Below are 72,089 nucleotides of genomic sequence, written 5' to 3' on the forward strand. Positions count from 1 at the left end.
CCTAGGCTAACTTTGTTGGACTTACAAACAAATTGGACTTACAAACGTGCTCTTGGAACAGAACTTGTTCGTATGTAGAGGACCTGCTGTACTTATGATATGTTCACGTTTTAATTTTGAAAGTTTTATCCATATTGTTGCATATAAAAGTAGTTCATTATTTTTTTTCTTTGCTGTATAATATCCAATTTTGTAAATATAATTCAATTTATCTATCTGTTCCCTTGTCCCTGAACACTTGGGATTTTGTTTGTTTTTTGCATTTACTTATTTTATTCAACAAACAATGCTGCTACAAACATATTTCTTGGTGCACATATGTAAGAGTCTCTTTAGGGGAAGTGTATATAAGGAATTTCTAAGTCTAAGGGTATGTTAATATTCAACTTCAGAAGATTACATCACATTATTTTCAAATTTACATTCCTACATTCCAACAGTGTATGGAGATCTTATTCTGCATCTTTACTAACCCTTAGAATTTTGCCAATACTATGGTATTTCGTTGTGGTCTTATTTAGATTTAATAATTAATGAGGTTGAATATCTTTTCATAGGCTTATAAGCCATCCTTTTTCTTCCTTCTGCAAAATAACTGTTCATGACCTTAGTGCTTTTTTCTATGACTGACTGTCTTACTCTAATTGATTCGTTAGAGTTCTTTATATAATCTGGAAACTAATCACTTGTGGGTTACTTTTATGAAAATATCTTCTCCCAACTTGTGGCCTGTCTCTTCACTTTATTTTACTTTTGAAAAACAAAAGTTTTTTAAAAGCTTTTTATTATAGAAAAGTTCAAACACACCACAAAAGTGGAGAAGATAGTAAGATACATAAAAGCACAGATAATAATAGGAACCTTCACTCATTTTCAACAATTATCAAAACATGGCCAATTCTGTTACCTCTTTGTCACCACCCTCATCTCCCATGGGATCATTCTAAAGCAAATCCCAGATATGTCATTTCATCCATAAATACTTCTATACGTCTGTGAAATAAGGATCTTATAAGTATTATCTTTAGATGTTATTTTGCCATCTAGAAAATAATTCCTTAGTACAATTAAATATAGAGTATGCAAATTTCTAACTGTTTCATAAATAGTTTTTATAGTTTATTTAAATCAAGATCCAAATAAAAGCCATACATTTCACCTTTTACGTGAAGAGAACTGGACTATTTAGTACTTCGATGTTTGATGTAAACTGTTTGTCATAGGAGGCTGATTTTACTCACCAACCTTTACTACAATCTCACAGTTGTGGTTATAAGTAACCAAACAATATGTAAGTATTGAGCACTTCGTTACCAAGTTAGGATATCTAAAAGCATTCCTCTTTGCCAAAACTCATTTTTCAAATAAAATAAGTAAATTACTCTAATAGATCAAACATTAAACACAATACAAAACCTCATTCTTTCATAGTATAACTTCTCGAACCTGGTAAGATGTGAGGTTGAAAAGTGGCAAATCTTCTCTTACTTGATAAAAATCTCCTGACATTCCACCCATGAGCTTCCTCCTCCTCGTTTCCCTGAACTTATACAGGAGTCTCCCAGGATTCAGTGTGAGGACTTCTTTCTTTCTACCCTTTCACTCTCTTCCAGATCTGTTCTGGTCTCATGATTTTAAATACCATCTATTACATACAGATCTCTCCCCAGAACTCCTCCTCTTCACTTCTCAAAGTTAACGTGTCCCAAAACTGACCTTCTCTTATTTTCATCCACAAACTTTCTCCTCCCAGTCTTCCCCTTAAGTTAATGGCAACCCCATCCTCCCAAGTCAGTACAAAGACCCTGCAGCTATGCTTAACTCTCAGACTCCACATCAATCCATATCCACAGCCTATTAGATCTAACTTCAAAGGATCTTCACAGTGCAATCCCATCTCATCACCTCCACTGCCTCTGCCCTGATCCCAGCCGCATCTTCCCTCTCCTGGACCACTGCCATTGCCTCCTAGCTGCTCTCCTTTCTGTCCCTCTGTTCCCTTCAGGCCATTCTCAGCACAGCGCCTGGGTGCGCCCGTTACAAAACACACGGCTTATCAAGCCTAACACTGTCTGACCCGCTTTAACCTCCCGGCCTCGCGTCCCTACCTCTCCTTCCAGCTCCACTGCAGCCAGCTGGTCAGCCTCCCGCCTGCCTCAGGCCTTCTGCTTGTACTCGCGATTCCCTCCCTTACAACGTCCTCCCCCGACATCCCCCGACCTCCGTGTGGCCGCCCACTCCCATCTCCTTTCTGTCCTACATGTCACCTTCTCCATGAGGCCTCGCGACCTCCGAAAGGGCCTCTCCCGGCACTCCATCTCCCTGTCCCAGCGCACCTATCACCATCTTCCAGACCGACATTTTGCACACTTATCGTATTAATCTATCCCCCAACCCTCAAGAAAAATGTAAGCTCCAGGAGGACAGGGACTGCTCTTAGTTCAATGTTCCATCAGTGACTCCTAGAAAAGCTCCGGGCACACAGCAGGCGCTTAATAAATACCTAGGAACTAGCCCTTGCGCCGGGCTTCCGCTCCACGCCACGCTGCAGGGCGCCCCACTCAGGAAGTTCCACCGCCAGACATTCAGTGGATCCAAGGGCCGCCCTGCGCATGAGGCCGGACAGCCCGTCAGTGCAGCGAGCGCGGGGCTCGGCACCTGTGGCTCCCCACCGGCCATACCGCGCGGATGCATCCTACCTCTCTCTGGAAGACAGCAAGGGCCTCGAGACGGGCCACACCGGGGCCAACGCCGGCTCTTCTCTCGGGGAACCACGGGCTCCGGCAGAACAGCGCAGGCCGCCAAAAGCTTTGGCGGGAAAAACTGGGGCGCGCGGGGCACTCTGGGAGCGCTCGGGGGTACGCTTGGGGTCGCGGGGCGCGCGGGGCATTCTGGGGGTTCTCGGGATAGGCTGGGAGCGCTGGCTGGGGGAGGCGTGAGGGAACGGCTGAGATCGCGGGGCATGCTGGGAGCGGTACCTCAGAGCCGCCGGGAAGACGCTGAGGAGCGCGGGCCCGAGGCGCGGGAGACTGAGGTGAGGAGGCCATGACCCGGGAGACCAGCTTCTTGTCTGAGCCAGAGACTGAGAGGGCGAGCGGGGGAGGTCGCTGCAGGGCGGGCCGCCTCACCGGGAGGCTCGTGCGTTCGCGTCAGGGGGCGACGGCTCTGAGGGCGTTGCTTTGACAGGACGCGCGTGCTGAAGAGCTAGTTCTAGCTTGTGAAAAGGAAAAAGGAAAGGAACAAAGAGTCATTCTTTCACGAAGGTCCACAGGTTCCAATAGTAGGGCACCTTATTTAATCGGTAACTTATAGAACCGCCATGCTGTGCGTTACGAAGACGGGGCCCGGCGGTGCGGGGGCGAAACTGGCCTGTTGACCTTGGAAGCCATCGGTGGGGCAGCAGGAATCCGACCTGCAGGCAGGCTGTTTCCCACCGAGGGCCCCAACAGAGGGAGAAACTGCAGCTCCAGAGGGGCTGAAAGTTGCTTAGACCTCACAGCCTGGGCGTTCACAGCGAGTTTGGGTCTCCTGGGGTTTTTGAGTCATCACATGGAGAATCTTCTAGGTACCTGTTCCTTACTGGTAACACTTCACCAAGGCAGAAATGTGGTCAAAATTTTATTTTGGAGTCAGCAAGTTTTCCATTTGTCAGCTTGGACGTGAAAGATGCTAGTCTCTGATCAGTATGTTAATTAACAGTTCATCCGTATATGTTATATGTAGTATATCCGAGTTCCAGGCCTTAACATTACAGTTCGTATACAATCTAGGGAAGGAAAACAAACTTTTAATTTGTAAGTTTTGCCAATTATGAACTGAAAAAAAAATTGTTTTAATGTAGTTCTAAACAGTAAAATTAAATTCTCACCTATTCCTGAACAGGGCAGTGTTGTTTACATACAATTTTCCGAGCACTCTGGGAAGATTGACGAGATGGGCAGGACCACTCACAGGAATTTCTTGGTGACTTTGCTGGAAGGTATTTAAAGGAAAAGCGAGGCAGAAAGTAATTTTAGTGGGAAATGTGTTTTAGAAATGGAAGTAACAAATCCCTAACTTTCGCCCATTTCTTTGACCTATTTCCATTAAAATATGCACGGTTGTACCTCTGGGCCCAAGCCATAATCAGTTCTTTGTTTTATATTTTACTTTATTTATTATTGATGCCCTTTACTAAAACGCTTCAGAGGAAGTGAATTTTAGCAGAACTGTGAAGTAGATTGTGTTGGTCTTGGAACTTTGTACTTCATTTTTATTTTATTTTATTTATTTATATTTTTGGCTGCGTTGGGTCTGCGTTGCTGCGCGTGGGCTTTCTCTATTTGCGGCGAGCAGGGGCTCCTCTTTGTTGCGGTGTGCGGGCTTCTCACTGCAGTGGCTTCTCTTGTTGTGGAGCACGAGCTCTAGGCATGTGGGCTTCAGTAGTTGTGGCACGTGGGCTCAGTAGTTGTGGCTTGTGGGCTCTAGAGCGCAGGCTCAGTAGTTGTGGCGCACGGGCTTAGTTGCTCCGCGGCATGTGGGATCTTCCGGGACCAGGGCTCGAACCCGTGTCCCCTGCATTGGCAGGCGGATTCTTAACCACTGCGCCACCAGGGAAGCCCTGTACTTCATTTTTTAAAAAAAATTTCACAACAGTAAGCATTTACATAGGAGAGAGAGTAGAAAAGCAGAGAGAAGGAAGGACTGTTTCTATTTTTAATATCAGAAATCATCTTGATTAGGTATTTAACACCTTGCGTGACTTTGTTTGTGTTAATCATTTCCAAGAGTACTTCCACTTTTAAAAGAACCTAAGTGATCTTTAATGATGAAAATTTCGAGCACTGTGGTGCTTGAGTGAGAAAGATGTGTGGGGAGCAGAAGGGCATTGCCACTATTCCTCCAGTGGCACCACAGAGGCATTTGGTTACTGAGATCAGACCTAAGGCTGGTCACACTCCAGGTTCCAGGACTGATATGTTACTACTTTTCTTCTTAAAGAGAGAAAATATGTAGGTGTTTAAAGGTTTGAAGTACTAGAATACCAGTTACCTTCCCTGGATGTATTTGTGTGCCCTAGAGAAATTGAGCTTAGATTATATGCTTTACTTTTACATTGCAGTTTTCCTTTCTGTCGTACATAAGATAGACTCCAAAGGTATGCCCTGTGAATTATCAACTCTAAAATGTGTCCCACGTAGAAGTTTGAAAGCCAGATAATTAGTGGAAAAGGAAACTAGATAAAAATTTAGAGATCTCAGTAAACATTTTCTTTCGTGTAAAATAATGAAAATATATTCTTCAACTTTGAAGTGCTTTATAGAGATAACCTGAAACAGCAGAAGACTTTGCTATACATTTTGATTTTTTTTATTATTATTATTCTTGTCATAGGAAAGATTTCATTTTCCTGAAAACAAAATGAAACTTAAGAATAGCCAGAAACTTTAGAAGGAATTTGTTAAATAAAAACAATATAGTAGAAAAGTATCTAGTACCCAGAACAGAGTAGGCATTTAATACACATTGCTGGGAATTTTTTGTATTATTTGTACTCAAATTATTCTGTTTGTTGTATAGAACTGCAGGTTTAAAATTCTAGCTTATATTTTTGGGGTGACAAAAGTGTTCTAAAATGTATCGTGATGGTTGCAACTCTGTGCATATAATAAAAACCATTTAATTGTACACTTTAAATAGGTGAATTGTATGTTATATGAATTACATCCTTATAAAACTTGTACCCACCCCCAAATTCTAGATTATCATTAGAAAACCTCAAAGGTAAAATGTGAATGATATTTAACTGCTGATGTTTGCTAACTTGTTTTTATCATCTTATACTAACACAATATCAAATATTCTGTAATGGATTGGTATTGAAACCCTATTGGTAAAATAGTTTGCTACCCTTTTATTGTTGTTTATTTTTAAAGGCCTGATTACTGAGACATTCAGTCAACAAGAAAGTATGAATGACTCTACGCAGCAGTCACTGTTCTTCATCACACTTCCAGATTTACACAGACTCTGTGCTGTCAGGATAATATTGAGTAATGGAGTGGCAGATACTGAGATGAGGAGCACCCAGGTGAAGATATGCAGGTAAAAAAACACATCGTATAACTAAGACTTCATAAACTTTTTGAGACCTTTAAGAGCTGTTTTAGTAGTATCTCCTCTAAAGCAAAATACTCATTTACTTAATCTGTTTATATAATTTTGAAATAAAGGAATTCAGTTTTGTTCTAATCAGGTATATTGAATTACATTTAGGGGAGGACTTGAAATACTTGAGATAGACTATCTCACTGTTGAGTTTTTATATTTGCGGCTTCTTGTGTGATATTTTAATTTAAATATTTTATAGACATTGATGAATTAAATCAGGCTCCCAAAACATAGAGATAGTAATTAATAAATATATATGAAGTACCTGCTGTTTATGAAGCACTTTAGGAGATACTGTAAACATTTTAGAATAATATAATTTTTAAATTTTCAGGTTGATATAAGAGTATTTCTGAAGAGTATTTCTCCAAGAACTATCTTGAAATATCTGACCCAGGATAGTCTTTGAAAAACAGCTTAGTTGAAGCCTAAAGTGTAACACTGTGATTACTGAGGACCCACCATGTATTAGTCCCTTAAATTGTTTGAGACATTCAAAAAAGAACTCTTAGAATACGTAACAATATTATATCTGTAACTGAATTTCTTGGAGAGGAACAAACACGTATAAGATTGCTAGTGGCCGGAAATAAGACACTCTTGGGGTGTCCTCCATTTTGCTCTTATTTATAACACTTTTCTTCTGCCCACTGTATATTTTCCCACTCAAGTGCAGCCAGGAGTCTGTACCCTTCCTGCTAAGGTACAATTTGATACCCATTGAGCATTCACTTGTGACCCCTTTGGGAAACAAATAAGTAGAAAACCTTACGAGAGATTTTTTGCTGTTCACCCTCATATGGGTCATGCCCATAGAGAGGGGTGTTTTGACTCATCATTCCAATCACTGACAAAGAGGCTGGAACCGAGAGAGCAGAGCCGTGGTTGTGTCAGACAAAGGCAGGCCTTGCAAAAGCACGTACCTGCTGCACCACAGTTCCAACAAAGACGAGGCCACCAGAAACAGATTGACCCATCTCACTTTTTGATGTAATCCCACACACACACACTCCTGGTTTTTAAAATTTGTTTCCTTGATGATTAATAATTTTGAGAATTTTTACATTTCCACCTCTATTCCCTTTTATGTTTTTCCCATTTTTTCCAACAAAATTATTGATGGTAACTTGAATTGTAATGATTGTTGTTGTAAGTTCATTTGGCTTTTGAATACTGAAATAAAACCGCTACCCACTTCATTCTGACTTGGAAAAAAATTCCTTTTTGAAGAAAAAGAATCTAGTCAATAGTTCTCACACTAAAGTAGTTGATAACTTCGCTGGTGGGTGAATCCTTAGACTCTTTCCTCCAGTGCTTCTGACCACTACTTTAAAAATTAAAAAAAAGGAAAATGGGAGAAACAGGAATTCAAAGAGCTGGATTCTTCACAGTGGTTAGACTTTTTCAAGTCTATACTTAAGATAGAATTGAAGTTTTAAAAGAGAAATTTGGGGACCTCCCTGGTGGTCCAGTGGGTAAGACTCTGCGCTCCCAATGCAGGGGGCCTGGGTTCGATCCCGGGTGGGGGAACTAGATCCTGCATGCATGCCACAACTAAGAGTTTGCATGCTGCAACTAAGAGTCCGAATGCCGCAACGAAGGTCCCACGTGCCGCAACGAAGGTCCCACGTGCTGCAACTAAGACCTGGCGCAGCCGAAATAAATAAATAAAATTAAAGAGAAATTTTGGTTCACAGATGAAAGGAGTTAGGAAACAGATGCATGGACAAGTTTTCATATTAATATATCTAAAACTTTATAATTCTCTTAATTCAAATCTTGCCTGATTGCTTACAATGTTCAAGGTAACATGCTAAGCGTGGGGAGAGATACAGAAATCTATAATACAGTCCTTGGCTAGAAGAAACTTAAGCTTTTGATTGGAACTAAGCAATTTTTAAATGTTCTGGTAAAGTAAAAACAGAGAGTGGGCAGTCCACTTTAAAATTAATACATTTCATCTCCACAGGCAATTGCTGTTTTTGCACCAAGATATCCTGACATCACCTGTACCTGAAATATTTACCCAAATTTGGGTGGTGATGGCGGTTAGTATTTTAACATTTTATAATGTATTATTACTAATTATTGGGAGCAATGTTGATAAACATTAATTCAGGTATTAATTATAGCTCAAATTGAACATGGTTTATGAAGACAAATTATGTTGTGTTGTAGGTTGATCAAACCATTAACAGACTTTAACTTTGATATACCTGATGTTTAAGATCCATTTTTGTGGCTCTAAATTAATATTTAGTTTTCCCTGTCATTAATGTTAAGATAAAGATTATCAATGAATAAAATACGTTACAGCATAATTTTTAAGATAGCACAGACTTAATCCTTTTCTTATATTTTATTCTTTAGAATTACATTTAATATAAAAGAAGTTTCTTGTTCCAGCAAATCTCCAATTGTTTTTAAAGAACTTAGGTCAATAGGTTTTTTTTTTCTTTTGAATATTTGAATTTTATTTTATTTATTTTTTTATACAGCAGGTTCTTATTAGTTATCCATTTTATACATATTAGTGTATATATGTCAATCCCAATCTCCCAATTCATCATACCACCACCTGCTCAATAGTTTTTTTTAATTTGGAAATTTCATTAAAATTTTTTCTTAGTAAAATTAGAACAAGAAATATATTTTCCAGTGCTGTATATAACTGGGAATGATAAATGAAGTACCAAGAATCTTTATAAAAATTATATTATCCTGAGATTTTTGTCAAAAATCTTTCTGAAAAATCCTCTTTTTCTGAGATTTTAATTCCCCAGAATCCAGTGAAATCAATATTTAATAACAATGCTGATAGACCATTCAAAATCTTCTTCAGGTCTTTTATTTCTCTTCTAGGTTTTATGGTTGTATGTCCATCTTTTATCTTTTCCTCTTTAATGTAGCTTTTAAGAAAGACAAGCTTTCGGTGAACAAGTAGACAGTAAAGTCTCTTATTTGTGTTCTTTTCTATCTGAAAAATTTATGAAACAAGGAGGACATTGTTTTAGCGTTCTAGTAAATTCTAGTATCCTAATCTTAGCAAGAATAGTAAGAGGAAAATTGCCATCTAAAAATATGTTTTACTTTCTTACAAAGATATTACATGCTGTAAAAATTTTTACAAAAATATTTAAAATAGAAAATGGGATTATTATACATACTATTTTGAAACTTACCTTTTATTTCCCCTTTAACAGCCTGGGTATTGTTCTGTGTCAGTACGTATATTTTACTCATTTTTAAGGATGTGAAATATTTCATTGTATGGGTATATAATAATTTAATTATTACCTTCTAATGCTCATCTGAGTTTCTAGTCTTGTGCTATTATAAACAATGCTTCAGAAAGTGGAAATTATATCATTTTTATTTATCTGGTAGTTTCTGTGGGTTAAAGTCTTAGAGGTTGGATTGCAGTACCTTTTAAACTATAATCTACATGCTGCTAAATTGTGCTCTGAAAAGCTTGGACTAGATTACATTTAATAAATAGTGTATGAGGGAACCTATATTTCCACATCCTCACAAACACTGAATATTAGCAGTCTTTGCATATCTGCCAATTTGTTAGGTTAAAAATATCAATAATATCTTCTTTTAATTTCTGTTTCATTGGTTAGTTGGAACACCTTGGCCTTTTGAACTTTCTCTTGATCTTCTACTTGTGTCCATTTTCCTTATTCACGTCTAAGAAATTATTGTTTATTAAGAAAGATATTAAATATTTATTATACGAAATTTATTGGCCTTTTCATTTATATGGTTTCTGGATTCAGGTCACTCCCAGAAAGGCTTTCCTCACTTTGGAATGTACCCACAGATTCTATTTCAGGAAGAGAATGATTATTACCTACTTCTTTCTCCTGAGCATAGAAACTGTTAGGATGATGGCCCTCTGCTTTGCTCTGCTCTATAATGTTTAAATTCTTTATGTAGTGCATTATTTAATAATATATTTATGTTAAGTCCTTCTTATCAATGTGGATTTTTTTAATAGATACCATTTTATAAAGCTGGAAAACTTAATGCCTATATTGAAAAATATGGAGCTAAGGTAAGTTTTAAAAAGGATAATAATTCCAGATGTTGTTTATATTGATTTTGTATTCAACTTCTTTTGTCAGTAAACAAAAATTAGAGTATCTTTCTCATAAGTTATTGCTATGCATGTGAAAGAACCCAACATTTTTTTTTCCCAGAACAATTATTTTATGCCCATTTAGTAGAGAAAGAGGGGAAGAGTCTTAATTTTGTTGGGTACTTCCTTGCAGGCATTTTATGTGGCATAATTTCACTTATCATCTGTATCTTCCAAGAAGTGAATATCCCCATTTTTACAGATGAAGAAAATGAAACCCAGAGAGGTGAAAATATTGTCCACAGTCATATAGCTAATAAGTAGGGGAACAAAACAGTATAGATTGTATTTTCCGTGGTGGTGAGTATCTGGATCTTAGCAAGAAAAAAAAATGAATACGTGGAGTTGAGCACCTGTCATGTCTCAGTTACTCAGGCCGTGGAGACTTTGCTGGAGCTCCCTTCATGTCTCTGCATTGATCTCTGAGGCACTGTATCCTTGGTTATTCTAGCAGTCCATCCAGGCATCACTGCTGGCCTCTGTTCCTAGACCTAGTGAGGTTCGGGTTAATGAGGTTTTTAGTCATCTCCAAGATGAGATGCTTTCTTTAAATTCTAGGAGGAGGATAAGATCTCAACAGTACCCGGAGATTCTTTGCAGTTCCCTGCGAAATGTTTGAATAACCTGAAAGCTGGTTTTAGCCATCATTTACAGTCTGTGGGAAGGCAGTATTCTTTCCCACCCTTGTGGAGCCTTCGTGATTATGCTCAATTTTTCTTTATATAGATATTTTCTACATGATAATAATCACAGCAAATATTTATTGCACATCTATAATATACTGAGCACTTTACTTGTTTCTGGAGATAAAGCTGTGAACCAGATAAACTTCCTGCCTTCAGGAATCTTAAAGTAGGAAATAATTCCCTTCTTTTTACTTATTGGGTGACAGTTATCTTTGGCTCGCTCACTTTTCTACATGCTAGCAAAGGCAATGGCAGTGTTTTCTTCTGGGCTACATTTGTAAGGAGGTTTGTATAGCAAACAGCCCTGAGAAGTTTCCTCATATGCGTGTGCTATTCCATATGCAACTGAATACTCAAGGAGGGACTCCGCTGATCTCAGAGTTTTCTCTCTATGCAGCTCTCTTCTCTCAATACTTAACCCCCAAACTCTAGCTCCTTTGGCCTCCCTGGACTCTTAGTTCTGTCTGCTCAACCCACAGAGCCCACTGCCTCTTCCAGGATTCCCCCTCCCTGCACTGCAGCCTGGAAACCCTCTTTAATCAATATGCTGGGGGTACTCATGAGTTTCCCATCTGATCATTAAAAATTCTGTACAAGTAGAGATACTCTGCTGGTTGCATGTGTGCCCATGTAAATATTTAATTGTTTTCTGATATTGAACTAGAGTGAAACATAATGAGAAATATTACGATATAGTTCTGGACTTGTTTCCTTTGTGTACAGCAAAATACAAAGTAAGGTTTAAGGTCCTAGCACCGGAGCTCCAAAAATTTAGGCTATTGAGCCAGGATAAGCAGGTAGAATTTGCCCATTATAGTCATAGTTTCAAAGTGAATATATTTTAACACTTCTTTAATTTTAGAACCAGGTAGGATTAGCTGTAGTGATGACTATAACTTATATCCAGGATAGCCCAGTTTGTCAGGCGGTGATCTAAACACACAGACATTTTTCTCTGAGTTTATAGGGACATAACAATTGCTGTGAACTTGCCCATATTTTGTGCTTTAATATTTTAGGTGGAGGCTCCACAACGAGTAATTCCTGTAATTCTTCAAAACTGCCTTTCATATTCACTCACAGCTAGACTTGCTCCAGCCTGGAATAAAGCTGGCCATCTCTTGGTGCAAGGTGACTTTATCTCTTTCAGTCATTGGGGCTTTCTGAACTAGCTTACTGCTATTATGTACATGTGTTTTTAATTTTAAGATATGTTATTTTTAGGGAATGGTTCTTAAAGCATAGCCCCAACCAAGCATTCTCAAGCAAGCCCACATCAACATAAGTGTCATGTCCTTACTTTGTGATTATATCCAGAGGGCTCCTAGTGTTTCTTAGAAAAAAATGTTTTTATTATAGAATACTTGACATTTAAAGAAGAATAAATATAAGTTATGGAGCATTATAATAAAATGAACACAAATTACCAGTATTGTTGGACCCAAAAGTCTGTTCGAATTTTGTGTTGAGATCTAACTGTTTTCTAAATATTTTATACCAGGAATAAATATTTGAGGGAAGAACTGGGTATTTCTGTCCTTCTAATTGAAGAGATACTTTTTGAGTGATTATATTTTTTCTCTGAATTGTCATTAGATATTCATATAAAACCTCATTTTATTTATTTTTAAAATTTTATTTATTTATTCATTTATTTATTTTGGCTGTGTTGGGTCTTCATTGCTGCGCATGGGCTTTCTCTAGTTGCGGTGAGCGGGGGCTACTCTTCGTTGCAGTGCGCTGGCTTCTCACTGACGTGGCTTCTCTTGTTGCGGAGCACGGGCTCTAGGCACACGGGTTTCAGTAGTTGTGGCACGCAGTCTCAGTAGTTGTGGCTCACGGGCTCTAGAGCGCAGGCTCAGCAGTTGTGGCACATGGACTTAGTTGCTCCGCAGCATGTGGGATCTTCCGGGACCAGGGCTCGAACCCGTGTCCCCTGCATTGGCAGGCAGATTCTTAACCACTGCGCCACCAGGGAAGTCCCTAAAACTGTATTTTAAAGCATTTTCCATAGCTTTGATAATTTTACATAAAAAGGTTATATTAAGCATGATTTATAAGTTTTAATAATATGGCATATCCTATGAATTTTTTAAGGAAGAGAATTTCTTTCTCAGATGGGAAAGCAAAGTGCTGTTGGTAAGTAAAAATACGTAAGTTAATAGTTAAAACATTAATATAATAACAGTTGTTTAAAGAATGGTACAGATGGTTAGGTTGTTAAAATCTTGATGATTAGGTTATATCAGAATTTAATCATATATTGTTATAATCACAGTTTTACTCAGGAAATCACCTCTGGTTCAAAATATACGTTCTACTTACATAAGAAAAAAAATTCTCTTAATTGGAATGAAAGCTATATTTTTAATTTCTCTACTTAAAGAAAACTGTGACCCAAAAGGGGTTTAATTCTGCAGGCATTTATAAAGTATAGTTTCCAGAGCTATATCATAAGAATTCTTTAGTACTGTTGTAAGTAAGAACTTTATTTCTTTTGAGTACATGATTCTTCTTCTTCTTAAAAAAAAATATTGTCTAAAGAGACACAGATGATCTAAAATACACAGTTTACAATATGGTTTAATCTAATTCTTTCATTGATGTGCATGGTTGTATTGCAGGTAGACATGTTCCTAAATAGTAGTCCAGAGATAGCAGATAGGGGGAAATCCTGAGCCAAGTAGACATTATTGTCAATCATGGTAGCTTTTACCACCATTTGGCCATAGCCTTAAATCTCGGACTAGCACCTACAATCCACAGAGTATTTGCTCTGAGTTGACTTTCAAGCTGAAGCCTATTTGCCCTCCTTGCTCTGGTTTTATGTTTATGTTGGACAGTGGCAGTCACTGTGCTTTAGCTCTGGATGAACGGGTTCATTACCTAAATTTAGTTCCATCCCCAAACACTGTCAGGAGACTACAGCTGTCGGAGGTTAAAGATAACAGCTTAGGAGAGCAAAATTCCTCACTCGTGTTAGAATTTTTTCTTCTAGTTTTACTGAATGTAATATTCTATGGCAAAACTGACAAACTGTAGATGTATAACACTACCAGTACACCAGAAGCCCCCTCGTGCTTTATTCCAAGTACCACGATCTGACTTGTATAAGTAATTTTAATCACAAGAAAGCAAGATAGAAGCCTTGGGGCTCTGAAAGATCTGGAATATATCTGCCAGTATATTTGAGGACATTTGTTAGTAAGACTAGTGAAGTCAAAATCATGGCCTGGTACCTCTTCTAATTTAAGAAGAGCCTGCATCTTTCACATATAATAGATGTCAGACTTCTAAAAAGTATTTGTTGAGTTTTCCTCTCAATTGTGGGATGTCTCATTTTTCTTATTGTAACCCTACCTTACACATACATACCCACATATGCTTTTGTCTTCTTTTAGATGTCTCATCTATAGACCATCAAATATTATATGGTGATTATTTGAATTTTGCCATGTGTGAAAAAAATCCGTTCTTAACTGAGTTTCCAACTTGAATAAATTGAGTTAAATTAATTTCTTTTGTTACTAAAATACTTAATTTGATAGGATGGAGTAATAATTCCAGAAAGTTCACAGTTAATAATTTTATTTTCAGTATTAGACTTCAATGTAACGGAAACTCAAGTTTGTCTAAGCATAGAAGCTTACACAATCAGACTGCCACCACCTCAGGTACCACATATTTTGATTTCTATAATTAACCTTACTATACTTATATATAATTAATATATTCATTATTATTACTGATATGCTAGGAGGTTTTAATTTTTAACAAGAAGAGTGATAAGAAAGTTTTTATTATCAAATTCCATATTATTAAATGCTTGCTATACTGATATTGTCCTAAATCTGTTTACCAAAGAAAACACGACTCTGTCAGTTTAACACAGATCGAATTATATTACTCCCTTGCTCAAAAATCTTTTTAGGTGGCATTCAAGACTCCACAACCCTGCCCTGCCTCGGCACCCACTTCGTGCCTCTTCTTTCATCTCCAAATATTAAAAATGCTATTTCAGCTCATACTAAATGTAATAACCCCCCACTGGCTTTTTATAGCTTTTTTTTTTCCCATCTATTTTTTACACATAACAGTTTTTTCCTTCTTAGTGGAAGGATATGTCTTTTATTTTGCTAATTCTCGTAGCACCCAGCATAGAATCTTACACATTAATGGTAACTCAGTAAATGTTATTTTCCTTCTTCTATGACAGTGGTTCTCAACAGAGAAGGGTGGAGGGCAAAATTAGTGATTTTGTTCCCCGTGAGACATTTGTAATGTCTGGAGAAAACTTGGTTATCACAAAGTGGGAGGGGTGTGTTGCTACTGGCATTTAGTGGATAGAGGCCAGGATGCTGGTAAATATTCTACAGTACACAGGACAGCAACCCCACTCCCATCCCTACAAAGAGTTTTCCAGCCCAAGCTGTCAGTAGTGTCCAGATTGAGAAACCCCACTCAGAGCACAGATGACTCTTCCTTTGCTTAGAGTGCCCCTCTGATTGGCTATACATTATGCTTATTCTTTAAGGGCCAGCTCAAATGCTACTTTATTCATTTCTCTATAATTTTTTGATTACCTGTTATGTTGAGGCAATAGACAAGTCAAAAATGAATAGGATCTACTTTCTGGCCCTCAAGAGTTATGTAAGCCAGTAGGAAAGCTGACCTGAATATAAATAATTGGAATTGTTACTGAGTCAAAGCTCATACTGCCCGCTGCACGACAGTCCAGTAAATTGAAAGATGAGGCGTTGGGGCAAGGAGTAGTCACTTGCCAGCAGACCGAGACTGTGGTGGGCTAGTGTCCCAGAGACCCATCTTACCCGAGTTAGAGTTCAGGCTTCTTTTATACTAAAAAGGGAGGGCTGTGGCTAGTTGTTGCAAACTTCTCGGTGCCCGAATCCTTTGTTCTTGCAGCTGTCCATGTAGGTCAGGTCACGATGTTCCTGTAAACCTCCAACAGGACAAATGTTATTCTCTGTTCCACAACTTTTTATCTCTATATGAACGAAAAGTGTTATACCTTTAAAGGTCAAACCTGGGAGGCAGAGCCTTGAGAGTGGGCCATCGTGTATATTTCAGGTTTGTTCTTCTCTGTTACAGAATGGGCGGCATAACGTGAATATCTGGTACTGATGAGGAACCTTCCCAAGGCTCCAAACCCACTGTGATCTCTCACCCTCTTTTAAACCTTCACACTACTCTTCACCATGCTCACATACTTATTTGTATTTTTATTTATCTATTTACTTTAATATTTATTTATTTATTTGGCTGTGCCAGGTCTTAGTTGCGGCACATGGGATCTTTGTTGGGGCATGCGGAATGTTTAGTTGCGGCATGCAAACTCTTAGTTGCGGCATGTAGGATCTTGTTCCCTGACCAGGGATCGAACCTGGGCCCCCTGCATTGGGAGCACGGAGTCTTAGCCACTGGACCACCAGGGAGGTCCCCCTCTTTGTATTTTTAGAGTTATACTCATTTCTGTATCTCCAACTTGCCTTATAATAAGCTTCTTAGAGACCAATATTGTGTCTTACTGCCCTTTGAATTTTCTACAGATGATACTTTTGTTTTATATATCTGAGATTTGAACCAATTAGAGAATGACAAAGAAGAGTATGACATATAGAGATCAGAACACCACCTTTATTACTAGGATGAGAATATAATTTATCATCCAAAAGGAACACTTTTGAGAGTGAAAGGGACACTAGCTAACCTAATGGGATACTGGCCCAATGTGTATGAACTGGGATATGTTAAAAATTAAAATCAGATCAATCAAAATTGTATTTATTAAGAGTTTATTGTGCATAAAACTATAGTTTGTGAACTGAGAGTCTTCAAACCAACAGTGGAATGAAGCTCAAAGGTGTGTTGTTATAGGACAGCTTATATAGCAAAAATGTGGAAACTGTTTAATCTTTATAATGATTGGTTATAGCAGTGGGGTTTCCAAATGACAGGGGATTGGTTAAAAGTTATTGTAGCATACCACTTTGGAAAACAGTGTGGTTCATTTATGATTTTTGGAGACATTTACAAGAAATAATCTAAGTTAAATTTTGCTTGTGTTGCGGAATAAGCTAAATTAGGCTTTGCCTTTGTAGCTTAACTGGTATTGTCTGCCTAAGGAATTTTCAAGTTTGGTCTCCATTTTAATTATTTTAACAGATATACGGTCACACTGTTTATTACTGAAAAAGAAAAACAGCTACTGGAGAATGTGACCTGTCTGAACCCTAGAATTAGGTAGATTGACCCACCAACTTATGGCAGCAACAGAAACCCACAGATTCACTTGGGAGATCAGGCACCATTCCCAGTATGACTGAGAGAATACAGAACACCACTCTTTGCCAGCAGGCCAGCTCCCAAGAGGACGAGGTAGGAGTTGTCCCAGTTTTACCAACCAGATAAGCCATCCCATCTGCCCTGGGAGGAGTGAATGAAGGAGGAGAGTGACATCATGAATATGTGTTAGTAGACCGTTCTCGACATGGAAGCAAACACCAGAAATGGGGGCGATACGCTCCTCTCTTCTGTTCAACATTTACACTCAACAGATGCTTGTTCAGTTTATTTAAATTGATTCCCTAAATTATAATTGCTCATCAGTTCCTCTAAATCTCACTTATACTTTTGATATGTCATTTTTCCCCTCCAGACTGCTATAAAAATAAGTTTCATACATGTCTATGTTCCTACTAAGTTGTAATTTCTTTGAGAGTCTGGGTCCTGCCTTATTTACCTTTGTTCCCAATATACTAAAAGATAATTGGATTGAATTTTCATTTTATCAAAATCTAGTATTGGTTATAGGTCCGGAGCGGGGAATAAAGGTGAGGAAGAGGATATTTACCATCTCTCTCCTTTCCAGTTCATCTTCTACACTTTCATTCTCCTTATTAAAAGTCTACCATGGCTTCTATTATCAATAAGATGAAATCTCAACTCTTTAGTATAATATACCAGTTGACCCAAATTTACCTTATGCATAACCTCATCTTCCCCATCATTGCTCTCCAAGTAGCCAAACTACTAATTGTTTCTCAAAGATAACATGGTCTTTCATACTTACACGTGTTTGTTCATACTGTTCTCCAAGCTTGTCGTGTCCATTCTCTGGCTCATCTTCCCACTCGTCTTTCAAGGCTTATTTCAGATATAACCCCTCTGTGAAGACTTACACAACTCCCAAGACTCATCTCTCTCTGTGCTCCCCTGGCCGTGTGTATCACATATTCTTGTCCACGTAACTATCTCATTAAACTTAGAAGTCTTAGAAGGAAGGGCCTGTGTCTTAATTGATTTTTCTATCATCAGAGCCTACCATAGTACCTGTCACTCCAGTAAATATTTGTGGAATGAGTGGAAGGTTGAGTGGAGTGGAAGACTAATTTATATGTTGAACTAAGTGACATTTGTTTCTATATCCTATTTAACTCCTGTGGGCTACAAATTGTAGTAGTTTTCTAAATTCTGATCTTTGATCCTATCTAGGCAAATTTTAAGACAGTTTATCATAATTCATTATGAGAAATGGGATTTTAGCCTTTATCTTTAGAGTTTAAGTGGATTCAAGAAGTATTTGAAACAATAATTTACTCATTTATCGAATTTTAGACTATTTTAAACTTTAAAATAATGCATTCCTGACAGTTAAGTGTTTAAAAAGAAATGTATATGCGTAAACTGCCGTTTTACTGGTTGATGCTTTGAGATTATAATTGAATCCACAGTTACATGAGGAATATATTCCAGAATAGCATTATGTAATCTTAAGCTATTTGCCTTGATCATTTAATTATATGGAAAATTTGGGAAATGGGCACCTGGAAACAAATTTGTATTTATTCCATAGACAACTATTTATTGGTTGTCATTATGTATATGTGCACGGTGCTGATGGCAGACATCTTTTCCTTCCAGAAGTTTTTATCTTGGTCAGAAGAAAAGGCATGCACACACAACTTACCAGGAGAAAGAAACATTTCCTCAGCACCGGTTAAATTCACACACCGAAAAAATTCAGTGTAGGCTTAGAACTACATTAAAGTCCCCAGTTCTGCACTTATTAGCCGTGCCTCTTTGGGCATGTTACTAAATTGCCCTGGATCTCTTATAAATTGAAGGTAATGATATTTACCTCATACAATGTTAGGAGGTTAATGGGATAAAGTACATTAAGTGTACATAGTAGAGGTTCAAAAAGGATGGCTATTGTTATTACTTTATAAGTAAATTGAGACACAGGGTTTAAGTAACTTGCTGTAGGTCATAAAGGTAAATAGATTCAGGATTTAGATTTTGTCCTTCCACTCTCTTCTTTCTACTACACTACATCATACTTCCTTTACCTAGCCTTGGGTTCCTTGGCTCAAATTTTTATATCCCAAAGAGCCTTACAGAAGTACATACCTAATAAGTATTGAGTAAAAAACACAACAATTGAATAGCAGTTTTTTGGCAATAGAGTATCAAAATAATTGTTATAGGAACTATGTTTCTTTAGGAGTTCAGAGAAAAAGGAGATGTCTGAGGGAATTCATATTTGAAACCTTTGGAACTTTGACAAAGTTTTCCTCTCTTCTTGAATCAGCTCCTTTTTTGATTTCTCTGAAACTGTTTTGTTTTTTTTTCCCCAGAATCTCCTCCATTCATTCATGGCTCATCTTTCTCTTATCACAGTGTAAATGTTGCTTATCACACTGTAAATGGAACCCTTGGGTTCCATTTTCAGTCCTCTTTTCTTCTCCTTCACAGGCTCACCCATTCCAGTGGTGAACCTATACAATGATACCTCCCAGACATCCTTGTATAATTTCAGCTTGTCTGTCCTTTCTCTGATACTTTCACATGAATATACTAATGGTACTCAGACCCAGTTGTGTCTGAAACTGAATTATTTACTTGTCACCCTCCCCAGCCCCAACTCTGCTCCTCCTTTGAATTTACCCTTTTGGTCACTGGCATCAACAGCCAGTAAGTTACCCAGCCAGAGGCTTCAGGGTCATCTTTGGTTCTTGCTTGCTATATCCAATCGCTCTTTAATAGTCTACCTTTGTCTCTGAAATCTCTTCCTCTCTGTCTTCATTTCCAGTGCTCTAATTTAGACTCCTTTCCTTTGCTTGAACTATTAAAATGGTCTCCATTTTGGCCTTCCTGTTTCCAGCATTTTTCCTTCTTGTTCTCTAAATTTTCCTCACAGTGTCAACAGAGTTCTCTTTCTAAAACAGAGGTCCCCAACGTAAATATCTCTAGTATCTCAATGTTGCCTAGGGAAGATAAAGTCCAAATTCTTTAAGTTGGCATTATAAGGAGGAAGTGATATTTATTGAGTACCTTCTTATGTGGGTTTGCTCACATAAGGACACAAATATTTGTTAAGTAAATAAATGCAAAGAGTTAATAAATGATAGGTAAATCAGAGTCTGTTGGGGTGTATAGTGAAGAGGTGAGTGGTTTGCTGGTCTTCAGAAAACTCTAAGTTGAGAAAGACCAATATAAACATAGTGCTCGTATCATGGAGATCCTGCAGCAATTGCCTTGAGTCCCTGAATAGTGTAGAAAATACTCAGAAGGATATAAACTCAAGCTGTGTAAGTAGATGTATGTGAGAACTCATAAACTGCAAACATTAGGAACTGATACCCACCTTCTCTGAATTCGATTTCAGGTTCTGTTTTCCCTTAAATAATTTATTGATCCACCTGCAGCCAGTCTTTTCTAACAGTAATAGCCATTCCTGCACTGACCATCTTTTTCTTAACACACAGCTTAGGCAACTAATCTCTTAAGCACAGAATATCACAGCACAAGATTTATTTCCAGTGTACAGCACAATAGGTATCTTTTCATTCTTGGTGTCCTTTCAACATGACCAGCACTTATCATCTTCCTCTTCCTACATCCATGGTTTTTTGCTCTGTCCTGCTCCCCATTTCCATTAATCTAATAGATGCAATGGAAATTTAGAGAAGGGTAAGTCACTGAATGTGGAGGAGAAGGGTCTAGATTTAGGCCCGTAAGGTTTGTATTGGTAGAACTCAGGTAAATCAGAGTGGGGGCAATGCTTTAAGCCAGTGCATTGTTAAAATGCTTATGACTTGTCCAGGCAATAAAAAGTTGGCCAGGTTAGCTGGAGTTCATTGAAAAGCAGTAGGCAATAAAGTTAGAATGTTGTTTCCCAAAAGATGGATGATAAGGGCAAATGATTGTGAACCATTCTCTCTAATCTTAATACAGTGTCCTCTCACCGATTAATACTTATTTTCCACCTCACTTGAGGTCTCTCTAATCTCTGGCTCACTGTAAGAAAATGCCCCACACTTCCCAGGGTGAGAAAACTGTAAGTGGCAAGTTGTTGGCTGCCTACAGGCTTAAATACCCTACAGACAGGGCACCTGAGGACCAGAGAAAAAAGCATTCCAAGACATGGAAAAGGGATACAAAAGGAGAGTGGGAGTATTGGCTCTGTCCTCTCCCCTCCAAAAGACCAGATAGAGGTATAACTCCCTAACAAATCCTCCAGTTAAAAAAAGTTTTTAAATTTAGTTAAGATGCTATTCTGACAAAATGTAAATACCTTCCTCTGGACAGAGATTCAACTTCTTACAAATTAACATAATTAAAGAAACTGAAAACCAGTTCAAATAAGTACAAAATAGGAGTTTGGGTTTGGAAGATAAGAGGGAAAGCATGAAATATTTGATATACTGTATAGAGGAGAAACAGGGTGAGCTGAAACACTGAGTACATTATGTAAAGTGGTTATGTATGATTCAGTGTAATAGCCTTTGAAACTACATAATGCATAACTGACTGTAATAAATCTGTGTTGTTTAATGTTTCTTTTTGTTTGCCAAATTCTTTTGAGGACTTATGCATTAAAATCTTATTTCTATTAAAAGCTAAGAGAATTTGATATTTCTCAAAGTATTATAAAGGATTTTGAAACTAACAAGAATGCTGTTATTGCGGGACATTCGATTTTGAGCAACTGGTGCTATGTTTTGCCAAGGTGAGATTTCAATTTGTAATATCTAGGGTGGGTTCAAGATAGTAGTTGTCTCTTATTTTGCTTCAACATTGATATGTGCAAAAGTATAAACCATTTTTGTGAATTTTTGAGACTGAATTATCACTTTAAAAAGGTATTGAAGCAATATTGTCATACAGAAGCCATCAAGTTACTAAAATAATTTTGTTGTACATCTGCCTTTTTTTGTTTGCTGAGCATATAGCCAACAAAGCACCTTTACTGAGAGTACATAATATATTGAATATATAAAGTACTCTTATAATTCAACAATACACAATTCATTTAAAAATTAATTAAAGACTTAAACAAGTAATTCACCAAAAAGATATACGGGTGGCAAGTAAGCACATTAAAAGATGCTCAGCATCATTAGCAGTCATTAGGAAAATGCAAATCAAAACCACAATAAGATACTGCTACACACCTACTAGTATAGCCAAAACTAAAAAGCCTGATATAATATTGATGAGAGTGTGGAGGAACTGGAAAACTTAAACATGATTGGGAGGAATGTAAAATGGTACAACCACTTTGGAAAACAGTTTGGCAGTGTCTTTAAAATGTTAAACATATACCTACCATTGCAGTTCAGCCATTCTACTCCTAGGGGTTTACCCAAGAGAAAGGAAAGCATATGTCCATACAAAGATTGACATGTATACACTGATGTGTATAAAATTGATGACTAATAAGAACCTGCTGTATAAAAAAATAAATAAAATTAAATTAAAATTTATCTAAAAAAAAAAAAAAGACACAGATGTTCACAGCAGCTTTATTTGTAATAGCCAAAAACTGGAAACAACCAAATGCCCATTAGAAAGTGAATAGGTAAACAAACTGTGGTATATCCACACAATGGAATATTATTTGGCAATAAAAAGGAATGAAATGTTGATACCACAACAACATGACTGAAGAATCCAGACCAAAAAATAGTACGTATTATTCCATTTATATAAAAATCTAGAAAATGCAAACTAAGGAAGAATTAGAGGGAGGGATTACAAGGACAGTTTGGAGGGCGATGAGTATGCCTGCTATTTTGATTGTGGTGATGGTTTCATGGTGCACACATGGGTCAAAATGTACCAAGTCGTACAGTTTAAATATACATAGTTTATTGAGAGTCAGTCATACCTCAATAAAACCGTAACCAAAAAACTACCTTATTTCAACTCGTTTTTTGTTTTTTTGAGATTATGAAATGTTCTAAAATTGACTGTAGTGGGAGTTCCCTTGTGGCCTAGTGTTTAGGAATCCAGGCTTTCACTGCTTCGGCCCAGATTCAGTCCCTGTTCGGGGAACTGAGATTCTGCAAGCCACGTGGCACGGCCAAAAAATTTTAAAATAAACAAAAATAAAATTGACTGTGGTGATGGTTGCACATATCTGGGAATATACTAAAAACCACTGAATTTTATACTTTAAATGGGTGAATTAATTGTATGGTATGTGAGTTAACATCTCAATTAAACTGCTTAAAAATATCTATCTATTGGGAATTCCCTGGTGGTCCAGTGGTGAGGACTCTGCGCTTCCACTGCAGGGGGCACGGGTTTGATCCCTGGTCGGGGAACTAAGATGCCACATGCCACTGGGTGTGGCCAAAAAAATAAAATATCTATCTCCTTTTTTTTTTTTTTTTTTTTTTTTAATTTACGTAAGAGTTTAACAAACTTTTTTTTACCTGGAGGAGATACTATAGGCAAGTACATGATTAAAAGTGGGAATGTACATATAGCCTAGAAAATGACAATAACAAGTAGAAACAAGAACTCAAATAGCTCCCCACTCTGGGTCAGCAAACAGCTTGAAAAACCTCAAACTGCCATGAAGGGAGAGCATCATTTTACTGTGTACACGTAGTACCTGGGACTATGCTGATAAGCCAAAACTGCTACTCTATTTGGTAAACTCTGCTAAACAGACCACGTAAACACAGTACACTTTAGAGAGAGAATCTTAAAGTGCACGACTCTAAAGGCCTCTGATACACATTTACATTTTTGTTAGACCTAGTTTTAAAACAGTAAAATTTCTAGGTATCTCATTACAAAATTACAACTATTATAATAATATCAATAGAATCTTATAAACTTGTACATATAATTAATGATTCATTATCATTTGATGTGAGCCGTTTTAAGTTTATACTGTCTTCAGGGGAAAAAATGACTTGTTATTAACATAAGTATGACTATTGGCATGAAATTTTAACCTGATTAGGCAAAAGAACTTTCAAGCAGCATATGCACAGTGCCTTGATCATTGAAGCCAAGGAGAGGTAGGTAGGGAACACAGATTTGACTGATTCATTCAGCTCTTAACAGACTTTTCCCTAAAGTCTAACAATTACCAGGCATACCTCTGTGTGGCAACACTGTATTAGTCATTAGTTTGTGTTTATAACTGGCTTATTGTTTGCATCAGTTCAACTTAGTTTTTTCTAACAATTCTAGTTGTTAAGAATTTAGTACAATGTTAATTTAGAACTGGGAGCAAATGAGTAGCTTATTACTTATGTGTTGATAGTTGCTAAAATTTTTGAATGCTTTCCAAATTGCATAGTTAAACTGTATCTAAGCATTGGCTGATAATACTTCACCACCTCTATCTTTTATAGTATGAAAATGGGACAAATAATAAGTATTCTTCACACCATACCCCCTGACTGTCCTTTTCACTCATACGAAGATTTCCAGATGCACTGGGATGACCTGGTAAGGAATAGAAACATATATTACATTAGTAGCTACTTGACTTTACTTCTTGTAATTTAACCTTAAGTTTAGCTTTCTCAAGAGAATTTCAACTTTGTTCTTAATTTTTAGTATAGCTATAAGCTTCCAGAAAATTGTGGAACTACTAAAATATACTGCAACATCTACTTCAAAATGATAGGAAGAAGGATCTTCACATATCCTTTACAGATGCTCTCTGCCCACCTTATGATCCAGGCTTACTCCTGCCCTGCTGTCATCATTTTCAACCTTCTCTAAGTTCAAATGAAGCTACTTTCCCTCTACTTCTTTTTATCTGAATAAGTGTTTTTTGTTTTCCTTAGAATTTTGCTATTTTTATTTGAGGATGAGCTTAATAAAAATATTTTTTCCCCTTAAACACTACTGCAACAATTTAGACGGCAGAAGAAACTTTAGAGTAGATAGGAAAAATGTTTACGTGATTCCTTGTAGAAAGTAAGAAAATAATTGCAGGCTTCTCCTTAGCCAAGGGCTCCCTCCTGTGGCATGCTGGATATTACTGAAAGGGTAGAATTAAAAGAACTAGTCATTTAATGAAATTTGCTTTTCAGAGTAATTTTACGGTCAAAGTTTAGAGGATTTGAGTTGCACTTAATGCACCCCATTGATACAAGAAAATATTTTTCTTAATGTTATTTTTAAAAATCTACATACAAAAAGAGCGCAAGCGCTCAGGTGAAACTCTTCCATCTTAATTCGTACTTACTTCACCATCTCTGTCTCTTTGTATTCTAACCAGCTGGAGTTTCCAAATGGAAGAGGGAGGAGCCTAGTGTTCTCTTTCTGTATTCTACATTTCCTAGCCCAAATCTTAATATAAAGTTGAGGTTGACAGGTATCAATTTTTCCCCTTCATTAGATGCTAAGACATTATTCCAAGTCTTCAGAATATTTTTCATCTGAAAAAGTAACTGCTTTTCTCAGAGAACTGCTTTCAGAGCTTGAATACAATCTAGACATGTTGTTTCTCTGTACTGAATTTTTACTGCTCTTAGAGATGCAACCTGTTTATTGTTTACTGTAAACACGTATTTTTATAATCTATAAAGGTCATAGTATCTTTTTTATAAATCATTTTTTTAATAAATCTTAGTTTGCCAGTCTGTGTAGAAAGCCATATAGTAAGGGTACTGTGAGTTGTCTTTATTGTGAGTGTTAAAATTTAAGCAATTAAGATTCCTGTGAGAAAACGTTCTCTATAGCTTTGGATAATAAGGAATAAGCAATATATAAAATAGTTAGGATTTAGTTGTGTGCCTTTTTAGCAGTTACTATTTTAAGACCATTTTACTTCCATTACAAAATGCTGTCTTCTATCTACAAAAAATGTCCCACTGTTCTTTAACAATGTTCAGATACCCTCTCAGTTGCATCAGAAGTCAGCCCGTACAGTTCTTTCCAAGGGTAGATATGGAAAGTGTGTTGAAAAGTTTTGTTTCAGATTTAAAATCTAAACTGCCCCATATATGTGGATTTCCCATAAAGATGACAACTAAACCGTGCTACTACACACAAGAACTAACTAAACTGTATCTGCAGGTAAGAGATTTCATATCCTACCAAGTTCTCTAAGACATGCTATGCACCCTTTGCCTTCAGTGATGGACTACCTACCCACTGTGCTATAAGTCTTTTCTTTCAGTTCAGTGTTTCCCTAATACTATTTGTCATTGTTGTACTTAACCATTTGTTATTGTCATTCTTATTATTATTGTATTTAACTTGGTATTATGGTAGTAGTTGTTTACTGTTCTATTTCTTCTAATTTAACATGACTTCCTAGAGGGCAAAGAGCATATTCATCTTCTTATTCCAAGTTCCTGTTACTTAATAGGTGTTCATTAAATGTTTTTTCAAAGAATAAATGAATAAATGATCATATAGGATAGTTTGGAAACATTTGCCTCATACAAATCCAAGTTTTCTTTGAAATTCTGCCACTTCATTTGAGTCTGATTGATTGAAAAAGCCTTTGAATAATTCCATTTATAGAAATTGAACTAACTTGGAAGCATTTTCATTGTAAGATGATATGCTAAGTGAAATCTTATTTATGAAAAAAAGGAATAAGTAGGAATTAAGCAATATTGATGAAGAAAATATGATGGCCTATCTTCACACTCAATAAAAGAAGATTTCTTTGTCAAAAGGAAACAAAATTAAAAGGGAAGTTTTTGAAGAACAAGTGGAAATTCAATTTAAATTTTTCAACAATGATCTTTCTTTTAAATGACAAATATGTGTGTTTTCATCAAAGGAAAGATGGAGGTTTGAATAATTTGAACAGTTCGAAATGTAATATGAATTATTTCAATATTTCTGTGTCTTCTGAGTCTCCTTTCTTGACTTATAATGCTAGCATCTTGTTTTGTCATAGCTTCCACTGCTCCAGTGATTTAGGCTTTCATGTGGTGTTGACTTGCTATGGCTCAAACACTATGCCTCATGGCATTTTTGCAGCTTTTGCTGCCGTACTACTTGCTTCATTCTCTTTATAATCCTCAAGTAAAATTCACCAGAGCCAGTATTTGATAGACCCCTTTTATCTTTTCTAGCCGGGTCACACATCTGTCACTAGCCACTAGCCTGTGGATCTGGTATCCTTGGGTTAGGGGCTAACACCTCATATAAATGCTATAAAAACATAACAGCCAAAATATCAGGTGCTATAGGCAAGGCCATTTCCTTAGAAGGGAGTGTGGGTGGACAAATACCAATTGACATCTTTACGATCTTTATGAATCTTAAAATTTTTCCCTGACATAACATTTTAAAAGGTTTAGTTGTTGGCCAAGTCCAAATCTGAGGAATTTAGAAGATATGTCATTACATCATGCATTTTTATTGAATATATTTATTGAATACCTTATATTTCCAGCCTACATCTGTTTTGAAAGTGGTGAGTCCAGACAATATATTTGTGAAAATTTGCTTCTTAAATGTAAAATAACACTTATTTGGAAATTCTGGTCTTTATAGTGCTTTTGACAATTGGTACATTGACAATAAGAATTTCTCCTCAGTTTTATTGAGTGCCTTCTCTGTGCCTTCTCACTTAATCATCAAAATAGACTCTTGGGGTAAAAAATTGTTTTCTCAGTTTTGCAGAAGAAGAAACTTGAAGCTCACAGCATTCAAGTAATTTAACCAAAACCACACAGTTAAATACATTGCAGAATTAAAACTGAAACCCAAAGAATGGATTCTTAGTTCTAAAATTGGAAAAAGTTTAGATTTGTGGTTAAGAGCCAGGCTCTAGAGACAGGCTGCCTAGGTTTGAACTCCTTACTACTTGTATAATCTTGGGCAAGTTATTTGATCTCCCTGTGCCTCAGTTTCTCCAGTTGTAAAATGGGGCATAGTAGTAGTGGTAGTAATAGCACTTGTCACAAATTGGGCTCTCTAGGAGGCCTACTCTGAAATGGAGTCCAGTGCGTGTGATGCTTATTGAGAAGTGCCCTTGGAATCAACACCTACAGACAGCAGGGAAGGAAGAAGAATGGGTAAAGGGAGAAGTTAAAAGCAAAGCAGGTGCCATATAGCCATGGCCAACCTTCTGAGGAGCACAGTGGCTAAAACGGCCCATCACAGTGGTTCTGCATTGGCCAAAATAGCCAGGCCTTTATACCTCTTCCATCTGTCGTTGGATTTGGGCCACCTGGAGACAGGCAGGTTCTAGGGTGAGATGGGTCTCCATAACTGAGGCAGTCTCTGCAGGGGCTGACTGCCAAAGGTGGTTTGCTTACAGTACCCTGGCAGCGGGGGAGCAGCCCTTTCTTGAAGGGGATCTGGGCAGCACATCACCATTTCCTTCCCAGTACTTCATAGGGTTTTTTGTGTTTTGTTTTTGGATTAGATAATCCTATTTGGAACAGTTCCTTGTACTTGAGCTCTCAGTAAATGTTAGTTCCTATTATTGCTACAACCTTGTTAGCTCTAAGATTCATGAAGTACTAAAAAGAATAAATTTTAAAAATGAAAAATAAATTGATCAAACTACTTGATAAAGCTCAACTGGCTTAAAAAAGTAAATTAGCAGGAGTGCTTAGCCAAACTAGCTTTTCTTTTTAACTTACAGGAATTCTCCAAGATACATAAAAGAAATTACTATAGTGTAATGAACTCCTGTATGCCTATCATCTGGCTCCTCCTTGACGGATTTTTAGGGTGGGGGTAAACTGTAGTCTTTTAAAACAAATCCAAGATATGCTGTTATTTTAATCTGTAAAGACTTTAGTATGTATCTTTTTCTGATAAGAGCTTTTTAAAAATATTATGTAACAATAATTCATTAATATCACCTAATACCAGTTCATACTGCAATTCCCTATTTATCTCAAAGATTTATTTTAGAGGTTTCGTTTAAGTCAGAATCCAAGCAAGGTCCACATAATTTGGTTGTTCTATCTCTTAGATCTCTTTTATTGAATAACATTCCAAATTCCCCTCCCTTTTATTTATGCCAGTTATTTGCTGGGAAAACTGGATCATTTACCTGGAAAATTTCCCATATTTTGCATTTGAATGATGGCTTCCTTATTGTGTCATGTCTTTTAAACTTAACACATTCTTCCAAGCCCCATATTTCCTACAAACCTGTACTTAAATCCTAAGCTTAACTGAATCGTGGTTGGACTTTAATCAAGAAACACTCAGGTGGTGCAAGACACAGAACCAAATTTTAATAGAAAAAACACACTTGATCCATCATTTTGATCAGTCCTCAAGCTTCATTTAATAATTTCCTTAATTCTAGGCCTCCATTAGATATCCATTCATATCTAAATATAAATTAAAGCTTTTGGTTTCCCTATAATTTTATGTTAATGTACAAAGTTATATAAATTGTATGTAAAGTTCTAGAAACTAAAAGTCAACTAAGCCACACTGACACCTGGCAGAATAATGGTAATAATGTGGTAGAGTGTATGTTTTTTTGTTAGGTTATGACGTCACAAAGCTTTGGTTTGTTGACAATTTAAGTATTTTAAGTTCTGTGAATTACTTATGAGCTCATCTGCTGTTTACACTGGCCCTTTTTGTAGTCTTTTTAAAATTTTTGAATGTAAACCTAGAAGAGGTTTCCCCCTTTGGGCTGTTTACTATATTTTAGAAATTGAAAGAATGAGTAAATAATACATTGACAAGCTAGGGAGCAAAACAAGCTCCTGGAAATTATTTCCACCAGATATATATTCCTGAGAGACAGATGAAGATGAAACTGGGTGTGAATATAAGCGTTTCAGATACATATTCTAGATAAGTTTTATATCAAAATACAGGTAATCTATTCTTATATGAATCTGCCTAGAATGAGTTTTTCTTTTGCTATCTCAAGTAGTAGGTATATTGTTTAACAGTTATTATGGTTTATGAAAACCAAGAGTCTAAAAATGTTCTTTGATTTTCTATAATTGATTTCAACTTAGTTCTTGACCTGTTTTTTCATCAAATGGAAAAAATTCAATCTAGACATTTTAAGATGATTCAGCCGCTTCTGACAAAACATCTTTTTGAGGTAGAATTTCATTCAAATTTAAGAATCATTCTCCCCGTGATAGCGTCTACGTACAGGGGAAAGCCTACATAGGGTGAGGGCATTTGGTGTGTTTGCCTCAAATGGTCCACATCAGGAGAATGAATGCCCTAAGCTCTGTTTCCAGACACCTGCAAAGCTGGTGAGTGGACACTGGGGCTTCTGCTAACACTGCAACTGAAAAACGAAAGGCATTCATAAGTAAACTTTTCAGCAGAAACTACAGAAGTATGGCTTTACCTCACTTCTTTCTCCCAAATATTGTATGAGTGCATCTGACTGGTTGATCCTAAATCACATCCTGAACCCTAGCTGCAAAGGAGAAAATGTTCATTTTAGATTTCCAGGCTCCAGAAGGAATGCTAGAAGGAGGGTGGAATGGGTATTGAACACCAGTCCACTGTATCCGTCACATCCATCACACAGTCACAGCTGAGTAGTGGAGGGGAGAGGGCAGGCATTAACTTCTTGACTTGCATTAGTCTGATGTTGCTGGTCTCATATGGTATCTTGACAAAGATGGTATACAAGGTGTTCTTCTAGCTCCTTTGTACAGATGGTCTTCAGAAGAACAGCTGTACCCCCTCTTGAATTTCTCTAGAGCTACATGTCAAACCCTGTTATGGGTAGAATTGTGCACCCCTCCCCCCCCAAAAAATTGACATGTTGAAGTCCTAACCAGCAGTACCTCAGGATGTGGCCTTGTTTGAAATAGGGCTGTTACAGAAATGATTAGATACTGGCATATGTGGGCCCCTAATCCAATGTGACTGGTGTTCTTATATAAAGGGGAAATTTGGACACAGACTCATTTGCAGGGAGAATGCCATGTGAATATGAAATGGCCATCTCCAAGTCAAGGGAAGAGGCCTAGAACATATCCTTTTCTCATGGCCCCAATTCTGCCAGCACCTTTTTTATTTTGGACTTCTCACCTCCAGAACTTTGAGGCAATACATTTCTGTTGTTTAAGCCACCCAGTTTGTGGTGGCTTTGTTATAGCAGCCCTATCAAACAATACAAAACCCCTTCTTGATGCGTGCTTTTTCACTCAGCCTAGCAATCTACTGGCATTATAAACCATTCCTCAGTTAGCTTCTGCATCACTTCACTCAGGGTCATGAAAGCAGGCTAGGTCCTCTTCTGTGCCCTCTGCAAATTATGAGGAAGTAAAGAGAGGTGTCTTCTTGCCTTACTGACATGGATAAGACTCAGACTTGAGAAATCTGCAGACAAAAGTGAACCCAGTCACCTACTTTGAGCATCACCCAAACCTTACCCAGGACTTTATTGGGGACTTCCCACTTCTCCCACGAATAGCCATGGTGGGAGAAGGAGCATTGTTCTCTGTGGTGACTTTGTATTATGTCAACTTGAGTACGCTGTAGGTATGTGTCCTTGAATTCCTTCCTACATCGTTCTGGCTTAGGGTGGCACGTGATTGGGAAGGTGGAGGCGAAGCGAGAGCTACGTTCACACAGAGAAAGTCTGTGTGAGGCCAGTATTGCAGCTCAGCGTCATTGGGATAAGCTATGGCAGCTTGTTGATATGGAGCAGAAGTTGGGCCATAGCTCCATCTGCCCTGACCACATCTCCTCCTTCAGCTCTCTAAATCCTGTGTCGGGTTTGTATGCATCTCCATTGCCAAGTGCACCAGCCCTTTTGTAGGTCACCTGTACTATGATGTCAGAGGCTTGAAGTTGGTAAGAGACCAACTGCTCTCTGACATCTACTCCATTTTTCAAGGTGGCCACAAGGTCACCCAGCCACATGCCCTTCTGACCAGTGACAACTCTTCTATTGCAGTATGGGGTCTATGTTCCCTCCCTTTGGGTCTGGGCAGGCCTGTGATAGAAGTGATGCTACATGACTTCCAAGACTAGGTCATTAAAAGAAAAACAGTTTCTACCTGTGTCTTGGGACAGTTGCTTTGCCACATGTGAGGGATCCCAGTCTACATGAAGAGGCTACCTGTAGGTACTCCAGCTGACAACCAGTGTCGATCATCACACATGTGAGTGAGGAAGTGATTCCAGCCCCAGAGTCATCTAACCACAACTGCCTGAGAGACTCTTAGCTAAACCATGTCAAATCCCAGAATCAAAAAATAAATAAAAATTTTTTTTTAAATCCCAGAATCATTAAAGATAAAACATAATTATTTTTGTTTAAAGCCACTAAGTTTTGGTGTGATTTGCCTAATAAGTAACTGGATCACTCACTTTTCCTCTGCCTGTTCACAACTCTTATCTCCTAAAATTCTGTCCTACTGTCCTCCCAACTATATTCAACAACTGAATCTCCAGTAAGGGAGAGAAAAACCAATTGTTCTGGTTTGAATATTGTTCCAGATTGTTTTTTTAAATTTTATTTCACGTTGTGAATCTATGTGTTTTTTATGTCAGAGGGTGAGAAAAGAACTCTGTGTTGAGTGTTTCAGATTATTGTCACATGTCTCTCTTTTACAGACACTAAGACTTAATAGGTATGTATTTTAAAAGACTATAAGCACTTCCCAGCAACAGATGAATAGATAAACAAAATGTGGTATATACATACAATGGAATATTATTCAGCCATAAAAATGAATGAAATTCTGACACGTGCTACAACATGGATGAACCTTGAAAAGCTAAATGAAATAAGCCAGACACAAAAAGACAAATATTGTGATTCCACTTACATGGAATACTTAGAGTGGGCAAATTCATAGAGACAGAAAGGAGAATGGTGGTGACCAGAGCTGTGAGGAGAAGGAAACGAGTTATTGCTTAAAGACTATGAAGTTCCTGTTTGGGATAAAGATAAAGTTTTGGAAATAGTGGTGATGATTACACAACAGAAGTACAGTGGGGAATGTACTTAATGCCACTGAATTGTATGCTTAAGAATGGATAAAATGGTATATTTCATGCTTTATATTTTTTTACAATTTTTTAAGAAGACTCTGAATACTTGTTTCTCTTTGATGTATCTGACAAGTCAGTTTGACAAGTACTTGCTGAATTGCTTCCAGGTACCAGGCACTCTAGTAGGCAATGAGACTGCAAAATGATTAAGACACAGTCACTGCCCTATACTCAAAATCCTACTTGTTCTGAAAGGCGTAGTGTAGATGCAACCACCTCCTCCATTAATTTAATTTCTTGAGTAAGTGTTTTGTTAGTAACTGTGTGAAAGATTTAAGAATGTGAAGGATGTAAGAATAAGTAACTCATAGTTCCTACCCTCAAAGAATCTAGTATCTACTTAGGGAGACTGAACATGCACACTAAAAGGTAAGAGCATTACCTTGTTCTATTTTTTTGGTGACAAATAAATAGTAACTGATAGAAGATCCTTGGGAAGTTGAGAGGGAAAAAATGGAGAGAAGAGGGAAAGACATTCTGAGAGAGACAGCAGAACAAGCACGTCTGGAGGAAGATGGTAGCAGCTAAGGGTATAGTTTTTATAGTTGATATATATACAATTTAGAATATAACTTCATCTTAAAATATTATCTTGAAAGGATGGTATCTAAAGAAGGATACAAATCATAAGAAATATACACATGTCCTCACTAAGGCTCATTTGTTTTTTGTTTTTCTTTACTTGTTCTATGTATTGTAGTGTTACTTTTTATCCTTATTTTGATGATATCTTATATCTTATTTCTTTTCCATTAAGGACATTATTACATTTTCTAAATTTCCTAATCTTTATCCTTTCAGGAAAACAAAGTCAAGCCGCCTAATCTAACCACTAAACAAAAGTTCAGGTCCTCTCTGGCTAGGGCCCCTTCCACAAGACCCGCCCAGGCTCAAAGTATTCCACTTCATTCAGTAGCCACGGACCACAAGGTGGAGCTTTCGGTCAGCCAGCCAAAGCCCTATGTGTCCTCAACTCTGCACCTCCAGCCAGAATCTGTTCAGAGCAGAAAGAAATCCCTTCCTGACGAGGCAGCACAAGTACATCTGGAAGTACCAAAGCTCAATAGAGGAAATAAGCAAGTTCAAGACACAGATTTTAGCTCCCAACATAATATTGCCCCTAAATTCATACCAGTTTTCAAAAATCGACAATTACAGATGAACAAAAATATCTTTGAACCTGACAACCTGAAAAGAAAGCATGTTACAGAATCTAAGTTGCTTTCACTTAAAACTAGTGTGATCCAGGATGATAAACTGAATTTAGATCCAGCTATTAAAAAAAGATCTAATCGCAGCATTCAGATGAAGACTTCTAGAGCTCTGCAAGAAAAAAACACTGAGTCCTTTGAAAATATGACAGAAAATCCCCCTTCTAGTGGAAAATTATCGGTCATGAGTTTAAGTAAAAGTAAACAGCTATCTAATAGTTCAGTATTTCGGATGTCAAATAACAAGTTAGGGGTAATAAAAAGTGCTGTTGACTTCCAAGTGAATGAAAAAGAAAATTTGACAAGCAAATACATAACACAAATTTTAGGGAAAGGCCACGAGTCACTAAAAGTGAAAAGACCACCACACATTTTTGAATCAGACACAGAAACGGAAGATTCCCAACTGCTGCAGCAACAATCAGTTGATCAAACTAAAGAAACTGATGTAAGTGACCACCGATTAATAGTAAGCAGAACAGCCCACAAGTCTAAAAGGAAATTATGTCAGGACTCTTCAGAAACTTCAAAGAAGCCTCACTCCAATACTATCCATTATGGACAATCCAGTTCTTCTAAGAACCAGGTAAAAAACCTAAAAACAATTTTAATCTGGGGATACTGACCATGTGATAGACCTTTAAAACCCCTAAATAAAGATTTAAATGATTTGCCCAAGATCATCTAGAAACACATTAAGAAACAGGATATCTAACACAACTGCAAGTATATACAGTTAATTTATAACAAAATGTGATTCTTTAATCTGGTTACAGATACATAACTTGGACAAATCAAAACCTAAGAAATCTCTCATCATTCCTAAAGCTTAGGACATGGATGTGAAAGAAGGAAATATCCACCAGGTAACTTAGGTGATATCTTCTGATTGATTGATTGATTGATTGATTATTATTTGGCTGTGTTGGGTCTTTGTTGCTGTGTGCAGGCTTTCTCTAGTTGCGGTGAGCGGGGGCTACTCTTCGTTGCGGTGTGCGGGCTTCTCATTGCGGTGGCTTCTCTTATTGCGGAGCACGGGCTCTAGGCGAGCAGGCTTAAGTAGTTGTTGCGTGCAGGCTCAGTAGTTGTGGCTTGCGGGCTTAGTTGCTCCACCACATGTGGGATCTTCCCAGACAAGGGATCAAACCCTTGTCCCCTGCATTGGCAGGTGTATTCTTAAACACTGTGCCACTAGGGATGTCCCTGATTTATTTTTTATTACATTAACAAAATAGGAATTACCAAGTTTAGGGATCCCCTATCTCATGTACCAAAGGAGCTACTTTTAATTCCTTGAAGCCTTAAAATCAGCAAGGAAATAGTAAATGGTGGGGACAGTACAATCCTTGACTAAGGACTGTACACAGCAACTGTAACGTGTTGTAAAGGCCCCTAAAGAAGGATGAGGTAGAGAGAGGTCCCATCACTGGCTCCCACCCACTCTGTTCTGGGGTCTTTGCAGACTAAGAACAAGGCGCGGCGCAGACTGCCTAAAGATACAAGATTTCATAGCCATTAGAACACCTACCTTTTGGACTCTTACCCAAGATAATTAACCTTAAATAATGTTTCAGAAGTTAATCATTAAGTTCAAGTTTACTCCAAAAAATTTTGCAGTGCTCGCTAAAGTTAAACTTGAGATTTAGCTGATAAGACTGAGTCCACAGCACTGAAATCACAAAACCACGCATCTGGAAATTGCATTTTATTCCGTTCTGCCATCTGTTTAATCTAACAAACATATTACTGAAATACCCACAAATACTTTTTTGCATAGAACTGTTGGAATATTTTCAATTCGAATTTATTATAAACAAACTACAAAGCATTTTCTTATTTTCCAAATGCTATTTATTTCTATAATTAATAGAGTTTTCAGCCTGATTTGAATTACCAAAAGATACTTAAATCTATTTTCATATTTTTATAATGTTAAGTTTCATGTAGTTTTTGATGGCTTACTATATGCAGTCAGTAGGTGGTTGAGGAAAAAATGTATGTGCTAGAATGCCTTAAAATTTTTTATTTTCATTTTTAAAAATAAATGAAATCTACTCTAGATTTCATATTGTTTTAGAAGTATAGCACTTTCCCACTTTGAATTATTTAAGACCTAACACAGTTTTTAACACAATTAAAACATCTGTCCGTCAGCTAGAAAGAATAACATAATGAGAAAAATCATAGGATATCATAATAGAAAATAATTTCCCCCAAATATAAATTAATATATACCCCTCTAAAATTGTTAAATAATACAAAACAGTTTCAAGAAAAAAGTAAAAAAACAAAAACAAAAAACCACATGCAATTCCTCTTTGCAGAGATAACCATTCTGAACAGTGGACGGACACACACACACTCCTGTGAACATGGAATCAGGCTCCATACGCTGCTGTGGAAACTCTTTTATCACTCAACAGGTTTTTTCATGGTTGGATAGTGTTCCATTGCAATGTGGATATCCTATATTTAACTGTCCCTACTGATTGACATTTAAGTTGTTCACAACCTTTCACTATAACAACGTCATATAATTAGTCTAGTACAGATCTTTGCAAAATGCCAGTTATATAGTAGTTGTGTTAGTTGGAAATATCTTTATTTTGCCTTTTTATTATTGAAATGTATTTGAATTAATTATTTTTACTGTTGAAATTTTCAAACCACACAACATGCATAGTATAAAAAACCTCTCAGTACCTATCACCCTGCTTCAACAATTATTAATATTTTGCCACTCTATTCATCTATTTCTCACAGATACACTTTTTTTCCTATACTATTTTAAAGCAAATTCAATATGTTGTATAGTTTTATCCATAAATACTTTAGTGTGTATCTCTTACAGATAAGGTATAGCATATTTTTAAAGAAAAAAAAGAATGTGTATATATGCATTAAATTTTGGGGGTCTACCATATCTTCACTGATTCACTAACTTTCATTTTAGTGTAAATATGCAAACTAACAGGAAGCCCTCAATAAAAATAAAATCTATTTCACAGAAGAACTAGAGCCTTCAATCATATAATCAAAAATTGGAGGGAGATTTATTTGTTCAGCCTTATTTATTAAGCCTATGCTATGTGCCAGGTAGTAGGTTATACACTGGGTTACTGAAATAAGACTGCAATCAGCCATGTGGTCTATTCTCCAGCAAACCCATTCTGGGTGCCTGGCAAAGACATAGGAGTATAAATGTATTGAAACAAATGTCAACAATGATATTTGGTCCATATTACAAATAAATTATCTAATATATAAAAAGAGGGAAACAGAAATGGAGCTTCTCTCCTAACTAGTATTATTCTGGCTTTCAAACATTTTAGATATTTGATTTGCAAAATGTGATATAATTGTTGTGGTAAGATATTTAAAGAAACCAAAATCCTCATAAATATTCCACTGAAATAATCCTTCATTAAAAAAGAGCCAGCAGAGAGTCAAGTATAAGTTGAACTTAGATTTTTTTAGTGTGATTTACTGCTTTTGCTACTTCACTAAACGACTGCAATTAAAGGCAAAAATGAATACAAACGTTACTTCAAAATTGTAAATATAATTCTTGTTCTTGAAATTGTGCCCTATTAATTTACTGTATACCTTTACTGAAAAAGTTTCTATTTTCCAGAATTATCTCTATTTTATAATTATTTTACCATTTGCATAAGGAACTACATCTGGTTTAAAGCCTATTTTGAGTGTGCCTTTCTCATTCTGAAACTAGTATGATAGATAACTAGTAGACTGCAGTAAAAAACAGTATGTCACTTTGTTTGTGAGGGCGTGGTGAAAATATTTGTTTATGAAGGTGCTGTTAATAAGGATATGTATTTGGTCACTTGGTCAGTCGACCATAGCCTGCACTCATTCTTGAAACCAGTCTTCCTCCTGCTCTGTGTAGCTTTAGGCTGCCTTCCTGCGACTGTCCAGTTATCATGTCTCAGGTAATAAAAACTTATTTTACTGTTAGACTTAGCAAAATAATTTAAAAAGATAAATCCAATGCTTAAGTAGAGTGTAGTATCTTCCAATTCTTTATATAAATAATCTTGATAGCCCCTCCTCCACTCCATTAGTGTCTAAAACTTAGAATTTTTAGAAAAGCACTTCTTTAGATAAATATTAACTTATATGGCAAAGTCTGCTTATGTTAGAATCAGTCTATTTTCTGATATAAAGTAGGTTTATTTTTCATCTTACAATATTTATCCTAATGAAAATTTACCAAAAAATATGTATACACATATAACATATAAAGACATATACATGTATGTGTGTGTGTGTGTGTGTGTGTGTATATATATAATTTACTGCAAAGATAAATTAATTGATTGATTATTTACTACTCCATGTTCAGAGACGAGAGTCCAGACCAAACTGTTGTGCTCAAATTCACTGGAAGATTTTGGTTTATTTTAAAGAAGATTTTGGTTCCTTGTTTTAATTTATATGCATTGTGGAATACCCCTTACCCTGCCCCCAAATCATTCTTCACATTCCAATTGTATGTCAGTTTTAGAACCATTACAATTTTAAAACCATAAACAAATGATTTTCTTTGCCTATGTATAGATCAGCCATTGCATTTAAAAACCGAGTATGCTGAAATTAATGCTAAAAATCACCATAGAAATGTAAAAAAGCTTTTTTGTACCTTTCATATTTTAAATTTCACAGTATTTGTTGCTTACTGTGTTACTATTTATTTTTATTTTTATTTTATTAGATATTACTATAATTACTATACATTATTATATATTATTAATATTTTATTTGTTGCTTACATAGCAAATAAGTAAAAAATACGGGTTAGTCAATGATTAGCTTTTATCTGACTAACCAGTTCACTAACCAGTTCTTGCTCTCTTTTTCAAATTGCTCATCATCTGCTGTTATGCTGGAACTGACAATGTATTGGGTATTTATTGATACTTAAGAATGGTCAGTATTGATAAATGCTTAAAGATGTCATGGTCATTATCTATTGATGCTTAAAATATTTATGCTGTATCCTACATAGTGTCATAGTGTCTTATTTTTAATTAAAAAAACTATTTCAAACAGATGTATTTTTCTATGTCAGAGTGACTATATAGGAATGAAAAGGCTTAGATAAATTACAAATTCTTTTACCTCTGTGGTTCCATTTCTTCACATGCATTTGCTGCTGGACCCACATAAACTATTTTAGGTTCTCACCACTTTACAGAACCTTTATTCTCAAAGTCGTTCATTCTTTCATACAACAGACATTTATTTAGTATTTGGCATGTGCCAAGAGCTATTGTAGATGCTTGGGATATATCAGCGAACACTGGCAGGGAGAGACAGACAATAAACATAACAAATAAATTATATAATGTATTAGAAAGTGACAAGTGTAGGAAAAAAGAAAAATAGAGCAAAGTAAGAGACATGGTTTAGGTAGGCTTCCTTGAGCAAAGACATGCAGGAGGAGAGGGAGTTAGCCACATGGATAACTGAAGGATGAGCTCTCCAGGTGTAAGGAACAGCCTGTATGTTCAGGGAGACATCAGGGAGCCCAGAGTGGCTAGAGTTAAATGGGCTGGAGAGAAGAAGCCAGGAGATATGACCTGATCAAGAACACATACTTTTACCCTGAGTGAAATGGAGTTGGGACCAGAGGGGTGACCCATCTGACTTAGATTTCAGCAGCATCATTCTGACTGCTGTGTTTAGACTAGACTGGGGTAGAGGAGAGTTCAGGAGAAGAAACAGGGAGACCTGCTGAGAGGCTGTTGCAGGAATCCAGGCAAAGATGAAAGTGGCTGGTAGCAGAGGAGGAGATGAGAAGTGGCTGACTCTGGTTATGTTGTGAAGGCTGAGGTCCACAGGATTAGGAATGTGAGGGAAAGAGGTGCTGAGAAGGGCTCCAGGGCTTTTGGCTTGATCACTTGGGAGGATGGAACTGTTATCAACTGAGATGAAAAGGAGCAGGCTTTGGAGTAAGAGGAGGACTGGGGATTGACCATTTCACAGTATGGAGGTCATTGATGACTCTGACAAACAATTTCTGTGTCATGATGGAGGTGAAAGCCTGACTGGGTGAGTGTAAGAGAGAAGGGGGGCACAGGGGGGATTGGAAATCATGAGTGTAGACTGCTCACTTGAGAATAGTCACCGGTGGACTTTTCTAACTCATTTTCATTTACTCCTTAACAATATTATCCTGTGATTACCCCTTTCTTGAAACACTGTTCTCCCATGGCCTCTGTAATCTTACATCTCTGGACACAATTTTTCTGTTTCCTTTACTCACTGGCATTGAATACCCCAGAGACCTTGAAGGATAAACAGTGGTTATGCCTGACACATTTGGGACATGGGAGGAACAGTAAGAAGGACATTCCAAAGAGAAGAACTAAAACAAACAAAGGCCCGATGAGGTTACATGTGTTTAAGGAACAGTGAATACTGATTCTGGTGTGGTCAGCATATGCTTCATACAGGGACCAGAATGAGTGTAGACTGGGCCACGGTGGTCAAGGAGAGTTTTAGGCATGTAGAAATCATCTGGAGACTATTCCAGAAACCTAATCCAAGGAGCAGAGAATGGAGAATAAGACAGTACTAACAGACCTAGAAATGGCTGGTCAGGGAAACTGGCTGTGGATGGCACATGCTGGCGAGGTAGGCTCAGAGATGAAGCTGCATTTTCAAACTTGACTAATGCAAGAAGAGCATTCCCCTTTAAAAATACAGAAATGAAGGAGTGGTAGGGAAGACGTAACATGAAGATGACTGATTCCGTCCATCATAAACTGGGTTGGACTGAATCAGTAGACAACTAGATTAAAATTCAGAACAAGGTATCGTCTGGGGAGTCCACATAGAAATGTTAGTTGAAGGCATGTGTGAGCGTGTAAGCAGCTAAGAGAAGAACACAAATGACAATTTTGAGGACAGGATATCGACGCATAAGGAATGGGGGAGTGGGAGAAGGTGCAGAGAAAAGCAGTCGGGATAAGGTCAGAAAGCAGAGGTGTGGAGTCCCAGAGCCAAGGAAAAGGAGGGTGTGTGGTGGCAACATTGGTGTCAGTAAAAGCCCAGGAGAAGGAGGCCTGAGAGGCAGAAGGCTTCGGTCTCAGAGGTCCCTAGTGGCTGCTGCGGTTCAAAGGTGAAGCACAGAGGATGGTCAGGTGTGCAGGAAGCAAGTGCTGGAGTGTTCTGTGAGAAGTTCGGCTGTGAAGGGAGGACGGTCATTGGAAGAGATGGCAAGATCAAAGGAACATTTGTGATCTGAAACAAAAGTACAAACACTTCAAAATAACCAGAAAAAAAAGAAACGCTGAGAATATAACAAATGAATAGGATTTTTCAATTTTAAGCTTTTCATCTATGATTTGTAAAATTTCTGAAAACTGCTACCACTAAATATTAACAGAAAACTCATAAACAGTTGATCATCTTAGTTTATCAGCTTGTGTTTTTAAGAATGCTCATGATTGATTTTTTTAAATATTACATGTATCTTTCATATGTTTTCTGCCAGTGAAACTTTTCCTAGTTTCTACAAAAAATAAAATGCATTAATGTTTTATTGTATTCCACAGAGATAATCCTTGCTACTTTATATTTATTAAATTTCTGAATTTAAATATTCAAGGAATGTTTTACTGTTAACATTCAAAGATGAAAGAAATTATGTATAGTATGCAAGTAATGTTTTAATATTTTGTTCCACTAGCTTTTTTCCAGAGGATCAATAGGAATTATTTACATTTGGTAGCCTACATTCCTGTATAAAAAGCAGAAATCTGCAGTCATATTCAAGGAGAAATCTGGCAAAACATAATGGGCTCTGTGGTTTATTATATATGTACTTATCTGATCATTAAAATAGTTTTGGAATAAAATATTTAAATCTCTGAAGAACATGAGTTAAGCTGCTTTAAAATAAAATCCTGGGTCTGCATGTAGAGGGAACATATGTCAGTATAATCATTTAGCTAAGATGTATGACATAATGGAATTTTATAAACATGCTGTTTCAACCATTATAAGGTTTTATTGCTAAGAGTAAAGATTTTATATAAATTGTCTTTTTCAAATTCATTTCTAGCCCTGCTCCTTACCAATACTGCCATACTGAAAAAAGGAAATAAATATGGGACTTTTATGAAGCAAAGACAGCCTCACTACCCTCATTTCCCTTTGGTTGTCAACTTGGTAAATGCTTGTTTTAGTCTGAATCAGAATTTGAAAACTAGCTTCCTTTCTGGAGTTCCTGTTTTTGATAATGGCAAGCTAGGTTATTCAAACTAACCCTCTCATGGAAAGCAACTAATAATGCTGGATGAATTTTTTAAAGTTCATGAAAACATCCAAGAACCAAAATGACTTAAGGAATTACAGTCTAAACACTAAGAAAAAACCAGAAAGGTAAACAGAGTATTCAAAAGCACTTTTGCTTATAAGATATATGATAATCCAGAGCTGAAACTAAGCTGTTTTGATGCCGTTGAGGAGTGAGGGGAACAGAAATGTAAAAGTCCAGAGCCTGCAAAGACGCAAAGCCTAACTGGAAGTGCCCACCACACCCTGCAGCACACACACTTTGCCGGGATCCTGAAGCCTGTGCCCATGGCAAAGGTAAGCCGCCAGTAACTAGCTCCATTCTCTTCACCCCCAGCAGGCCACTAGGGTGCACCACCTTAGTGGGAGAGGAGTAGGCAGAAAAACATCCCTGTAAAGGGGCCCCCAGTGGATTTCTGCCCAAATTTATATCACCAAGGTGATCCAAGAAACCTCAAACCAAGAATTTAGTTTAAAATAATATCAGAAATATAAAATTATCAGAAATACTAAAACCTTTAGGGAGAAAACTAAACTTTATTGAATTATATTAAAGAATATCCAAGTAAATGGAGAACTGTCATGTTCATAGATTGGAACTCAATAATGGAAAGATTGAATGTGATTTTGTTCCAAATTTCAACATGTTTGTTTTAAAACTTGATAAGCTTATTGTAAAATTGATACGGGAATGCAAAGGCAAGAATAAACAAAGGCTCTTAGAGAAAAACAAGAAGGGAGAACCCTTCAGAGAGCAAGATTTATACAGAGCTGTAATAATTGAAACAAAATGGGGGACCTCCCTGGTGGCGCAGTGGTTAAGAATCTGCCTGCGAATGCAGGGGTCACGGGTTCGAGCCCTGGTCCGGGAAGATCCCACATGTGGCGGAGCAACTGAGCCCGTGCGCCACAACTACTGAGCCTGTGCTCTAGAGCCCGCGCTCCACAACAAGAGAAGCCACCGCAATGAGTAGCCCGCACATCACAACGAAAGCAGCCCCCGCTCACTGCAGCTAGAGAAAGCCCGTGCGCAGCAATGAAGATCCAACACAGCAAAACATAAATTAATTAATTTTTGAAAAAGTAGCCAATATGGTATTGGTATGCAGATTAACAAACCACTGGAACAGAGTCCAGAAATGGGCCGATACATATACGATTTCATACTGTCACTGTTTATAATAGCTTGAACACAATCTAAGTGGCCATTGTGAATCTTACAAACATAAAGAAGCAAGACGTGAATGAGTTTCCATTCATGCGTAGTCCAAAAACAGGACAGATTCAACCATCCTGTTTAAGGATGCATATATAAGTGTTAAAATTATAAACAAAGGCAAGACATTGTTTAAAAATCCAGTATAGTAGTGCCTCATGAGGGAGGGAAGGAATTATGACTGGGGCAGGTAGATGATAGGGATGGTAGGGAGGTTCTTCTGGAACAGTGGTAGTATTCATTTTACTTCTTGTCCTGGGTGCTAGTTATATAAGCATTGACTTTATAATTATTCATTAAACTGTACCTGTATGTTTATGCACTTTTCAATGTGTGGGTTATATTTCATGTGGTGTGTGTGTGTTTTATTTTGAGAAAAATAATACCAAAAAAAAAAAAAAAACCCTCACACAGTGTAGAAGCCTGAAGGGTCTTACCTTTGGGGCTGTAAGGTAGTAAAATGGGGCTGTAGTTCATAACAATTGCATTCTGACAGTTCTCTGAAGGATGGTGGACGCCCAGGGCTCTCAGAATGTAACAATGCCTTGAAAGCAGAATGAGGGGCTTTATGGGGGGTTGTGGGGATGTGCAGTGAGGGCAAAGGGCAACAGAATGCAGCATGAATTGTGGGGCACAAGGTTGTTTAGTCCTATGAGGCTTACCTTTTCCTGCCTAGAACGATGTGGGGTTAGGATATTTCTTCATGCTTTTCCACCCAACAATTCAATTTCTAGAGGTTTATGCTGACAGAATCACTGGATAAGAAATCAACTATGGGGACTTCCCTGGTGGTGCAGTGGATAAGACTCCACGCTCCCAGTGCAGGGGGCCCGGGTTCGATCCCTGGTCGGGGAGCTGGATCCCACATGCATGCTGCGGCTAGGAGTTCGCATGCCGCAACTAAGGAGCCCAGAGCCACAGCTGAGACCCGGTGCAACCAAATAAATAAATATTAAAAAAAAAAAAAAAAAAAAAAAAGAAATCAACTATGTATATACATGGTTGCTAACATTGTTTTAGATGGTAAAAAAATTGGAAACACTACAGATACCCATCAAAACAGTATTGTGTCCTTATAATGGATCCCTACACACTATTAAAAACTATGCCCATGATAAGTGGAAATGCAAGTTGCAGAACTGTATGTGATATGAACTGATTTTTACTTTGTTAAGTGTGTATAGTCATAGAAAATGGAGAAATACATGCTTAACTATTTAAAATAGTTTTCTTTGGAGAAAGGGTGAAATACAGGTGATTTTTGCTTTCTATTTTATACATGTCTGAATTGTTTGAATTTTTAAATAGGTGTTTTATAATGAAAAGATTTTTATTTTGGAATAAAAAATGTTTTATTGTCATTGAATGCAGTATAAGTGATGCCACCACCTGTAAAAAGGATTTCATGGAACTAGTTTTCGTTAGACCTGCTCGGATGCAGCAGTTCACTTAGCATTTTCTTCCTTGGAGGTGCTTGATGAGTTTGTTTTTGGATGGTAACAGACTGCAGTTAGAAGACTTGTAACATACACTGAACACTCTTTGTGTATCAGGCAACAGTCTAAATGCTTTACAGTAATAATTCATTTTCCTTCACAATAGTCCTTTAAGGTACACACTGCTCTTGAGTCTTACAAGCACTTGCACGCTCATTTGCCCGAGGTACAAACCTTTCTTCAACTAGTCATTCTCAGTCTTTTCTCTCCTTCCCTGCTCCCATGTAAACTCACCCCCTTTAGGAACATTTCTCATTTCACTCAGTGCATATCAAGGTGGAGGGTGAGGGTTTAGAGGTGATGCATGGAGCTTATAAGTTTGAAAAAGCCCTTCAAGGTCCAAGGTATGTAGGAGGGGAGCTCCTTCCCCCTTCTCCTCTGTTTCCCTTGAAAATCACTCTTAATTGGTTTGGGCCAGCACCCAGAAGTCTTCCCAGTTTACTGCTCTGAGAACTATTTGAGAAACCAGTGTAAATAGTTATCAGCAGAAAGGCTAGTCTCCTCAGAGGTCACGATCAAGGCTTCCAGAGTCCAGCTGATGTTAAGAGATTTCCCTGCTGACGTTACCCAGCCCATGCAATTGCTTTGTAGATGCTGAAGCCATAGGACTGCAGAGCCATCGGTGCCCACCCGAGCCCATGCGCTCTACCACCTCAGAAGATCCCCACGTTCATAGAGCCTGCTTTGGCACCCCTATAAAAGGTAGTTAATGATTATCACCTAGGCTTTTATGGCATATCTATAAAACAAAGAACTTTTATATGTTATAAAATTGAGCAAGCTCTGTTTCCTAGAGCAATAAATACAGCCTGCCTTTTCTCTTCTAAGAACTAGTTTTAGTACTTTGTAAACTAAAGAAAGGCACGATATATGTGGGGCTGCTGAGATGAAACGAAGTATTTTTAGTCATATTTTTCTTTAACCAGATTTACCACATTTCATTACCTTGCTGCCTACTATTGCTCTGCGGTTCCTAAGGAAATAACTAGATGAAATTGAGAATAAAAACAACATAAAGTAGCATATTCAATACCCCAGGTTGCATATACCCAATCGGGTTGCACAGTGATTAAATTCAGCTTTAGTTAACCTGATTTCAAATGTAGTTCAATTCTGGGGGCTATAAGAAACAGAATGCTTGCTCTACATTATCACAGAATACTTATATTGAAACATACGGTGTTGAGTTTCCCTTCCATATAGGAACATTAACACACAACAGCTGGTTATTCTTTGAGAGATCACTGAGTATTGTATTTGCACTGTCAATGTGATGAAAATTTTATTTGGCCAAGGAGAGCATTAGCCCAGCATTTCTAGCTGCTCCCCTCTCTACACATGCATACGACCTGTGGCATCTCCGCCCTGCTCTGTGCTCTAGGAAGGGGTATGGAGATCCATCTGGATGTTGGGGACCATGACGTTTCTAACAGGCAGCTCTATTTAGACTTAGTCTCCCAAGACTTTTCAACTTTGGATGTATTATCGCGTTTGAAAAGAGGCCCCAAAGCATAGTGCATCTGCGTAACTCAGAAGGAAGAATTTTCAGACATTCAAAGTTGATTATATAACAAGGCTGTGTAATTTCTTCCTGGGAAGAGGAGAGTAGGATTTCTAAATCAAATTGGGTCACTTTTGCCTGGACTGGCTTTAATTAACTGGTAATTCTTCTGGAGAATATGGAGATAGACCAGAGGTCCTCTCAAGGTTCCTTCAAATCTGCCTGCTCTTTGCTGAATGACAGAACATAAGATCAGAAAGAGATCTTGGTCCAATTCCTTCACGTGACAGTGGGGGAACCGAGGTACAAGGTGTAAATGTAGTTCACATTATTATTATAATTATGAGGAAAAAATAATTATGTTGCTTTCTAGTCCCATCTTGCTCTTAAAAAAAAAACCAAAACAGAACTTCTCATTATGAAAAATACCATAGATTCAAAAGAGCTTATAAAGTATATATGTGCAATTCAGTACCTCAGAAGCTTCCTAAGTGCCTCTTCCCGATCTCATTCACTTCCTGCTCCCAGAGAAGTAACTATGCTCTTGAATGGTTTGTTAATCATTCTCATGCTTTTCTTTCATTCAGCATTGTTTTGAGGTTCAACCACGTCAATGCTCTAGTGTTTGCTTATTCATTTTTTTTTCTATATACTATCTCACTGTTTGAACGTACCATCATTTATCCATTCTACTGTTGATGAACTTTGGATTGTTTCCAGTTGGCATTTTTGTTTGTTTGTTTTGATTTGTTTTGTGTGTGATTTGCATATGTACAAGTTTCTCAACTCTGGAGTTGATATATGAAGGGAGAGCCAATCATTGGAAAAGTGACGTTTGAGCTGAGTCCTGGAAGGAGGCAGTCATGTGAAGATGAGCAGAAGAATGTTCCAAGGAGAAGGAACAACATGCAAAGGTTCTAGGGTGAGAAGTCTTGGAATGCTAGAGGGAGAGCAAGAAGGCCCAAGTGACTAGAGCATTAGGAACCCGTGGGAGAGTGGTAAGAGGTGACATCTAAAAGGTAGCAGAAGCCAGATAATTTAGATATCGTGTCAAGGAAGATGCAATGGGAAGCTGGTAATGAGGCCTCTTTGGGTGATGTGTGGAGAACAGGTTATAATAGGGACAAGACATAAGGCCTGGAGAGCAATGAAGAGGCTGCTGAGGTCATCCTGGCAAGGCATGGTGAAGGCTTAGATAAGAAAAGAGGTATTGGAGATGGAGAGACTTGACTGAACTCAGAAATATTTTGGAGATAGGTGGGTTGGATATGAAGGGTGAGAAAAAGAGAGCAATGTAGCTGGAATCCAACATTTTTACCTTGAAAAACAAGGTGACTAGTCATAGGAGTTACTGAGACACAGAGGGCTAGGGGAAGGACAGAGGTATTTTGGAGAGATGAAGAAAATAAATGTTTTTGTTTTGGCAATGTTAGGTTTGAGATGCCCAATAGACATCCAGGGGGAGTAGCCGGTAGGCAGTTAGATCTATGAATCTGTAGAAAGGTCTGGCCTGGAAAGGTAAGTTTGGAGTCATCAGCATATCCCTGGGATAGAGTAGGATTGCCCAGATGAGGGGAAGAAGGGAAGAGGGCCAAGATATAGCCCTGAGGTACCCCCAACAGTTTTTGGACAAGCTGAGGGAGGAGAGCCAGCAAGGATGGGGAAGCAGGAAGAAAGCCATAAAGGTATTATGGAAGCCAAGAGATGAGACTGTTTCTGGAAGGAATGTTGCCAAAGGTCAGATAAGATGAGGACAGAGAAATGGACAGACAGACAAAGACAGACGGTGTCCTTGGGAAAAGCTTTTTTACCTGAGTGGAGGGATGATACCTGACCAGAGTGGGTGTAAGTGAACATGAGGTAAGGAAGTGGAGAGTGTGACCAAGATCGAATATGGGGAATAGATCAATGAAGGGAAGGAAAAAAGAGGTGGGAGCTGGAGAGTGGTATCAGGTGGGAGGGGGGCTTTTGTTTGTTGAAGATGGAAGATGTTAGAGAACGTTTGCATGCTAATGGTAAGAATTCTCTAGAGAGAGAGAGATGCTGATGGCAGGGTGGCTATAGCAGGAGGGAGCCCTTAAGAAAGTCACAGAGGATCCAAACACAAGAGGAGGAGCAGACCTGTGATTCGAGCAGAGGTGCTCACGAAGATTTATATTGAGTATGCTCTTTATGGAGTAATTTTTAACAGAAAAAACTGGGAAACAACCTACATGCTCAACAATAGGAGACTCCTTTCTTAAAAGTTACAGCATAGAGGGGAGGAGTCAAATGACGGTGTGAGAAGAGACGGAGTTAGCGTCTCCCCACAGCTAGAGCACCTGTTGAGCATTCAGCGCCATTGTTAAGCTGGAACAGCAAGTGGATGCTGGGAAACAACCAATGTTGACCACAAGCTGTAATCCCAAAACCCTGACCTCATCGACCTCTAACCAAAAACTTAGAGGTCATATTTCCACTAAAATAGGATTTCATTCATTTGTCAAATATTTAGATAGCACCTACTATGTGTCAGGAACTGTGCTATGGGCAAGATATATGATACCAGATGTAAAAGACCCAGTCAATCCTCCCCCAATACAGCAGGGAAGAGAGGCAATTAAACTGGTTGTGAAGAGATGTTAAATGCTACCACAAAGGAGGTACAATGAGCTATTATGGAAGCTATCTATAGCAGCAGCAAGGCTTCCAGAAAGAAGTTTAAGGTAGGATATTTCTGTGGGTGGGAATTCATAGTGTGCCCTGGAGGTAAAAGAGTGGTCTATGTGTGTGTGAGAAGACCCAGAGGAAGACATGATAACTCTAAGGAACAAAAGGAGGTCAGTGAGGCTGGAAGGAGGCAAGGAGGAAGGAGTAGTGAGAGATGCAGCTGGACAGAAGGAATGGGAGATTTGGGGTTAGAGGAAGGCAAGACTGGATACAGGGAGCTCTGTTAGGAGGCTGTGGTAGCATGATGGAGAGAAGTAAACTGATTCAGAAATATTTATGAAATAGAACTGACAGGACTTAGTGATTAAGAAACGTAGTGGAAGCTTAGAACACTAATATTAGATCTTTCTCTTTTCTAATATAAGCATTTTTAGTGCTGTAAATGTCCCTCAAAGCACTGCTTTAGCTGCATCTCATAATTTTGACATGTGTTTTCATCTTGATTTATTTTAAAATACTTTTAGATTTCTATTTAGAAGTTTAATTTTCAGATATTTATGACTTTTCCAGATGTTTTTCTATTATTGCTTTCTACTAATTCTACGGTGGTCATTTATTTTTAATTTACTGAGACTTGTTTTATAGACCCGTGTATGGTGTATGTACTGGCCTCCCCAAGTCCAGTTGATTCTTTTCCCTTTTTATCTGGCTTTACCTTGTCATTCTGACTTTTCCTTCTTCTTTCTCTTTTTCTTTTTCAATGGTCTCTCCTCCAGTGCAGAGATGTGAAGAGAAGGTCAGGCCTGCATGGATTTCCTACAGTCTGGGGATCTTTTCTCAACACTGCCTTTGAGGAACAATGCACCAACTTCATAAAAGTAAGCAAAAAAAAAACTGGCATGTTGTAGTGTAAATCCATATTTGGGGGAAAGAAAATTACTCTAAAGAATCACAATCTGCAGAAATGTGACTCTGACCACAATAATTACAACCTTTATATTATCATGCAGAGGAGTTTAGCTCTTTGGAGCCAGAGCCACATGGTTTCAAATATCTCCTTCCCAGAAGAGGGTCTTTCTCCATTGGAGTGGTTTCCCAGAAGAAAAAAGATGTTCAGCCTCAAAGGCAAATTCAACCTCTTATTTCTTACGAGGCAGGAAATTGATGCTTTTTTCTATTTTCTCTCTTCATTCATCTCTCTTTATGTACCTGGTCTCACCCAGAGTCATTGTGTTTTATTACTATTGTTCAGAGAGGAAGAGAATCATGTATTGAGCTGGGAATTATAGAGTCTGCCTAGCTTTCCATAAGTAGTTAGGATATAAAAATAACCTCCAAATTCAGGTGGGTACCTATTGATATCTAATGCCAGCTCCTAACCCCTCTACCTTCTCCCTTTTTCTAATTGTAATAGTGTCTGGAAAGTTCAACTGAGAACTTGTTCAACTTAGGTCTTACAGTATTGTCATTCTAGTAAGTATTAAGACACTGGTCACTTCTCTTGTTACAGAAGATGGAATCCCCTTAGTTGGATCATAGATATCCTTGGGAAATGCTGTGCAGGTCTCTGCCTTGCGAACTAACAATCAAAGGAGCAGTTGATAAAAATAGGTGAGAAAGTCTGGTGTAGGTAGTTTGAATTCCTGTGAGTCCTTAAGGTCACAAGTTCTGGGGAATTTAGTGGTATTTAAAGGGAAGAAAACAAGGATAAATTTTTTCTGTCATTCAGAATTTTGTACTTTGAAAGAGGAAGTGGACTAGAGAAAGGGCTGTGAAGTGGGTTAAGAAGTCACGTGGTAGCCTGCATCAACTTTAAATAAAACAGCTTGAGGGCACTCTTTATTCTCTTTTGACAGTTGTTTCTTCTTGAGCTACTTAAAACCATGTCTACCCGCACTCCTTAACTGGAAATCGTCAGCCACATCCATCCCACATCTGAGATCACGTTGTGCCTCTGTCGACACGCTGAGAAGTTCTACTCTAGCAATCACCCTCACATTATATTTTATTTCTCCACCAGGCTCCAGTTGTGAGTTCCACAAGTCCTTACTTAACCACAGCCCAATGAGAGAAGATGTCATACATTTCTCTAGTTGCTGTAATGAATATTGGAAACGTCCACATCCCAATGAGAGAAGATGTCATACATTTCTCTAGTTGCTGTAATGAATATTGGAAACCTCCACATCCCACAGGGTGCCAAGCCAGGGCAACAACTCAGCTTCTCTCCAGATGAGTATCTGTCACTGTCCTTAGACTTCTGACCTAGCTCATATAACATCACTCAGCACTTATCAGCTGCTAAAGGTCACCATGGCCCCTGCCCCAATCACAGAGGACTTTTACTCAAGTTTTCCAAAATAAGATTGTTTTCTAAATGTCACTGTCAACCATGGTCACAGTTCAGAATTGTTCATTTTAGTCTGGATTTGTACCTTAAAAATTTCTACTAGCTTTCTGTTGAGCAATTCGTATCTGTATCTCTTCTCCAGGTGGATTTGGCACAAGTTAGATGTTGTAGGAGCTGGACGGTTTATGCTAAGACGATTATATAGAAGAAATCCAGAAGACAGTATGTTTTTAAGAAAGCAGTGGTGGAAATTGCTGGTTAGGAATTGGGACCCAGCAAGGCATGCTAGTGAGTCTGCTGCCTCAGTCCCTGACAATAAAGAGTTATCCACCCAAATGCTAGTAGTGCTGAGGTCAAGAGACCATGAGCTGGGGAAACTAAGGTGTATTTTCTGACCATTATCGCCCAGGGGCTACAGCGTTGCAAGAGTTACCTTTTCTCTAACCCAGAGTTACAGAAAAATGGGCACTACTCTACAGGATGTATTTACATGGGGAAAAATAACTTTGACACACAGCATACCTAATTAAAGTAACAAATGGCACACACAATAAGTATTCTAGGAGTTTAGAGGACAAAGATTCTTCCTGGGATCTGCCTTCTGTCTGGGATAGTTAGAGACGACTTCTCTGTGACCTTGAGGCTTGAGGAGAACCTTGGGAAATGGGTAGGAGAGGCGAAAGAAGCACACTTGCAAGCATGACGTTGGAAAATTACAGATATGTTTGCGGGCAGAGAGTAGACCAGATTGGCTAGAGTGGGGTTGGTAGGAGTGAAGGTCATAGTGGGGTTGGGATCCAATTAGGGATGTTAAAGGGGCTTTGGTGTTTATTCATAAGGATTATATGATCATTAATGAGCATTCGGTAAATTTTTTAAATAAGTGGTAAAGAGAAGAAGGAAGGCATACATTTCAAACTCCCCTCCCCCATGGTGTGTAGCTTCTAGTAGTTTTTTTTTACACATTTTCTGCTTTCCCTCTAACCATAGAAAAGGGACATTATCATGCTGCAAGTAAGAGGTGGCAGTGTAGAAAAAAATAAAACAGATATAGTCAACAATGGGAGCCAACAGCAGGGGACCCTACATCTCCAGTATCCTATATTCATTCCTTCTACAAATACTCATTGACGGCCTACCGTGTACAAGGTCCTTTGAATATTAGTTCATTATGGAGTCATAATCCTAGGTGAGAATTAACCTGAAATGTAATCCAGGGCCTTAACAAAGGCCCTCAATAATCTTGAGTACAGATAAACCTGTGACTTGAGTGAGCTCCAAAAGCCACCACCAGAGATGACAAAGATGAAGACAAGTTGAAGTCTGGTGTTTTCCTGCCCGTAGCTGGCAGGAAAACACTATCTACTGGCAGTTTGTGACAAGGGCTTAGAGGTGTGATAGGATCAACAAGCTATGGAGTCGTCCCGCTTCCTACATACACTACTTTCGTTGTGCCATCTGTGTCCTGTAGTAATATCTTTCCTGTTAATTGGAATTACAAATAAGATGTTAGATATAAAGATGTAGGCACGCACAAGGCAGTGCCAGTAAAATATTAATCAACGACCAAATACAAAGAGGTTGGGAACGTGTTCAAATTTTGGGCTCAGAGAACCATAAAATGCACCAGCCCTTGGGCCTGCCTGGGACCATTTTGAACACTTGGGCTGAGCTGAGCTGGCCTGGAAAGTGCCACAGAGCCAGTGGGGCTACAGGTGTGCCTTGGAGAATGCAATGGGTTTTGATAAACAATAATGCAGATGCAATAGAAAATTCTGAAACTGGAAAATCCAAACGTGTTTAGGGAATTGGTTGGATTCACACACAACTTGTCGGAGCACAACACATCTATTGTGTGAATTGAGGTGCGTTTATACTGTACAACTCCATCTCAGGTGGCAGAGAGGCTGGATAGCACCTCGAATAAATGCACAAAACTCAATCTGTATGGACCTACTGTGGGTCCAGACAGACGAGGCCTCCAAATGCCTTTCAATTGCTACTGGTTATTTGTATCAGCCTGCATAAGGGTTGTTAAAGGACTGGTGCAGTCTTCATAACAGTGGTTCCCCAAACCAGTGCCTTTGGTCTTCTTTTGTCAAATTGAGTTTGGGAATCCCCAACAGACAGAATCACTGACTCTGATGTTCAGTCTGAGGATGCCAGTTTGGGGTTGGAGCTTGTAGCACAGAGTTTGGGGAGCACAACTATTTCTCAGCCAGAGACACAATCGAGTTGACACAGCTGAGCTCTCTAATGAGAGGCACCTGTTTAACGTAATGGGGGTACACGTGGAAGCTGCCTTCCCCAATGGCAGCAAGACTAAGACTTTCAAATTCTGTTCCCAAGCAGAGCGCAGGCCTGCCATTCAGACAAATGATGCTTACTGTTCCTTCCTGCCCTCTATTGTGACAGAGTCTGAAACCTGGAAAGAAATGACAGACCTATGACTTTCACAATTTCTTAGGATTTAATTGGTGTCAAAGTCTGTTCCTGTAGTAAAATAGGCTGTTTTCAAGAAGTATTTGCTCAGCTTCTTGTAAGGAAACTTAGTTCGTCCTCCCTTCATTTATCATCTGACACCCACCAACAAATTCTTTCCCCTTATTTTTCACCTTCCTACTCTGATCCCCCAACCCCGGCAATTCATCTTTGACTTTCCCTAGACAGTGAGGAGAAGGAGTGAATCCCAGTGCAGCCAGCACACCTTCTGTTAGAAAGCTGGAGATAGCCAGGCCCCAGGGCTGCAGGGAGCTGCATTTCTGGGCTAAGTCCAAGGAGCATTGCTGCATAAAATTACCCAGAATCCAGACCAGGGCCCCAGACTGTCAGCGTGGGAGCCCAGAGCACTGAGGGGCAGAGAGCAGTGGCAAAGCCAATGTCAGAGAGGACCTGCTTCCTCCCTGTGGGCAGTGGTCCTCTGAGAGCACAGACAGTGTGCTTCTAATGATTGCATGTCTCAGCTATCCTTTTAATTAGGTGTGAAAATTACAAATGGCAGAAGGTTTAGCATTTGGGCTTTGATTATTCTGATTTGCCAAATAAAACCACCAGAGAATTATCTAAGGGAAAAAATGCCTACATTAGAACAAGTTAAGCCGCCCAGCACTGTTTCTAAAATGTTTGTTGAGTGCATATGTGTTTTGTGTAAATACTATATAAGCCATATAATGCATTACAGCGAGTTTAGAAAATAAATGGAAAAAAATTACTCATAATCTCACCACCATAACACAGCTATTATGGTTTTTGTCGTTTTTCTTTTACTTTTTATGTACATTTTGTTTCATTCTCATCATCATGCTGTTTGGTTTTTTTTCCAGCTTAACTTTATACTGTGATCAGGGTCCTATGTCCTATCTATCTATCTATCTATCTGTCTATCTATCTATCTATCTATCTATCTGTCTATCCATCATCTCCTGTAGGTTCTGTTTCTCTGGAGAACCCTTCTGGGCACAGAGATCCTCATCTTTCTTCCTCCATGGTGCTCTCAGAACTCTAACACCAAGCCTGAGTCCTCCAGGCAAGAGACTGAAAAATACTTTTCTAGGGAATGTAACCAGCTCAAGAGGAAAATCCTAAAACACAAATACTGGTGTCACAGGTTCCCAAGTTACAAAGCTCAGCAAATCTCCCCACAGGGAGCCCTAGATCCACAAAGCCCACCCAAATCCTCCGAGCTACCGATCAGCTTCTTAGTCCCTGATCCTTAAATGTGAGGATCACCAGACATCTGCCTCTCTGACATAAAAGATGGAGAGCAACAGACAGGAGAAAACCACATGGAGGAAACAGAGATTCTGGGGGAAGAAGAAAACTTCTTCTTCACAAATACTATCATTAGCATTCTCAGAGAGGTAAGGGAAAATATTTCACTATCAACAAGATACTGTTTTTCAGAAAAGGAAAACTCAGAGAACAACAATAAAAGAACTCAGATATTAAAATATTACAGCAAAATGGAAAACTCAGTAGAAGAATTAGAAGGTAAAAGTGAGGAAATATCCAGAAAATAGAGCAAAAAGAAAAATATGGAAAATCAGAGAGAAAAGATAGTAAAATGGAGAATAAGTTCAGGAGGTCTAATATCTAAAAAAGAAATATCTCTATATATTATAAGATATCTATAAGAAAGGAACACATCAAAGAAGTAATTCAAGAAAATTTCCTAGAAGTAAAGGACATGAGTTTCCTGACTAGAAAAGTCCACTGAGTACTTAACACAGCGGATGAAATTTCCCATCGTTGTGAAATTTCAGAACATTGGAGGCAAAGAAAACATCCTACAAGCGTCCAGAAAGAAAAAATAGGTGACATACAAATGACGAGGAATCAGGAAAGCTCCGTAACTCAACAGCAGAAGTGAAAAGACAATGGAGTCCAATTCTCCAGCATTCTGAAAGAAAAATAAATTTCCAACTTAGAAGTCTGCATCCAGTCAAACCATCAACCATGTGTCAGAGAGATCAAAGACATTTCAGGCATGCAAGGTCTAAAATAAATTAACTCCTGTGCTCCCCTTCTCAGAAAGCTACTGGGCCTTACAAGCTGAAAATGGGAGGGGACCTCCGAGGGCTTGGGAAAACATTTATCCCAGTATTCCCAATACTATTTCCCCCACACCCTGTCATGTGGTGTGGGTGGTCTTATCTTGGAGGGGGCTGAAATTGGGAGAAGGTTTCCTTGTGAGTAATATAAACTTTGGTCAAAAATGTACACCTTTCAGATTGGCTCATGGCCAACAGGCCAGGACTGCTGAAAGAGGACCAGCATCTCTGAGAAGATATTATCATCATCTCCTTGTACAGAAAAGGAGGCAGGATAGCATTGCCAGCAAGCTGCAGAGCCAATATTTGAAAACAGGTCTGTCTGACTCTTTCCACCGTTCTATGCTGCTTCTTTACCTTGAAATTTTTAAAGGCCCCTGTGATGGTTAATTTTATGTGTCAACTTGACTACATCACAGGGTGCCCAGAGGTTTAGCTAAACATTATTTCCGGGGCTGCCTGTGAGCATGAGATTGGCATTTCAGTAGGTGGACTCAATAGAACAGATTGCCCTTCCCAAAGCAGGTGGGCGTCTCCCAATTTACTGAGGACCTGAATAGTACAAAAGGCAGAGGAAGGGCAAATTCTTTCTCCGTCTGCCTGACTGGTTGAGCTGGGACATCTCGTCTCATCTTCTCCCACCCATGGGTTGGGGCTTATACCATCCAATCTCCTGGTTCTCAGGACTTTGGATTCAGACTGGAACCACAGCACTGGCTTCTGTGGATCTACAACTGGCAGAAGGCAGATCATAGGGCTACTCAGCCTCCATAATTACGTGAGCCAGTTCCTCAGAATAAATCTCCATATGTGTGTGTGTGTGTGTGTATAATAGGATAAATATATATTTCATATATATATATATGCATATATCCTATGAGTTCTGTTTCTCTGGAGAATGCTGACTAATATAGCACCTTTCTTCAAAAGAGTTCTGAGTTCTTTCATGAATGTTCTACATTTATATATTTCTACCCTATCCTGTAATAGGAACTGTGAACCTGTCCAAAGCATCCCGGTTTACAGGAGGTGAGGCAGAATACAGGTAAGCTGCTGCCCAGGGTTGTGGGATGCCTCTGCTCCCTCTCACAGGGCCCGCTTCTCTCCATAGCTGGCACACATCAGGCTCTCCCTGCCGCGCCCCGAGCAAGGGCATTCCTAACCCAAGTTGAGAGCATTGCACTTTCCTCTTTACGTGGAGCTTAAGATCAGAGGTTACTAGTCCTCATACTTCGGAAATTCAAATACACATTCATCGCTTGTGAAATACTTTTAATTGAGTCTCACAATCACATAAAGAGCAGGAAAACGGCCAGACCAAGGAGAGGGGCCAGCAGAGCTGGGGACATAAAGGTCAGGGCTCTCCCAATCATTAACATTTCTTAAGTGTCCACAAAGAACAGCTGTTTTTGTTTTGTTTTTCCCCTTGAACTTGAGCATGGCCATCCCAAAGGCGCCAAGCTAAAATAAGGGGAGAAAACAGGACTGGGCATATTGATGAAACACCCACATTTTATGGACTTTTTTACAGGGTACAGTTCTTACTCGATTTAATTCACCTTGAAACTTTACCATCGTGTGCTTTCAGGCTATTACTCCTCATGCATGACTGAGACCCAGAAGACAGCAGACAGCGCTCGGGTTTTCTGTGCGCTGGGACCGGCCAGGAGGACTGTGCAGTGGGGCAGCGGGAGCTCCGAGCCGCCCCTCGCTCCATCCACAGCCTGTGCTCTCACCCGCCCGCCTCGGGCTTCGTGCCCCTCTCTGCGCAGTCCCACACACTTGGCCTCACTGCGCTTCCTCCTCTCCCACCCCTGCCTCACCCTTCGGCTTGGACACGGAGACTTGTCCGCCCAGGCGTCCTCCTCACCACCATCCCTTGGTTCCAGACAGGCCGCGGCAGGTGAGGCCCTCCAGTCCTGCCAAGTGCTTCTTTCTGTGCCGCTCCCAGGTTTGCCAGCGCTCTCAGGGCAAAGAGTTCCATGCTGACTGTCAGCGTTCTGTCCCCTAACCTAGAAGTCAGCTTGCCTTCCTGAACTTAACACAGGTGACAGACCCAGCTCAGGGAGGCCAGGGTCATGCATCCAGAATATTGATTTGGGCATCTCGTTGTGTGACAGGCCCTGGGGACACAGTGAAATGAGGCTCATGAGGGTCCTCCCATCAGAGCCTATGGCCTGGCAGCCCCTGATCTGTGCACAGGTGGCATCACCCCCAGGGTAGGTGGGCACCTTGTACCTGGTGGGTCACCAGGGAGTAGAGTCATGGATGACACAGCTGAGCCCAGAAAGATCAGTCCACTCCTCAGTGTCCAGAGGGGGAAGCCGGAGCCTGGAGGTCAACATCGCAAGCTGGGATTTGCCCAAGACCACTCAGAGAGGCACCAGGAAAGCAAGGACTAGGAAGCAGACCCCCCAGCCATGGGCCCAGCGTCCTCCCACCCCACCATCCTGCTCAGGCACACAGTTAAATGCCAGGAGCACCGTGCATTCGCTTCTAGGCCAGCTGCGGCTCATCAGGCCCATGCCAGGAAGAAGGAGGGATGGATCCCAACACCATCAGAAACAGAGGAAAGAGAAGTGTTTCAGGACTGTAACACATAATGTTTTCTTATTTCTTAGACTTGCAAATGTTTGCCCAGCCCCAGATCTCTGGGCACATTCTCAAGAAACACTGCTACTTACATCTATTATAAGAGCTCGCAGGGAGAGCGTGGTTGAGTACTTAGGGTTCCAGTTTATGTATTATGGTCTCATGTTTCCCAACTTGAAATACCACAGTTAATGTATCAACATTAAAAACGCAGTACTCTAAAAAGAAGAAAACAAACAAAAAAAACGCAGCACTCAAGGTAAATGTTTAGTTTAATCTTACACATCTCTGGCACCTGGAGAAATTAGGAGCCTGGGGAAAAGAGTGACTAGCAACCACTCAAGTCTTAGAGGGCCCTGCAATTGCAAAAAGCATTTTTAAATGCTTTTTAAAATATGCGGACTTCCCTGGTGGCACAGTGGTTAAGAATCCGCCTGCCAATGCAGGGGACACGGGTTCGAGCCCTGGTCCGGGAAGATCCCACATGCCGCAGAGCAACTAAGCCCCTGCGCCACAACTACTGAGCCTGCGCTCTAGAGCCCGCGAGCCACAACTACTGAGCCCATGCACCACAACTACTGGGCCCACGTACCACAACTACTGAAGCCCGTGTGCCTAGAGCCCATGCTCCACAACAAGAGAAGCCACCACAATGAGGAGCCCGCGCACCGCAACGAAGAGTAGCCCCCACTCGCCACAACTAGAGAAAGCCCGCGCGCAGCAACGAAGACCCAACGCAGCCAAAAATAAGTAAATAAATGTTTAAAAAATGCATTTCTCAGCACCTCTCCCATGAGAAGGTAGCTCTGCTCCAGTTAAGTTAAACTGGGTAATTTCCACAAAGTATTGTACAGGTGAGGGAGATTAGAACTCTCCAGATTTACAGTCCAGGTTCACCTCCTTGTGTAAAATTTAGGGGGGCACTTGCTCAGCACAAAGCTGAGTATAAACCCAGAATCAAGGGGTCACCCTCTGCAACTCTCCACCCCATTAGCAATAGAAGAAGGAAACCCCTCACCCTGGTAGACTTTCGTATGCAGAATGTGCAGATCACTTGTATTATTTTTCTCTGACACAGTAAATCCTAACTTCCTCATACTTTTTCATGTCATTCTATAACATTAAAATAATTTAGAGGGCCATAGTCTTTCAAATGACACAAATATCCTTGCAGGAGCTGTGGCTCTCTCTCTTCAGCTGTACAATCAAAATAGCTGTGGGACTGAGTGTACCCTGGCGGTCCCAGAAGGAGCACAGCATAAGTGTAAGTGTTTTTCAATGTCCCTTATTTTAAAAGGGGGAGGTAACGCCTAACATAAAAGGAATGCATTGCTAACTGTGGAATTCCATGTATCTGCAGGGGTTGGGGAGGCTGGAAGAGGGATCCTGTCCTTGAACATCTCAACTCAGACAGTGCAAGCTGGCCCTGAAGATGACAACGGCTCCTACGGACTAGACTCCTTGACTGTACTAGAGGAGGATGGTTCTCAAACGTGTCAGTCTGGGCTGGGACCCGCATTTCTTACACGTTCCCAGGTGATGCTGCTCTGAGAACCACTGGGCTGCGAGCACCTTTCTCAGGTAATCTCATGTGCTTGTAAAAGCATCTAAACCTGCCTTCTCTCTTTACTCACTGTGTTGACAAGCGTCGGATTTGAACCATGATGTGTGCTGCAATGCCCACCTGCTGTATTGTGATTTACAGCAAAAATGTATATTTGGCCATTCGGATGAGAAACAGTATGAGAAATATATATTTGGTCATTCATCCACAGTTCCTGGCTCACAGGTCCCAAAACCCTTGGAATTCCCTGAGCGATAAGGGCAATGAGATAATATTCGGTCTCTTGTCCTCAGTTCCTGAAAACACTTCAGGGAAGGTGACTTCTGGATCCCACGCAGGCGTGGAGGCTGATTGCCATGTGAACCTTGTGATTAGAGAATGGAACTTTCAGTCCCACCCCCTGATTTCCTGGGAGGGGAGGGGGCTGGAGGTTGAATCAATCGCCAGTGGCCAGTGATGTAACCAGTCGTGCCTGTGTAATTAACCCAAGAGGACGGGGTTCGGAGAGCACGGGGTTGGTGAACACGTGGAGATCCGGGGAGAGTGGCACCTGGAGTGGGCATGGGAGCTCCACAGCCCTTCCCAGTACCTTCCCCACTGTATCTTTTCATCTGGCGGTTGATTCTTATCCTTTAATATCCTTTTGTAATAAATCGATCTAGTGAAAAAAACAGGTTTCCCAAGTTCTTTGAGCCATTCTAGCAAATTAATTGAACCTGAGGAGGGGCTCGTGGGGACCTCTGATTTATGGCCAGCCGGTCAGAAGCACAGGTAACAACCTGGACTTGGGATTGGCGTCTGAAGTGGAGGGCGGCCTTATGGAACTCAGACCTTAGCCTGTGGAATTTGATTCTCTCTCCTGGTAGATGGCATCAGAATTGAGTTGAATTCGTCAGCTGGAGTCCAAGAATTGCATGTTGGTGTGAGGGAGCCTGCACACGTGTGCTGGAATCGGGTCTGGGAACCCAAAACGCATCCCACCCCCATATTTTCTGTATTTAAAGTGATTTAGGCCAAATAATTTAAGGGGGAAAAAAGCTTTTAAGGTGAAAAACAGAGACTATGAACTGCTTTGGGTTTTGTCTTTAAAGAAAATTCCTGGGCTCTGGAACTGTCACCTTTAAGATGGAATCATGTCCATCTATTCCTGTTGAGAATCTCGAGCTCCCCAAGCAACGTGTTCTTTTTCTGCTTCCTAATCTTAAAATTCACACTTCCTAGACAACTGCTGAGCTTATCTTGTCTTTCCAGCCACTGAATTATATAAGGGCTGTTACTGATTTTTTTTTAAAGGAAGAGCAGAGAAATATTGAAGAGCCCCGTCTAGTAGAGGAAAAAGTTAGCAGATACAGAAATGACTTGAAGTTCTAGCACAGTTCTGTGCTTCAGAAAGCCAGTTCCAGGCTGGCCCATTTGCCACACAGTGACCCCCTGACTCTACCCACAGCTGCGTTTGGGGAACAGAGTCAGAAGAAACATCGTCCCTCAGTTAGTGGTCCTTCTCCTCCCTTTCCGCTGGTAAGTTCTGGAAGTTTCTCATGCAATCAAAATACATGAAAATGAGGTGGAAGTTGATAATAGAGAAATGAAGATAAAAAACAAGGAAGGTGGAGGGAGGGCCATGGGCCCTCCGAAGACAGCGCAGCCATCATTCTGTGGAGGAAAATCAATGTTCAAGAGAAGCCATTTATCAGACTCAGTCATTTTACACTTACCAGCCATCCAGCCATTGGAGGTAGTGCTGCCTGCGCTGGACTTGGGGGTGAGAAGGGTGGAAACTAGCAGGACCAACACAGGCCTTACCTTCAGGGTCTCACAGTACACGGGGAGGGGCCAGAATGTTGGCCCCACTAATACGCACCGACCTAATTCCCAGAAACTCTGAATATGTCACCTTATGCGGCATAAAGTACTTTGCAGACATGATTAAGTTAAGGGTCTTGAGAGACCGGGGCGTTATCTTGGAATATTCGTGTGGGTCCATTGTAATCACAAGGGCCCTTCTAAGGGAAAGAGGGAGGCAGGGGAGTCAGAGGAGGAGATGTGAGGATGGAGCAGAGGTGAGAGAGATAGATTTGAAGATGGCATGTTTCTGGCTTTGAGGATGAGGAAGGAGCTGTGAGCCAAAGAATGAGGTGACCTCCAGAGGCTGGAAAGAGCAAGGATCCCCAGAGCCTCTAAAAGGAACATGATCCTGCCGACACCTTGATTTAGCCCATAGGACCCATTTCAGACTTCTCCAGAACCCTAAGATAATTAATATGTGTTGTTTCACAGGTAAAGTTGGTGGTAATTTGCTACAGTGGCAATAGGAAACTGATACAGAGGGACAGGGAATTAGAGAGAAAATGTCAAGCAGCCTGAGGCCCACACTCCCAGCCCAGATTGGGGCGCCAGCCTGAGTCCTGCACCCGCAGCCCTGATCAGGGCCTGGGCACGGTAATCGGTTCCCACCTGGTGACTGGGGGGTGGGCAGTGACCTGGGTTTCCATTTGTAGTGGAAGCAGCCCTGCCCAAGGGTTCTCTTCACCCACAAAACATGTAGTTGGCCCCTTCACCTCCATTGTTGACCAAAAATCTTTAGAGACTTAAAAGGCCTTATGCTAATCTGGGTAGATTAGAAAGTGTGGAAACTCCAGTGCAGTATTTTTCAGACCTCTCCCTAGCACCCCATGGAAACGGGGTCTGAGAAATAGCTCCTCCAGGGGAGAACCCACTTAGAATTCTCCATCAGCCCAGGAAAGCAGACTGCACAGCACCCGTGAGGAGGGAGCTGGCTTAGGGACAGAAAGATTTATTAGCAAGGGACACTCTCCAATAGTACTATGAATACTACATGTGGACAAGCCCTATATTAAGCGTTCGGGTTAGAAGAAATTGATGTAAAGCCATTCACTGAATGAGCCAAAAATAATTGCCCAAGAGGCTTGGGATAAAAGCCAAGAAAAGCACAGAGCAAAGCCCACAGAAATACATGAAGCCCTGACATACATTTGCTTCAAAATTTGTAGCTCACCAAACAATTGGAGTTGGTCCTCCCTGTCCTGCTCCCTGTTTAGGAGGAGACCAAAAGGAGGAAACACATGGCCCCCCAAGCGCAGGTCAAGAGGAGTGAAGAACTCCCGGTGGCTCTGAGCATAACCTTGGTTCAGCCAGTTTCTTTTTGTGGCAAAGAGATCAGACTTATTTGCTCTGGAGGCTGCAATAGGAAGTGTGGCGACAGGAAAGTGGACCAGGAGTTACTGAACTCTACCCATCATTCGTTCCCCAAGCTGCCAAACACCGTGCTGGCCAATGGGGACACACAGATGCAGGTGGCAGTTCTGTGCATTCCACACCCTACCATGTGATATAGGGGGTGGGAGTGGAGTGGCTGGAAAGGTGTAAGCCATGAATTATGATCTAAAATGTGGAAGAATGACATGCAGCCCCAGAGGAACATACCTGGTGAGCAATTGGTGGTCTTGTCTTGCTCAGCAGACAGCCGGGCCAGAGTGTGCAGGTTGACAAAAGTTTGAGGGAGAGTGGGAGAAAAGAATGGTTGGCTAAGCTTAAGAGGAGATATGAGAGAGATAAGAGGAGATAAGGGATGGGAGAGAAAAAGTAGGAATGAAACAGCTGCTGTAGGGAAAAAGAATCTTGGAGAAAGAATTTTTTTTTTAATTAATTAATTTATTTATTTTTGGCTGCGTTGGGTCTTCGCTGCTGCGCGTGGGCTTTCTCTAGTTGTGGCGAGTGGTCTTCTCATTGTGATGGCTTCTCTTGTTGCAGAGAACAGGCTCTAGGCTCGTGGGGTTCAGTCGTTTTGGCACGTGGGCTCAGTAGTTGTGGCTCACGGCCTCTAGGGCGCAGGCTCAGTAGTTGTGGCGCACGGGGCTTAGTTGCTCCGCAGCATGTGGGATCTTCCCGGGCCAGGACTTGAACCCGTGTCCCCTGCATTGGCAGGTGGATTCCTAACCACTGCGCCACCAGGAAAGTCCCGAGAAAGAACGTTTTAAAGAGGATTTTAGGAATTCATGTGATTTGCGATATAATATCCCTCTCCAGCATAAGTAAAATCAACATTACTCATCCATGCTGCTGGAGTTTGTGAGAGAATTTTGGGGTGCAAAGATATGCAAGTGTATCACTTAACATTAAATTTAGGCTGCATATAACAGGAAAATCCAAGACCTTTCTAACTTGGGACCAAATGTCATCAGCAAGCTCCTGCTCAGAGCCCAGCACTATCCATGCAAAGCCCAAGCCCCTGACAAGACCACATGCAGGTGCTCAGGGCTACATTCATACCAGGGCCTGACTCATGAGGGAAGGCGCCGTCTTGGAAGTGGGCCTTCCTGCCTGTTCCTGCTGTTTTGAGTTTGGCTTTCTAAACTCTAACCCACAGAATCTGTGAGCATAAAAAAAGTTTGATTTTTATACTACCACAGCAGTAGCAACCATGAGGGAAAATAAACATATTTACCGTATGTCTTTGAATATATGTAGATCTTTGAATACATGTAGATCTTTGTAGGTCTCTGCACTTACTTAAGTCTCATTTATGTCCTTTCTTAAAATTATGTCTTTTCTTCATAAAGGGTGTACACATCTTTTATTAGATTTATCACTAAAGACTTTTGTTGTTGCTTTTGCTATAATAAATAACATCTCTACCAAGTACATTTTCTAACCATTGTTTGCTTCTAGCAAAAAGACTAAATTTCATATTAATTATATTTAACTCTTAATTGATTGATATATTTTATTCTTTAATGCATTTGAGTTTTCTAAATAATAAATTCTTTCCAGTTTTTTACATATGCAATCATGCAATCTAAAAATACTGACATTTTTATTTCTTCTAATTTTTATAATTTTTATTCCTTTTTCTTGTAATGTTGCATTGGCTCACGCCTGCATTTAGTACAGTGGATTTATTTCTGCCATGCCATTTTGTTTTCTGTCTGCCTTCCTTTTTATTTGGCTCCTTACTTCACCATTTCTATTTTCTATTGGATTTATCAAATTTTCTTTAGTTCCCCTCCTTTTTTTCTCCCGATCGGGAAGTTACAGTTTGTATTTCTAATCTATTTTAACATGCATTCTTAAAAAGCAATTTCTTTTAAACGCTCTAAATGTTAACCCTCGATCTATATGCCCCTCTGGGCAGGCTCAACACCCTGGAATAGTCTTCCTGGCTCACTCTGAATCAAGTTGCTCTGAAGGACAAGGCATCAGGAATAGCTTCAGCCTTTTCCAGTCTAGGAGATTCTGGTTTCTGGAGCTCTTTCCAAGCAGTAATGCTAGGGAAGACAAGACGATGGGGGAGATGTTGTATATTGATTTATTATCTAATGCTGATTCCACTCAAATCATTGATCAGCAGTACCTGGCGATTGCCTCTCCCTTTCCTACTTAATGGTCACAATATTTTCAGAAAAGTGGTTAGCAGAGATTGGCCTCTGACGAGTTGCCACTAGACTCCCAGTTTCAAATGGCTTCTACCAAAAAGTCCATGATACATTCCCCAATCTTTCACTAAAATACTGGGGAGTGTAAACAGCAAGGTTGCCACTCTCCTTAGCTAAACTAAACAAACACAACTCACATTCTCCTAGAGTTGCATCCAGGTGGTCAGAATCCATTTCAATATTTATTATATATTCCAGGAGACTGGAATTCCAATTTAATAATAGGACAACAGCTTGACTTTTCTCCCCCCAAGGTCTGGCTGACTTGAATTTCCTAATTTAACTCCTTTAAATTTTAGTAGCTAAGCTAAATTCCTTTCTCTCCCTTTGCACAGTAGGTTTCTCCACCAATTAAATCTTCTGCAATTAATTCTTCCCACTCAGACTTAAATTTAGTTAAAATTTCTATCATTTTCTGGAACAAAACCACTCCCTCAGAATGTCTTCATTCCCAAGTCCTTTCCATTTCCACATTATTTTTTGTCAGTTATTTTAGTTCCACCTTGTTTTTAAGTTTCTCAAAATTCATCATTTTTAACAAATTGGGTCTTGCATTGCCCATTGTATTTTAGGGGTTCCACTTTCTTCTCATTACCCCTTAGTAACTCTCTCAGAGAGGGTTTGGCCTGGCAAATGTCTTAGACTGAAAATGTTATTTTACCCTCATTCTTGAATGATAAGGTAGCTGAATATAGAGTTCTAGGCTGACAATTATTTTCTCTCAACATTAGTTACTGGCGTTTATTATTACTGACTGAAAGTCTGTTTTTAGTCCAATTGTCATTCCTTTGTAAGGGATGTGTGACTTTTCTCTGAAGGTTGTTTATCTTTAATATACCATAGTTTGTGTATGATGAGTCTAATGTGGAGTTGTTTTTATTTTTCCTGTTCAGGACATTGTGTGCTTCTTCAACTTGAAGACTTAGGTCTTTCTTAAATTCTAAAAATCCTCAGTCTTTATTTCTTCAAATAGTTTATCTTCCCTGTTCTCTGCATTTCTTTCTTCTGAAGGAAACCTTGTGGGATCCTTCCTTTCTGAGCCAGTTGATATATTCTGTAGATGTGTTGAAAGTTTTCATTCTGTCTTTCATGTTGCTTAACGTCTCATATCTTCATTCTCATTAACTCTTTGTGCTGTAAGGTGACTTCTTCAGATCTATTTTCCAATTCATTAATGATCTCTTCAGTGACATCTGCCTTGTTATTTTGCCCACTATTGAGTTTTCATTATAATAACTGTATTTCTTATTCCTAGAGTTTCTACTCATTCCTTTCTAAATCTTCCTGCACTTGTTTCATTGCCTCCCCTCCCTTTTGAGATTTCAAGCACATTTATGATGATGTCTCTTCCAGATTGCTCTGTCATTGGTGCTTCCTGGGAGGTTCTTTATCCCAGTTGCTACATCTGATTACTCTCAAGTGGTAGTTTGTTTCTTCACATGATGTGTACTGTTTGGCTGTGAAATCAGCTTCAGTATGAGCTGTCTCCACATGCAGCCCTGCACCTGCCCTGGGATGTGGGAACATCCCTTGGGGCTCCCTGGGTTTCATCGTTTCTGGACCAGATTCACATGTTAATTTCTCAGCTGAGGGTTTCTGCACCTCATAGGTGGTGTGATTCAGACTCTACACCTGCAAGTAGCCCAGAACTCTGCTGACTCTTTTTGCACCCATGACCCAGAGTGAGTGGTGTGTTTCTGAGCTGCGTCCTCAGTCAGATGAACAGAAGTTTCTTACCCCTGCTCACCCCTAACCTTCAAGGTGATTAGCTCCCTACTGTAGGGTCCTTCCCTGGCTCCCCAGTGAATGTCAAATCCCAGCTCTGTGCCGAGAGTGGAAGACGGGCACCTGTATCTCCTCTCCTTCCTTCTTGCAGGTGGAATCAGAGGTCCGAGAGCCTCACAGCCCATTAAGTTTCCATCCTGGTTCTCAGCTATGGCTTTGAGTTCCCTTCTTTCTGGCACTGGGGAATTTTCAGGCTGGATCTGAGTTTCCAAATGTGTTGTTGTTTTATCAAGCATTTTTGTGTGTTTTTGGAGTGGGGCCATCATGGAGTGGGGGGTGTCTCCCATATCAGCTCCATTCACCATGTGTGTGTTGACCAGAAGTCTGAGATCAGGGGGCAGAACTGGAATTTTCAGTTAATAAAATAACCAAGTCCAGCTTGATACAAAAATCCAAGGATGCTGTCCTAGTGCCAGCAGTTCACTCTTTAGCCTGAAAACTGCTCTGCTCCCCTGGGCTGTGAGGAAGGGGCAGTCTGTGCATCTCCCTTGAGTTCCCGGGTCCAACGCTCCGTGCCCAGCCTACGTGCTCAGACAGCAGCAGCTGCTGTCTGCTTATGCTTCACAGATGTCTCCTCTATTGCTCCTAACTTTCTGAAGTCGGTGTGTTTTTAACCCCCACTTAAAAATGCAGAGACTGGGACCCAGTGAGATTAAATCACTTGCCCAAGGTCATTCAGCCAGAAAACAGCAAAGCTGGAAATTCTATCTGAGGCTTGTCTGAGCCCCAAGTCCATGTTTTTGACCTCTACTGCTCTCTGGAATCTTCCAGATGTTTGCTGAACAAATGAGTGTAGAAGAGGAAGGGGACCTACTCTGCACAGCCTCAGTGATAAAATGAGGTTAATGGGCAGAAGCTAAATGGAAACTTATTTCGATTCACATTAGAAATTTTTATACCAGTTAACACATCGCCTCCTTGGATGATAATGAGCTCCCGGTCATTAGAAGAGCTCAGATACTGACTGGATAACCTGCAGAGATATTGCCAAAGGGAATTCCAGCAATCAGCTGAACTGAGTGATTAGACTGGAAGGTTTTAGGTCCTCTGCAATCCCTGGATTCTGGGACTCTGGGACTCTAGCGAAAGCTGTTTTCACATCTATTCAGAGACGGCCATTCACTGCACTATAATGCCTCTTTGATCTAATTGATGACCCAAATAGCTTTAAGCAGCTCTCAGCAGGTGGCCCAGCCATTGTGCAGGGTATCCAGTTCAGGGAGCTGCAGACACTGGGAGTGTTTTCTCTCTACCGTGGGCACGGCCTGGCAGCCCCACAGTGTCAGGCTAAAGGAGATCTTTGGCTTGGTAGGGCCCCAGCCTGTCGCCACGTGATGGTCCACGACCTCACCAGGGAGCAGAGGGGAGTAGAACTGAGAAGGAGAAAAAGAAGAAAAGAGAGAAGGGGGTAGGGAGGGAGAGAGAGCCTCTTGAAAGTGTTTCCCAGCAACTGATTTTGATTACCTTCCACCTTCACCCCTGCGGAAGGAAGCTCACTTTGCTTGTGCTGACTCAGGGGCTCAGGTGACAGTATTGATGCCCAGTTAGTCCCCAGTCCAACGAGAGAGATTAGCTCCCTGCTCTGGGGTCCACAAGGCAGGACGTGCCTGTCACGCAGGTTGAGGGGGCGAAGCCCCGAGCGAGCGTGACTGTCCAGCAGACTTGTTTATGAGCAGGGTTGCTAGATCCAGCTCCGGCACTTTCTCTCAGCCACACACAGAGCTCAGTGCCCTGTGTCTGAGCCCCGCGGGACAGGGCCTTAGTGGGAGCAGTTATGGTTCCTCCGCCGTGTCCTTTCATGCTGGCTCAGCCTCAATGCGGCTCCATGTGGCGCCTTCACCGTTGGCTTCCAGGGGCCCTGGCCTCCATCCCTCCCCTCCCCCCAGGGTCGTTGACCTTGGGAATTCAAGAGGAGGGCCATAAATGTTGCCATGGCTCTTGTCTTAGGAAGGCTCTCCTTCCTGAAACCTGCACATGGACTGACATTCCAGAATTAACATTTTAAAGAGGATATTGCTATGGTCTGAATGTTTGTGTCCCCCCAGAATTCACAGGTTGAAACCTAACCTTTAAGGTGATGGTATGAGGAGATGGGGGCTTTGGGAGGTGATAGGTCATGAGGGTGGAGCCCTCATGGATGAGATTAGCATCCTTATAAAGAGACTCCAGAGAGCTCCGTTGCCCCTTCCACCTTGTGAGGACACAGTGAGAAGACAGCTGTCTAAGGACCAGGAGGTGGGTCCTCACCAGACACCGAATCTGCCTGGATCTTGGACTTCCTGCCTCCAGAACTGAGCAGTAAATGTCTGTTGTGTATAAGCCCCCAACCCGAGTCCGTCGCATCTGTTCTCTGTAGCAGCCTGAATGGATGCAGACAGCTACAAAGTGCTGACGAATTTATCCTGGTCAACGCTCATCTTCAGATCCGGGGTTTACTCTAGAGGACTGCCTACAGCTACTTAAAGAGCGAACATTTCCTGCTGCTCACGGAGCCTAAGACCTCTGCACTGAAAATCGGCTTTTCCGTGTCATCCTGATCCAAGCGCTGGGACAGGCCAGGAAGGAAGAACCCTAGAGAGAAGTAGACCCACACAGTTCCAAAGGTGGAGATTCCCATTATCCTGCAGGGCTCCCCGCCCTGGGGGCCTGCTGGGTTTGTCCCTTGCAAAATACACTTTTATTTCTTTCAGGTAGATGTGGTCTTGTGAACCACTCACGAACCATTTAGGAGTGAATCCCTGTGTTTTTGTGGGTGAGACTCATTTGTAATCCGATAAGCTCTCCAGGCAGCAGCTAAAGGGCTGGTATTGACCAAACTCCATAATGATGCAGGTGGGCCCCAGTCGGTTTCTCAGTCGGCTCCTAATGGCCCTGTAGCATTGTTCCTCTTGACCCTGCAGCCTGGCCTCGGCTTTTCCCTGACTTCTGTCGTTTGACTTGGACGAGAGCCAGGCCCCAGGGCCTCTCTCCGATGTTGTTGGTGTCCAGCCACAGGGCCACTTTCTGGCTAAAACCTCCAGAGCACCGAGCCAGGACATGGAAGGCCCCAGATCAAGTCATTGCACACGGAGGCACGAGTCCCCTGGGTACTTTAGCCCAGGAGCCACAGCCCCTCAAGCAACTCTGCAGGCCAGACCCAAACCAGGGCAACAGGAGGGAGTGGCAGCTAGAGAAGGGGCCCCGGAGCCCCGCCCCCCAGCTTCAGAGCCAGTGTCAATGGGGGCGTATCCCCCACCATGGCTGCGTCGCTCGGTTTGGGTAACAGTCCTTGCGTTACCGTGTTGTGTGAAGAGAGCCGTCCATACAGCCGAGAGACAAGTTAGAGGGGGCCATTCCTAAGTAGGAAAACTGAGTCCTGGGATGGGAACAGCTGTCCATGGAGTGCTCTGGTTTGGAAAACACTGTCACAGTCGTTTCAGCACCACCCCTGTGCCAGGCACTGTGTAGCGCTGGGGAGCAGACAGCCACTCGCTCAGGCCCTGGCAGCTTGGCAGGCATTGTGCCCAGTGCCCTTCAGAGGTCACAGCATCCGATCCCAGACCAGGAAACTGAGGCACACATCCACGAGTGGTGACATGCACACTTCAGCACTCTACCTTATTGCCTGCAGACCCCTATGTAGTTTGGGGGCACTGGATTCTACCTTATAAAACGGAAACAAACCAACCAACAAAAACAGAGCTCAAAAAGAGGCAGTGTTCATTCAAGGTGTTGGACCGCACTCTGCAGAACTGCAAGCCTTGTAGTTGCCCAGCCTTGAGACCGAAGAAGGAGCCGGGAGACAACGACAGAGACGTCAATGGCTTAGTGGTCAGGGGACCTAACACACCCAAAACAAAGGGTCCTGGAGCGACGCCCCACCACGTACGGTAGACAGCAGGCAGGACATGGCAGCAATCTTCGCTACTCGGGGAGGAGGCTACAGTGTACAGGAGAATTGATGTCAGGTGGGCTCATCAGTTACCAGGGAAACCAGTGGCTAGGGCACGTCCCACACAGCCCCGCAGGTTAATGACCATCAGGGCCGATGTTTCCCTTTTATAAACTAGCTGGTTGGAGCCGTTCTGGCCTGAGGATTAGAACAGTCACTAGCTGGGGCAGGGGACAAGCGGTTCCTGTGAGTAGTGTCGGTGAGGCAGGGAGTGGTTGGGCAGGGG

General features: G+C 40.1%; 1 protein-coding gene across 1 annotated transcript; it reads left to right on the top strand.

Moving 5' to 3' along the window:
• The first annotated feature begins 5,950 nt into the window (after positions 1–5,950).
• C14H18orf63 (chromosome 14 C18orf63 homolog) lies at positions 5,951–35,287 on the top strand. Its single transcript, XM_036823903.1, has 12 exons — positions 5,951–6,084; positions 8,120–8,198; positions 10,154–10,210; positions 12,000–12,111; positions 13,078–13,119; positions 14,578–14,654; positions 21,903–22,012; positions 24,660–24,756; positions 24,868–24,953; positions 26,154–26,337; positions 34,045–35,040; positions 35,231–35,287. The coding sequence occupies exons 1-12, from the start codon at positions 5,951–5,953 to the stop codon at positions 35,285–35,287; spliced, it is 2,031 nt and encodes a 676-aa protein (XP_036679798.1).
• Positions 35,288–72,089: the final 36,802 nt, after the last annotated feature.

This window comes from Balaenoptera musculus, chromosome 14 (genome assembly GCF_009873245.2).
Source record: "Balaenoptera musculus isolate JJ_BM4_2016_0621 chromosome 14, mBalMus1.pri.v3, whole genome shotgun sequence".
NCBI lineage: Eukaryota > Metazoa > Chordata > Mammalia > Artiodactyla > Balaenopteridae > Balaenoptera > Balaenoptera musculus.

Coding starts and splice junctions, on each gene's coding strand:
- C14H18orf63 (XM_036823903.1), top strand. CDS start 5,951: ATGAATGACTCTACGCAGCAGTCACTGTTCTTCATCACACTTCCAGAT. Junction 12,112..13,077: donor TGGCCATCTCTTGGTGCAAG/GTGACTTTATCT, acceptor GAATTTTTTAAG/GAAGAGAATTTCTTTCTCAG. Junction 14,655..21,902: donor TCAGACTGCCACCACCTCAG/GTACCACATATT, acceptor TTCTATTAAAAG/CTAAGAGAATTTGATATTTC.